This window comes from Triticum urartu, chromosome 5 (genome assembly GCF_003073215.2).
Source record: "Triticum urartu cultivar G1812 chromosome 5, Tu2.1, whole genome shotgun sequence".
NCBI classification, from domain to species: domain Eukaryota; kingdom Viridiplantae; phylum Streptophyta; class Magnoliopsida; order Poales; family Poaceae; genus Triticum; species Triticum urartu.
In genome coordinates, this window is record NC_053026.1 from 327,788,453 (window position 1) to 327,860,541 (window position 72,089).

The 72,089-nt window shown below is 47.3% G+C and overlaps 2 protein-coding genes across 2 annotated transcripts; both read left to right on the forward strand.

The window, feature by feature from the left end:
• Positions 1–27,599: 27,599 nt before the first annotated feature.
• On the forward strand, positions 27,600–38,005 carry LOC125508850 (aspartate--tRNA ligase 2, cytoplasmic). The gene is made up of 10 exons (XM_048673644.1): positions 27,600–28,223; positions 28,446–28,556; positions 28,652–28,765; positions 34,353–34,643; positions 34,727–34,837; positions 34,923–34,976; positions 35,583–35,662; positions 35,735–35,850; positions 37,408–37,522; positions 37,673–38,005. The coding sequence occupies exons 1-10, from the start codon at positions 27,702–27,704 to the stop codon at positions 37,797–37,799; spliced, it is 1,641 nt and encodes a 546-aa protein (XP_048529601.1). The 5' UTR covers positions 27,600–27,701; the 3' UTR covers positions 37,800–38,005.
• Positions 38,006–39,010: 1,005 nt separating this feature from the next.
• LOC125508849 (sodium/proton antiporter 1) lies at positions 39,011–59,121 on the forward strand. The gene is made up of 10 exons (XM_048673643.1): positions 39,011–39,320; positions 52,025–52,198; positions 52,352–52,480; positions 53,116–53,292; positions 54,287–54,393; positions 55,584–55,704; positions 56,629–56,690; positions 56,777–57,079; positions 57,832–58,126; positions 58,643–59,121. The coding sequence occupies exons 1-10, from the start codon at positions 39,087–39,089 to the stop codon at positions 58,760–58,762; spliced, it is 1,722 nt and encodes a 573-aa protein (XP_048529600.1). The 5' UTR covers positions 39,011–39,086; the 3' UTR covers positions 58,763–59,121.
• The last annotated feature ends 12,968 nt before the right edge of the window (positions 59,122–72,089 follow it).

Consider the following 72,089-nt stretch of genomic DNA (forward strand, 5'->3'; position numbering starts at 1 on the left):
TCCAACTTATGTGTAAGTGCTATTATTCATGGCTATTATTTTCCTGTTTTCTGCTGATTGAACACATCAATGATTTACATTACATTGTTGTAACTAGGCGAGGGTCAATCTGGATAGTCATGACGAGCAAAGCTTGCTTGTGCTTTTCAAGGAAGCATTGCAACAATATCGGTGTTACCCGAGGAAATCACACTTTGATGGCAAGTCTATAAACGAATTCCTGGTGAAGTCTCATGTGCTAAATTTAGAAGACATTGAATGGAAAAACCTTGTTATGCACTGGTCTCATTCCCAGGATGAGGTACTGTCTATGAAATCACATGACAATTTGAACTTTTACTTTTCCGCATGTGCCTTACGGATCTTTTTTGGAGGAAATTTGCTCGAAGAAGAATTCCGGTTTGACAAGAACGACAGGATATCTCAAATATGCTGCCCGCTGCTTTGCTCTTGTTAGTACCCGTTGTCCTGTATCACTGTACTTGCATACATACCTGGTTCATTATGTGACAGCAGTATGCATGATAGCTTGCTTATCAATTGTTCGCTCCAAATTATCTGATCTATATGAATGGTTACATTAGTGTAGAATATATCCAATGCCAATGTTTTTTTAGCTCTGCATTGTTCTTGTAAGTACATGTTGTCCTTTATCAGTGTACTTATAATGACAAGTAGTTGTTCATGTACCATCACTCTGCAGCTTATTTTCCTTTGCCCTCCATTTTCTACACATCAGATCTATATTTACTCTTACAATAAGGTTGGTACTGAAGAAGTTTAGCTGTGCATTGCTCTTGGCTGTACCTTTTGCCTGTATCGCTGCACTTACATTTATAGCTACTTGGTTATGTAGCATCACTCTTCATCTTATCTTAAATATTCTCCATTTTTTTCGTATATTATCACATCTATATTTACTCTTAACAAAATGTAGAATAAAGGCAATGCTTTTGAAGAAGATTATGTGGTAAACTTCTTGAATTGCCCCCCCCCCATCAGCATGGACAAGGCCTTTATAGAGTCTGTCTTCACCAATAATGTAAGTTTGTCCATCTCAAGCCTTCAAACTTTGTTGTATATATTTTGTTAGGCATGACTGCAACAGCTGTTTATTTTTGGTGTTTGCATCAAATTGCTTGTTTAAATTTTATTATATGTAGTTCATAAACAAAAGTTCGTCCTTTCTCAATTTAAGTTTTCAGTTGTACAACCAAGTTCCTTCTTCATACCATGTAAATTAAACTATACAGAGCAAGTGATCTTCTTTTGCACTGCATGTATGCTTCTGTTCTTCATCTGTAATCCAGTGGTGTGGTGAACCTACCCACTACAACACAATGTCATATTTTACAATGTCTTAACTATGAAAAATGTCATATCATTCTACTATTATTTAAACCGTCTCTTTATTTGCCAATCTGAAATGGTATAAATTGACAGCACACTAATCATTGATACTTATGAGTTCTTGATCTGTAATCCAGTGGTGTCGTGAAGCTACCAACTCCTTCACAATGTCATCTCCTGCCATGTCTTGACCTGAACAATGCCATATTGTGTTAATGCAAATTTAAACCGTGTCACTTTATTCGTCAGTAAGAAATGTGATGAATTGTCAGCACTGATACTTTTATGTGCAAAACCTGTCATCTGTTTGCTTGTTTATCTTTCAGAGTGAGAAAGATATAAGTGTTGAACAAGCGCAGACTCATCATCTTGCTCAGCTGCTTGTGCTGCAGCTCCCCAGCAGGGCTAACCTTTCTTGAACTCTATTGAAGTGCTGTCGGTTTTGTATATTATTTTGTCGGCGTGTTTATTTGCACTGGTGGCGATCTTTGATGCCCAGTGTATGTAATATGTTGTCTGCTTGTGCTTTATTATCATAGTGGCAAACTTTGATGCCTAGTGGATGTAATATGCTGTAATTTCTTTATTGTATAGTATATTTTTTTCTTATTCACGATGCTGCAGTTATTTTACTGTATATATATATATCCTGTCTTCGCAGTAAACCGGCCAAACTGTAAAATTACGGTACATAATCGGGCTGTCATGCAATCACGATGTAGGTTGGGCCTGAAACATGCCGATTAGCTCACGGGCCGGCAGCAGCCCGAAATGAACCCTGACCCATGATTGTGCGAATCAAATAACGGGCTTTTAACAGGCCGAAAAATTGTCTCGGTCCTTATTTGGCCCAATCAGATATCGGCTGCGAGAGGGCCGGATGCAAACCGGGTCGTAGTTAGGCCCAACTATATGACGGGCTTTTAATAGGCTGAAATTAATATAGGGCCGAAATGTTAAACAGGCCCTTAACATGACAAAACTAATATCAGGCCGAATTACTAAGTGGGCCTTTAGCAAGTGGGCCCAAAAGCATAGTGTCCAGTTGACGGGCCGAATCTGATATGGGCCATAATTAGGCCCAAAACCTCTTAAAGGGTCGGACCTGATCTGGGCCGTAATTTGGCCCAGAACATGGTAGGCTTTTAACGGGCCAGATCTCATATGGGCCACTATTAGGCCCGGAGCGTGGCAGGCCATTAATAGACCGTATCAAATATGGGTCGGCATTTGGCCCAAAACATGGCAGCCAGTTAACGGGCCAACCTACTAGGGTCCTCAAAATCTTGTGGGCCTACAGCTGGGCCGGCCCATTAATGTCGGCGAAATCTCGTGGGCCTTTAGCTGAGCCGGCCCATTATGATCCGCAAGAATTTTGTGGGCCTTTACCTGGGCCGGCCTATTATGGCACACAAAAATCTGGTGGGCATGTACCTGGGCCGGCCCATTATGGCCCGCGAAATCTTGTGGGCCTTTAGCTGGGCCAGCCCATTATGGTCCGCAAAATCTCGTGGGCCTTTAGCTGGGCCAGCCCATTATGGTCCGCAAAATCTTGTGGGCCTTTAGTTGGGCCAGACCATTTAAACTTGTTGGGCCGTGCCATGTGTCGACGTATCATAGGCGGCTCCTGTCCAGTGAGTGGATGACATCTGTCCCGACGATGAGCCGACACGTGTTTCCTCTAGCCAATGATGATTTTACATTTGGAAAATCCCCATTGGTCGGGGCTGTTAACGGGTTATCGGATCCAAAACCCGACCCGATAGCTTAATGGCGTTCCGTTACGGTGGATGCCACATGTCGATCACCCTTGACAAAAGCACTTCTGTGACGCGTGATTTATCGTCATGGAAGTGGACACTTCCGTGATGATAATTTTGGTAATGTCATGGAACACTTCTACAACAGCAGAGGTATGACTATCTTGATTCTGTCATAAATTTGTCATGGATGTACATGCATGACAAAAAAGCGACCTACTGTGACAAACACGTATCATCACGGAAGTGTATTTTTTTGTAGTGATAATATGCAAGGGATGAATAAGACAATTCCCGAGCTCTTCGCAATGCTAAAGGCTGTGGAGGTAGAAATCAAGAAGGAGCATCAAGTGTTGATGGTAAACAAGACCACCAGTTTCAACAAAAAGGGTAAAGGGAAGAAGAAGGGGAACTTCAAGAAGAACAGCAAGCAAGTTGCTGCTCAGGAGAAGAAACCCAAGTCTGGACCGAAGCCTGAAACTGAGTGCTTCTACTGCAAGCAGACTGGTCACTGGAAGCGGAACTGCCCCAAGTATTTGGCGGATAAGAAGGATGGCAAGGTGAACAAAGGTATATGTGATATACATGTTATTAATGTGTACCTTACCAGAGCTCGCAGTAGCACCTGGGTATTTGATACTAGTTCTGTTGCTAATATTTGCAACTCGAAACAGGGACTACGGATTAAGCGAACACTGGCAAAGGACGAGGTGACGATGCGCGTGGGAAACGGTTCCAAAGTCGATGTGATCGCGGTCGGCATGCTACCTCTACATCTACCTTTGGGATTAGTATTAGACCTAAATAATTGTTATTTAGTGCCAGCATTGAGCATAAACATTATATCTGGATCTTGTTTGATGCGAGACGGTTATTCATTTAAATCGGAGAATAATGGTTGTTCTATTTATATGAGTAATATCTTTTATGGTCATGCACCCTTGAAGAGTGGTCTATTTTTGATGAATCTCGATAGTAGTGATACACATATTCATAATGTTGAAGACAAAAGATGCAGAGTTGATAATGATAGTGCAACTTATTTGTGGCACGGCCATTTAGGTCATATCGGTATAAAGCGCATGAAGAAAATCCATACTGATGGACTTTTGGAACCACTTGATTATGAATCACTTGGTACTTGCGAACCGTGCCTCATGGGCAAGATGACTAAAACGCCGTTCTCCGGTACTATGGAGAGAGCAACAGATTTGTTGGAAATCATACATACAGATGTATGTGGTCCGATGAATGTTGAGGCTCGTGGCGGATATCGTTATTTTCTCACCTTCACACATGATTTAAGCAGATATGGGTATATCTACTTAATGAAGCATAAGTCTGAAACATTTGAAAAGTTCAAAGAATTTCAGAGTGAAGTTGAAAATCATCGTAACAAGAAAATAAAGTTTCTATGATATGAACGTGGAGGAGAATATTTGAGTTACGAGTTTGGTCTACATTTGAAACAATGCGGAATAGTTTCGCAACTCATGCCACCCGGAACACCACAGCGTAATGGTGTGTCCGAACATCGTAATCGTACTTTACTAGATATGGTGCGATCTATGATGTCTCTTACTGATTTACCGCTGCCGTTTTGGGGTTATGCTTTAGAGATGGCCGCATTCACGTTAAATAGGGCACCATCGAAATCCGTCGAGATAACGCCTTATGAACTATGGTTTGGCAAGAAACCAAAGTTGTCGTTTCTGAAAGTTTGGGGTTGCGATGCTTATGTGAAAAAGCTTCAACCTGATAAGCTCGAACCCAAATCGGAGAAATGTGTCTTCATAGGATACCCAAATGAGACTGTTGGGTACACCTTCTATCACAGATCCGAAGGCAATACATTCGTTGAAGAATGGATCCTTTCTAGAGAAGGAGTTTCTCTCGAAAGAAGTGAGTGGGAGGAAAGTAGAACTTGATGAGGTAACTGTACCTGCTCCCTTATTGGAAAGTAGTACATCACAGAAATCGGTTTCTGTGACACCTACACCAACTAGTGAGGAAGTTAATGATGATGATCATGAAACGTCAGATCAAGTTGCTACTGATCTTCTTAGATCAACCAAAGTAAGATCCGCACCAGAGTGGTACGGTAATCCTGTTCTGGAAGTCATGCTACTAGATCATGATGAACCTACGAACTATGAAGAAGCGATGGTGAGCCCAAATTCCATAAAATGGCTTGAAGACATGAAATCTGAGATGGGATCCATGTATGAGAACAAAGTGTGGACTTTGGTTGACTTGCCCATTGATCGACAAGCAATTGAGAATAAATGGATCTTTAAGAAGAAGACTGACGCTGACGGTAATGTTACTGTCTACAAAGCTCGACTTGTTGCCAAAGGTTTTTGACAAGTTCAAGGGATTGACGACGATGAGACCTTCTCACCTGTAGTGATGCTTAAGTCTGTCCGAATCATGTTAGCAATTGCCGCATTTTATGATTATGAAATATGGCAGATGGATGTCAAAACTGCATTCTTGAATGGATTTCTGGAAGAAGAGTTGTATATGATGTAGCCGGAAGGTTTTGTCGATCCAAAGGGAGCTAACAAAGTGTGAAAGCTCCAGCGATCCATTTATGGACTGGTGCAAGCCTCTCGGAGTTGGAATAAACACTTTGATAGTGTGATCAAAGCATTTGGTTTTATACAGACTTTTGGAGAAGCCTGTATTTACAAGAAAGTGAGTGGGAGCTCTGTAGCATTTCTGATATTATATGTGGATGACATATTGCTTATTGGAAATGATATAGAATTTTTGGATAGCATAAAGGGATACTTGAATAAGAGTTTTTCAATGAAAGACCTCAGTGAAGCTGCTTACATATTGGGCATCAAGATCTATAGAGATAGATCAAGACGCTTAATTGGACTTTCACAAAGCACATACCTTGACAAAGTTTTGAAGAAGTTCAAAATGGATCAAGCAAAGAAAGGGTTCTTGCCTGTGTTACAAGGTATGAAGTTGAGTAAGACTCAATGCCCGACCACTGCAGAAGATAGAGAGAAAATGAAAGATGTTCCCTATGCTACAGCCATAGGCTCTATCATGTATGCAATGCTATGTACCAGACCTGATGTGTGCCTTGCTATAAGTCTAGCAGGGAGGTACCAAAGTAATCCAGGAGTGGATCACTGGACAGCGGTCAAGAACATCCTGAAGTACCTGAAAAGGACTAAGGATATGTTTCTCGTTTATGGAGGTGACAAAGAACTCATCGTAAATGGTTACGTTGATGCAAGCTTTGACACTGATCCGGACGATTCTAAATCACAAACCGGATACGTGTTTACATTGAACGGTGGAGCTGTCGGTTGGTGCAGTTCTAAACAAAGCGTCGTGGCGGGATCTACATGTGAAGCGGAGTACATATCTGCTTCGGAAGAAGCAAATGAAGGAGTCTAGATGAAGGAGTTCATATCTGATCTAGGTGTCATACTTAGTGCATCGGGTTCAATGAAAATCTTTTGTGACAATACTGGAACAATTGCCTTAGCAAAGGAATCCAGATTTCACAAGAGAACCAAGCACATCAAGAGACACTTCAATTCCATCCGGGATCTAGTCTAGGTGGGAGACATAGAAATTTGCAAGATACATATGGATCTGAATGTTGCAGACCCATTGGCTAAGCCTCTTCCACGAGCAAAACATGATCAGCACCAAGGCTCCATGGGTGGTAGAATCATTACTGTGTAATCCAGATTATTGACTCTAGTGCAAGTGGGAGACTGAAGGAAATATGCCCTAGAGGCAATAATAAAGTTATTATTTATTTCCTTACATCATGATAAATGTTTATTATTGATGCTAGAATTATATTAACTGGAAACATAATACATGTGTGAATACATAGACAAACAGAGTGTCACTAGTATGCCTCTACTTGACTAGCACGTTGATCAAAGATGGTTAAGTTTCCTAGCCATTAACATGGGTTGTCATTTGATTAACGGGATCACATCATTAGGAGAATGATGTGATTGACATGACCCATTCCGTTAGCTTAGCACACGATCGTTTAGTATGTTGCTATTGCTTTCTTCATGACTTATACATGTTCCTATGACTATGGGATTATGCAACTCCCTTTTACCGGAGGAACACTTTGTGTGCTACCAAACGTCACAACGTAACTGGGTGACTATAAAGGTGCTCTACAGGTGTCTCTGAAGGTACTTATTGGGTTGGCGTATTTTGAGATTAGGATTTGTCACTCCGATTGTCGGAGAGGTATCTCTGGGCCCTCTCGGTAATGCACATCACTTAAGCCTTGCAAGCATTGCAACTAATGAGTTAGTTGCGGGATGATGTATTATGGAACGAGTAAAGAGACTTGCCGGTAATGAGATTGAACTAGGTATTGAGATACCGACGATCGAATCTCGGGCAAGTAACTTACCGATGACAAAGGGAACAACGTATGTTGTTATGCAGTCTGACCGATAAAGATCTTCGTAGAATATGTAGGAGCCAATATGGGCATCCAGGTTCCGCTACTGGTTATTGACCGAAGACGTGTCTCAGTCATGTCTACATAGTTCTCGAACCCGTAGGGTCCGCACGCTTAACGTTACGATGACAGTTATATTATGAGTTTATATGTTTTGATGTACCGAGGGTTGTTCGGAGTCCCGGATGTGATCATGGACATGACGAGGAGTCTCGAAATGGTCGAGACATGAAGATTGATATATTGGAAGCCTATGTTTGGATATCGGAAGTGTTCCGGGTAAAATCGGGATTTTACCGGAGTACCGGGAGGTTACCGGACCCCCCCCCCCCACGGGGAATCAAATGGGCCTTAGTGGGCCTAGGTGGAGGAGAGGAGAGGAGGCAAGGGCTGGTCGCACGCCCCTCCCCCCTAGTCCGAATAGGACAAGGAGAGGGGGCGGCGCCCCCCCCCTTCCTTCCTTCTCCTCCACTCCTTCCCCCTCAAGTCCTAATCCAACTAGGAAAGGGGGGAGTCCTACTCCCAGTGGGATTAGGACTCCTCCTGGCGCGCCCTCTCCCTTGGCTGGCCACACCCCCCCTTGCTCCTTTATATATGGGGGCAGGGGGCACCCTAGAGACACAACAATTGATCAAGTTGATCTTTTAGCCGTGTGCGGTGCCCCCCTCCACCATAGTCCACCTCGATAATACTGTAACGGTGCTTAGGCGAAGCCCTGCGTCGGTAGAACATCAACATCGTCACCACGCCGTCGTGCTGACGAAACTCTCCCTCAACACTCGGCTGGATCGGAGTTCGAGGGACGCCATCATGCTGAACGTGTGCTGAACTCGGATGTGTCGTACGTTCGGTACTTGATCGGTCGGATCGTGAAGACGTACGACTACATCAACCGCGTTGTGCTAACGCTTCCGCTTTTGGTCTACGAGGGTACGTGGACAACACTCTCCCCTCTCGTTGCTATGCATCACCATGATCTTGCGTGTGCGTAGGAAAATTTTGAAATTACTACGTTCCTCAACATGATCATCTCATACAATAAATATAGCATCATGTCTTGACCATATCACATCACAACATGCCCTCCAAAAACAAGTTAGACGTCCTCTACTTTGTTGTTGCAAGTTTTACGTGGCTGCTACAGGTTGAGCAAGAACCATTCTTACCTACGCATCAAAACCACAATGATAGCTCGTCAAGTTAGTGTTGTTTTAACCTTCTCAAGGACCGGGCGTAGCCACACTCGGTTCAACTAAAGTTGGAGAAACTGACACCCGCCAACCACCTGTGTGCAAAGCACGTTGGTAGAACTAGTCTCGCGTAAGCGTACGCGTAATGTCGGTCCGGGCCGCTTCATCCAACAATACCGCCGAACCAAAGTATGACATGCTGGTAAGCAGTATGAATTGTATCGTCCACAACTCACTTGTGTTCAACTCGTGCATATAACATCTACGCATAAAACCAGGCTCGGATACCACTTTTGGGGAATGTAGTAATTTTAAAAAAATTCTCCTACGCACACACAGGATTATGGAGATGCATAGCAACGAGAGGGGAGAGTGTTGTCCATGTACCCTCATAGACCGTTAAGCGGAAGTGTTATGACAACGCGGTTGATGTAGTCGTACATCTTCAGGATCGACCGATCCTCAGTATCGAACGTACAACACCTCCGCGTTCAGCACACGTTCAGCTCGGTGACGTCCCACGAACTCACGATCCAGTAGAGCTCGGGGAAGAGTTTTGTCAGCACGACGGCGTGGTGACGATGTTGATGAAGTTACCGCAGCAGGGCTTCGCCTAAACACCGCTACAGTATGATCGAGGTGGATTATGGTTGAGGGAGTCCTGGATTAGGGGGTGTTCGGGTAGCCAGACTATACCTTCAGCCGGACTCCTGGACTATGAAGATACAAGATTGAAGACTTCATCTCGTGTCCGGATGGGACTTTCCTTGGCGTGGAAGGCAAGCTTGGCGACGCGAATATTCAAGATCTCCTACCATTGTAACCGACTCTGTGTAACCCTAACCCTATCCGGTGTCTATATAAACCGGAGGGTGGTAGTCCTTAGGCAATCAACTCCATACACAACAATCATACCATAGGCTAGCTTCTAGGGTTTAGCCTCCTTGATCTCGTGGTAGATCTACTCTTGTACTACCCATATCATCAATATTAATCAAGCAGGAGCTGGGTATTACCTCCATCGAGAGGGCCCGAACCTGGGTAAAACAAAGTGTTCCCTGCCTCCTGTTACCATCCGGCCTAGACGCACAGTTCGGGACCCCCTACCCGAGATCCGCCGGTTTTGACACCGACATTGGTGCTTTCATTGAGAGTTCCTCTGTGCCGTCACAATCAGGAAGGATGCCTCCTCCCATCTTTAAAGACGGCGCCGTTGCTAAGGGAGCCTTGGTTGTCGGCCAAACCCTCCGGCTAGGTGGTTTCCTCATGACCGCCTGTTCGGCTGTTGCGCCGACGGTGACCTCTCGGGTCATCAAAAGCAACCTACACGTCAGCTCGGAGCTCGTCGAGCAGCTAGATCCAATGGAGCTCTCTTCCGTAAACGAGCTCTTGGATCGCATCGCCGCCCTGGGGGTCGCTACGGATTACGACCAGGTTGGGCTTAAACCCGATCTAAGAGAAATTAACTCTCCCCAAGTCACCCACCACGTTGTCGTCGTAGAGGCGCAGTGCGGCGACCCTTCATCTATTTTAAGGACTAGCTACGTCCGAATTCCCGACTCCTCCAAGCCGGATACCTGCGGAGAGGAGGATGTAACTCAAGACCTGAGCTTAAGATCAGGCAACGGGCTAGATTCGTTGGACAACATCCAAGAATCCGAACTTCAGAGTTCAGAAACTCTTCGGCCTCCGAATCTTGGATTGGTGAGGTTTCAGATTCAACGACACCCGCCCACCCGAACATAAGCGATCTCTCCCAAATCAGGCAGAGGCCCGAGGAAACAGTACATCATTACTGGGCCAGATTCCTCCTGGTTATGAACAGGATAAAGGATTGCCGCGAGGGAGACGCAATCTCAATTTTCTGTAGTAATTGCACGGACGAGGGAATCCTTAACGCCGTAAGTCGTCGTGATATTACACGCGTCGCTGACTTGGCGTCCATAGTACAAAAATACTGTGCGATGGAAAGCGCCTGGAAAACCGAAATAAAATTTTGGGATAATCCGGCCTTGAATAGTAATCCCGTCCGAACTAAGAGGGTGCATCATCATAAGACACCCGGGATAAACACCAAAAAGCCAAAACCCTCTACAGGGCATGGAACCGTACTGGAAAGGTGGCTTGATGGACCCTGTAGAATTCACAGTACAGAGGACGCCACACCAACTCACAGCCTTAGAGCATGTTGGATACTCCAGCAGGTGGCCAAAATTGGTGAGGACCTCTTAATCTTGGAGGCCGCAGAAAGCCAGCCCGAGGACACCAGTACCGTTCTCACAGTCTTCGAGACTTTCGCATCAAACAATATGCGAAAAAGAACACTCCGCAGCCTCGCCGAAGTCTATCAAGTTGCAACAATAAATCCATGGAGCGACACTGCTATTACCTTCAATGCAAGTGATGAACCTAGATTCCGAACAGCCCGAGCACCAGCCGCATTGGTCCTCAGTCCCATAGTGGACGGCTTTCGCCTCACCAAGGTGCTCATGGATGGAGGCAGCGGACTGAACCTCATTTATGAGGAAACCCTTCAAAAAATGGAAATAGACTGGAACCGCATCGAGCGAAGCAGCACAACCTTTAGAGGAATAATCCCCAGTCGGGAAGCGCGCTGCACAGGAAAAATCACACTAGATGTGGTGTTCGGCATGCCGGATAATTACAGGTCCGAAGAAGTCACGTTTCAGGTGGCCCCGTTTAAGAGCGGACATCACGCTTTACTAGGGCGGGAAGCATTCACAATCTTCCAAGCAATACCCCATTACGGGTACATGAAGCTTAAGATGCCCGGGCCGAATGGAATTATCACTCTAGCTAGTGATCCGGACATAGCACTCCGCGCCGAAAACAAGACGGCCGCATTAGCCCTTGAGGCGCTATCCGAAGCCTTAGCGGCCGAGGAACTGACTGCGCTGTGCTCCATGGTTAACAGGGATGATGTGATACTCGATAAGAGATCCAAATCCACATCCTTCAAGCCAGCCGACGAAATAGTCAAATTCCAGGTCCATCCAACGGACCCCAACAAAACAGCTTCAATCGGGGCACGACTGAACCCTGATGCAGACGCCGCACTGCGAGAGTTCCTACGAGAGAACTGGGACATCTTCGCCTGGCACCCTTCAGACATGCCAGGGATCCCACGCAGGCTGGCCGAACACAGCTTAAATATCCTAAAAGGATTTAAACCTGTCAAACAAGCCCTTCGGCGTTTTTTCGAACCTAAGAGACATGCTATGGGAGAGGAGCTAGCCAAGCTATTAGAGGCCGGATTCATCAGAGACATAAAACATCCGGACTGGCTAGCAAACCTGGTGATGGTACCAAAGAAGGACAAATCCTGGCGCCTGTGTGTCGATTTTAAAGACCTTAACAAGGCTTGCCCAAAGGATCCCTTCCCCCTCCCCCGCATCGATCAAATTATCGATGCCACCGCAGGACACGATTTGTTGTGTTTCCTCGACGCATACTCCAGTTACCATCAAATCAAGATGGCAGAATCAGACCAAGCTGCAACAGCATTCATCACACCATACGGCCCATTCTGCTTCAACACAATGCCCTTCGGGCTAAAAAACGCCGGCGCAACATATCAGCGCATGATCCAGACATGTCTGGCAAACCAGATCGGCAAAACAGTGGAGGCGTATGTGGATGATGTGGTCGTCAAATCAAGACATGTCGAATCCCTAGTAAACGACTTGAGGCTTACATTCGATAACCTCTGACAATATGACATCAAGCTCAACCCAGATAAATGCGTCTTTGGCGTTCCAGCCAGAAAGCTCTTGGGTTTCATTGTATCCGGTAGAGGAATTGAAGCAAACCCAGCCAAGATTCGAGCTTTGTCACAATTGGATGTCCCAAAGGACCTTAAACAAATACAAAAATTAACCGGGTGCGTGGCGGCTTTAAGCCGCTTCATCTCCCGCTTGGGAGAAAAGGCACTACCCCTTTATCGCCTCCTTCGGTGCACCGAACACTTCGAGTGGATGGATGCCGCCACGGCCGGACTTGATGAAATAAAAGCCATATTGGCAACAAACCCAGTCCTGGCCGCGCCAATCACCGGCGAACCAATGTTATTGTACATTGCAGCAACACACCAAGTTGTCAGCGCAGTGCTCGTTGTCGAGCGGGAAACGGACGGACACAAATTCCCGCTTCAAAGGCCGGTCTACTACGTGTCCACTGTCCTCACTCCATGCAAATCACGGTACCCGCATTATCAAAAGATTGCATACGTGGTATTCATGGCATCCCGGAAGCTACGACACTAATTCAAGAGTGTTCCATAACAGTAGGCTCGGAAGTGCCACTAAACGATATTATCAACAACCGCGATGCAACGGGCCGGATTGCAAAATGGGCCATCGAGCTCCTCCCGTTCGACATAACCTATAAGCCATGGCGAGCTATTAAATCGCAAGTTTTGGCCGACTTCGTCGCAGAATGGACGGAGGCCGAGCTCCCTAAAGAGTATGGCACATATTCAAACTGGATTATGCATTTCGACGGCTCCAAAATGTTGGCTGGACTGGGGGCTGGCGTCGTCCTGACGTCCCCCACAGGAGACACAGTCCAATATGTGCTCCAGATCATGTACACGGATTCCAACAATGCAGCCGAATATGAGGCCCTCCTACATGGTCTCCGGATAGCAGTATCCATGGGTATCCAGCGCCTAGAGGTACGCGGGGATTCAAACCTCGTGATATCCCAAATAAATGGAGACTTCGACGCCAAGGACCCAAAAATGGCAGCTTACCGCAACGCCGTCCTAAAAATGTCAGCTCGGTTCGAAGGGCTGGAGTTTCACCATATAGCCCGAGAAAACAATCAAGCAGCGGACGTCCTGGCACGCATCGGAGCAAGACGCGATGCAGTCCCCCCTAACATCTTTTTGGAAAGATTGTTCAAGCCATCCGTAGCATGGGAGGGGGAACCCGCAAATAACAGCCCGGACCCAGCCGCACCACTCGACGCCGAACAATCTGACACAATTTGAGGCTCTGCCAATGAAATTACACCTTCAGCCCACGTAATAATGGCGGTTATCGCCCCGTGGACAGAACCATTCCTAGCCTACCTTACTAGGCAGGAACTCCCAGAGGACCAAAACGAGGCCCGCTACATAGTGCGGCGATCTAAAGCCTATAGTGTCCATGAGGGAGAGATTTATAAGAAAAGCACTACCGGAGTCCTTCAAAGGTGCATCTCCGAAGAGGAAGGGCGGAACCTTCTGGCTGAAATTCATGCCGGACTCGATGGTCACCACGCCGCTGCTCGGTCCCTTGTTAGCAAGGCTTTCCGTACAGGCTTTTATTGGCCGACGGCCCGGGCAGACGCTTAGGACCTAGTCCAACGATGCGCTGGTTGCCAATTTTTTGCCAACCAAAGCCATATGCCACCCACCGCACTCCAAACTATACCCATCACCTGGCCTTTTGCGGTCTGGGGGCTTGACATGGTCGGACCCCTTAAAGGTGGGACCGATAGGAAAAAATACTTACTGGTCATGGTGGATAAATTCACCAAATGGATAGAAGCCAAGCCTGTTAAAACGGTCGAATCCGGACCTATGATAGACTTCATATCCGGGGTTGTACACCGTTATGGCGTCCCCCACAGCATCATAACCGATAACGCTACAAACTTTACCGCCGACGAGGTAAAACTCTGGTGCAAAAACATGGGCATCAAGCTCGATTATGCTTCCGTTTATCACCCACAAACCAACCGCCAGGTCGAACATGCAAATGGTCTTATCATGAGCGGCATCAAACCCAGACTGGTGCAGTCCCTCAAGGAATCTAACACGCACTAGGTAGAGGAGCTCGACTCCGTGCTATGGGGGCTACGGACCACGCCAAATCGCACCATCGGATACACACCATTTTTTATGGTGTACGGCGCAGAGGCAGTTCTGCCCTGCGACATAATTCATGACTCACCTAGAGTGCGCATGTACGAAGAAAGAGAAGCCGAGCTTGATCGGTAGGACAACTTGGACACCCTGGAGGAGGAGTGTGACGTGGCAAAAGCCCGTTCCGCATTTTATCAACAGCAGGCCCGAAGATATCAAAGCAGAGAAGTACGAGCCAAAAATTACAATGTTGGCGAACTAGTTCTACGCCTGTCGGATAAGAAAAAGGACAAACTCAAGCCCAAGTGGGAAGGTCCATTCATAATCGACCAAGTCCTGACTGGCGGGGCGTACCGCCTGCGAGATGCATCGGATAACCGACTCGAGCCGAACCCGTGGAACGCCACCTGTCTCCGAAGATTCTATGCCTAGCGCCGGACTCTGTGTTCGTCTCCTTCCTTTGTCCATTTTTTGCATTTTTCTGTCTTACATTTCTTTCCTTCCCCTCTTTTCTTTTATAGCCCTTAAAGGCTCATCTAGTGACATGCCACTCGCGCTCATTAAACCTGGGGGCTTCTTTAACAGAAGCTTATTTATACGGGCTTCACGCCCAACACATGCGTCAAACTTCCGCATGTACCTTTTTCTTCACCATTATATGCATCGATATGACTTAAGTTTTGGCCAAGCTGGGTTGCCTGGCTCCTGTGCTTACCCCTACGTTCCCGATTGTTCGGCTAGGCGGTAAAGGGAGCACCTTTGCGATTGTTACTGCCGGGTCAGTCGGATGTGTACCTCAGACTGGGTGAAGCCGAAAGCTAGCGTTCTTAAGGGAATATTCGGTCGGTGAGATAAAAGATGATCTTTTTACTCATTTTATGCGCCCCCGGATGCTTTTTTCTGCGTCTTTTACGCAGTCCGGACATGCACTTTAGGGCATGCCTCCCAGCGAAAGGAACCCCTAACGGAACTATTCTCTCTGGAAGATGTTTCTTACTAACCATGTAATATAACATAACTAGTTGGGCACTTGTCTGATAAAGCACTAATGACCCCTACGCCTGGTCTCCACGCATACCACGGTTCTTATATAACCGCTATGGTATTCGGACACACTCCGGACCGTCAGGTCCCGAGGTTGAAGCGAAAAGGTCGGCAACGACAAACGATCTACAATCCGGCTAGAAGGCATTACACATGTCAATTCAAAATTACATAGTCATTCTGACTAATTGTATTCCTCTTCTATACCATCTAACATGCTGTCTAATTTACAGTCCTGCTGGGAATACTTTGCGGCTAACTCTACTTGGCCGTATACTAAGCTTACAGGGATCTCCTTCCCGTCAGGCCCCACTGGTCCGACCTCGGCCATGTGGTTTGGGTCAGACTTCATAAAACGGGTCTTCACCATGGCCCAGGCCTCCCTAGCGCCTTGTCGGCAGGCCGATATCTTCCATAACCGGAAGCGCCGCCGAGCTCCCTTCAGCTTCTCCGCAAGCTCTCCAAGGCCCTCGGGCATGGAGTGGGCAGGCCATAAGGCTTGGGCAACGCCTCGCATCGCCTGCCGAATTCGCTCGTGCAGTTGCATGAGTTCGGGAAGAAGGTCACCCGTAGAACCGGGCATCTCCTCTGCAGGACGACCTGTGAGCATACCTACAGACATTACTCTGTTAGTCGACTTCATCGCCGAACTCTTTTTTCAAAGTTCGTTCAAGCACTTACTAAAAATGCCGCGTCGAAGCCGCTGATTCTCCTTCGTGGAGTCCGACAGCTGGCCACGAACATCTTTAAGTTCGACGTCCAGCTTGGTGTTGGCATCCTGAAGATCATTCTTCTCTCGCCTCACCTTTGTCAACATACTCTCACCGGCCTTTACCCGGCGTAAGAGTTGTTGCTTGTCCGGATCTAGTCCGGCGCCATCTGCAATATGACTTGTCAGATTTGCACCCACACCGCACAATACTAATCTTTCGAAGTGTATCTTACCTGAGGGGGTCTCTTTGGGCTCCCCTGCTGCGGCTAGTGCGGCCTCTAGTTGGGCCTTGCACTTTTCCAGCTCCTGGGACAGTACGGTATTCTTCTCTGTAAGAAGCTGCATAATAAATGATCCTTAAATCAGTTGTTCTAACTGTTTCAAGTCTCGGGGGCTACTGGTATATATATATATATTTGACCAAAATTTTCTTACCCGTATGTCTTTTACATACTGCTCCGTGGCTCTGGCTAAACCATTTTGAGCGGCACGGAGGTACGCATCTCCCGAATTAAAGGCATCTAAAGCCTCTTGGGAGAAACAAGCATCGCGTAGAACTATCCAGCGACGCGTGTGGTTCATGGCACTCTCCACTTCAGAATTTGTGGCAGACAGCCTGTCCGCATCCTCTGTCGGAGGAGCGTCCGGTGCGCGCCTTGTGCTTGCCTCCGCTTCCTGGCCAGACGTTGGAGCCTGGCTGGTGGAGGCGCGATTGGCAACCTCTCCGGATGTAGTCCGGCGAGGTCTCTTCATTCTGAAGATAGCACGAACGTTAATATGCCCTGACAGAATAACACCAGGGAAACAGAGGGTGCGCTATACCTTTGCTTCGGCATCTCAGTTCGGACTACATTCCTTTTTGCCCCACGGGGCCCTGCGGCCCCTCGTTGGCTAGCCACCGCAGGTTCGGCCTCCTGCCTTGGAAATCTCCCCTACAAAACACGGTTGTCGTCAGAGACACCGGAATATGTGAGAGTGGAATCTCTCTCAAGGGAATGAGACTCCGGTTTCTATCACCTGGGAGGCCGGGATTAACCCTGGGTAATCAGCCGTGATGGCTACCAAGGTATTGTCCTTGCTTAGCTGATGGAATACCCCGTCGATAAGCTCCACTGATATGTCCGGGTCCTCTTCGGAGTCCGGATCGAGGGACCGTTCTGGGTCCTCAGGCTGTGGAGGGCGGCTGTTTATATCCTTTACCTCCTGTCGCAGTTCCTGCAATGAAGTCGTTAGACTACATATCTAACCGTGGGAGTATAAAACAAACGGGCAAGCGCAATTATTCACTTACCCAACTTGGAGGATCGTACATAGTAAATCCGGCCTGCGGATTGACGCGGAGGAATTCCTCCTTTTCTCCCTTGTACAAAGAGGATAAGATCTTTACTAGGGCGGCAGCTGAGGCTGGCCCCTTACGACCGTAACGTGTGGCGTCATCCTCCCTGTTGAAATCCCACATGGGGTGGCCTCTATATTGAAGCGGCTGCACCCCCCGCATAATGCATGCGACCATGACTCCAATCATGGTTAGTCCGGAATGATCCAACAGTCTTATCCGTCCCATCAGGTAAAGGACGTCTCTGTCACTTTCTCTCTGAGAGCTCCGCGGACGCCAGCTCAAGCGTTTCTTCAATGGAGCACTGTTGAACTCAGGGAGACCGACCCGGATAGGGTCCGGTAGCAGGACGTCATCTATATAAAACCATTCCGAAGGCCAGTCCTCGGACGCCTTCTTTGGGGTTCCGGATAGGTATCCAGTCCCGGCGATGCGCCATACTTCGGCTCCGCCCACTTGGTATATAGACCCCTTTTAAGAACGGGGCACCAGGCAGAATAACCTCTTCCATAGCGCGAAATGAGACTCAACGCCTAAAAATAGCTCGCAAAGGGCGACGAAACCCGCAATATGCAATACGGAGGCGGGCGTGAGATTGTGCAGCTGGAGGTCGTAGAACTCCAGAAGCCCACGGAGAAATGGATGAATTGGAAAACCCAGTCCCCTTATTAGATAGGGGACGAGGCACACCCGCTCTCCTTTAGAAGGATTGGGGGTGCTCTCCGCTTGTTTTCCGCCATTGTAGGTGGCGAGACCGGCTCGGATCGGGACCATGAATGCCTGAGGGAGAAATCCCTTGGCCTGAAGTGACGCTAACTTGCTGTGCGGGATGGTGCAACTCTCCCAGTCCCCGGGTTTGGGACCGGAGGGGCGAGGGGAGGAGCTGCGACGGTTGGCCATGTTGGAATGGACCTTTGCTGGAAGCGCTCTGATGATAACTCGTGGAGAGGAGAAGATGTGGTTTGGACCTAAATCCCCATCCCGTTAAATAGGCGGCTCATTTATACGGCTAGGGGCGTGGATGTAAAAACGCCCTGGCTTTTCGCATTCGTTTGACACATGGAAGATGGCCATTATTGGGCGTGGAAGCCGAGGAACACTACATTACAAAAATCGGACATTATTCCTATGGGTACACAAGATTTGGAGAAGAACCCGCCTTGCAATGCCGAACAATCTGCGCGCCGGACTCGTCGTCATTGAAGCCTGGTTCGAGGGCTACTGAGGGAGTCCTGGATTAGGGGGTGTTCGGGTAGCCGGACTATACCTTCAGCCGGACTCCTGGACTATGAAGATACAAGATTGAAGACTTCGTCCCGTGTCCGGATGGGACTTTCCTTGGCGTGGAAGGCAAGCTTGGCGACGCAGATATTCAAGATCTCCTACCATTGTAACCGACTCTCTGTAACCCTAACCCTATCCGGTGTCTATATAAACCAGAGGGTGGTAGTCCGTAGGCAATCAACTCCATACACAACAATCATACCATAGGCTAGCTTCTAGGGTTTAGCCTCCTTGATCTCGTGGTAGATATACTCTTGTACTACCCATATCATCAATATTAATCAAGCAGGAGTAGGGTATTACCTCCATCGAGAGGGCCCGAACCTGGGTAAAACAAAGTGTTCCCTGCCTCCTGTTACCATCCGGCCTAGACGCACAGTTCGGGACCCCCTACCCGAGATCCGCCGGTTTTGACACCGACAATGGTGGAGGGGGGCACCGCACACGGCTGGGAGAGATCTTTGTGATCAACTTGTCTCTAGAGGTGCCCCCTGCCCCTGTATATAAAGGAGCAAGGGGGAGGCCGACCGGCCCTTGTTGGCGCGCCTAGGAGGAGGAATCCTCCTCCTAGTAGGAGTAGGATTCCTCCCTTTCCTACTCCTACTAGGAGGGGGAAAGGCAGGGAGAGAAAAGAGAAGGAAAGGGGGGCGCCGCCCACCTTCTCCTAGTCCAATTCAGACAGGGGGAAGGGGGCGCGCTCCCTGCACTAGGCCGGCCCCTCTCTCTTTCCCTTATGGCCCAACAAGGCCCATTAGCCCCGGGGGGTTCCGGTAACCCCTCCGGTACTCCGGTAAAATCCTGATTTCACCCGGAACTATTCCAATGTCCAAATGTAGGCTTCCAATATATCAATATTTATGTATCGACCATTTCAAGACACCTCGTTGTGTCCGTGATCAAATCCGAGATGCTAAACTACCTTCGGTACATCAAAACATATAAACTCATAAAACCAATCGTCACAGAACTTTAAGCGTGCGGACCCTACGGGTTCGAGAACTATGTAGACATGACCGAGACACGTCTCCGGTCAATAACCAATAGCGGAACCTGGATGCTCATATTGGTTCCTACATATTCTACGAAGATCTTTATCGGTCAAACTGCACAACACTATACGTTGTTCTCTTTGTCATCGGTATGTTACTTGCCCGAGATTCGATCGTCGGTATCCCAATACCTAGTTCAATCTCGTTACCGGCAAGTCTTTTTACTCATTCCATAAACAACCCATAACTAACTCATTAGTTATCATGCTTGCAAGTCTTATAGTGATGTGTATTACCGAGAGGGCCCAGAGATACCTCTCTGACAATCGGAGTGACAAATCCTAATCTTGATCTATGCCAACTCAACAAGTACCATCGGAGACACCTGTAGAGCACCTTTATAATCACCCAGTTACGTTGTGACGTTTGGTAGCACACAAAGTGTTCCTCCGATATTCGGGAGTTGCATAATCTCATAGTCATAAGAACATGTATAAGTCATGAAGAAAGCAATAGCAGTAAACAAACGATCAAGTGCTAAGCTAACGAAATGGGTCAAGTCAATCACATCATTCTCCTAATGATGTGATCCCATTGATCAAATAACAACTCATGTCTATGGTTAGGAAACTTAACCATCTTTGATCAATGAGCTAGTCAAGTAGAGGCATACTAGTGACACTATGTTTGTCTATGTATTCACACATGTATTATGTTTCCGGTTAATGCAATTCTACAATGAGTAATAAACATTTATCATGAAATAAGGAAATAAATAATAACTTTATTATTGCCTCTAGGGAATATTTCCTTCATCATCCTCCCTTACGTCCACATCTACATGCCTCCTCCCATACGAACGGAGTGACACATCAAGACCTCGCCGCTAGAACATGGAAACCCCTCGACTTCTACCCACTGGATTCCAGGCACACATGTTAGCGAACCCTAACTTCCACCGAAATTTGTCCAACTACTTCTCTATGAGCCGAGTCTCCGCCAAGAATAACACATCGTGATCCTCCACTCTCCCCAACTCGAGGAGAGATCGAACTGTTGGGCCATTCCCAAGTCCCAGGCAGTTCCAACTAATGATTTTCATTGTGTCCCGGACGATATCTCTTCAGTAGCATTGTTGACTTCCCCTTTCTCGCTAATGATTGTTGCCACTGCCTCCTCCATCAACCTCCCCTTGTTTGCGTCCTCCTCCATCCCTATATCTTGCTCCTCATGGATCCTTTTCTGACCCACTATTTTCTCCGTACTTAGCCCTGACTCCCTCTTTTTATCCTCTCTCTTGAGCTTCCGGTGAAACTTCCCAATCTTCTTGGGGTTTTGGTTTTCACCCGCCCCCTGCTGTCTCCCACCTCTGTTACCACCTGCGACTGCACCACTTGGTCCTTCTTCCTTGAGTCTGCTGCAACCCCGAGGGGCGATTCATGTGACTTCTCCCCAGTATCCACCTTCTGCCCATGCAAGACCACTCTTTTCCATAGTCTGTCTTGTCCTTTGTAACTAGTTCCTGTGAAGCTGACGCATTCATATCCAACCTCCTCGGATTACCCCCACGCGCTGGTTTGTTGCTTAACTATTTTACATGGCTCGTCACCTCCTCCTCACCTTCAACTCTGCCTCCTTTACCACCAGTCTCCCGACCACCATCCTTTCTCCAAGATAAGCTATCACTACCACTCCCACTTCCTCATCTTCCACTCGAACGGCTATACCCATAGTTTTGGTTCCCTCCCACACTACCACCTTTTGCCTTCCAGTTGCGGTCATCTTCATTGACAAACCTCCTTCTCCCAATATCTGTTCTCAGCCAAGGACCAAACTAAGGGTTCTCTCCTTCGTTCATTCTGATGGAACATTCCTTCGCGACATGTCCAATAAAACAACATGTGTAGCAAAAGTCAGGAAGGTATTCGTACTCAAACCGACACCAGAGCCCCTCTTCCTACTCTTCCTCCTTCCCATCTATACTCATTTTCTTCTTTCTCTTCTGTGGTTCCTTGTCATTCTCATCATCTAGGGGGAATCCCCTCATAATTGGTTTACCTATGTTCATCCTGATCTTCACTCGCAGGAACTTTCCAATCACTTTCCCATCCATGCCAGCATCCACCTCAACAAACCGCCCAATGATGTTCCCTATCCCCTCCGCTGTATCCTCATTCGTCATACCAAGGGTAAGACTGAAGATTCTCACCCATAAAGGAATTTCATTGAAATCGTAGTCCTCGATCCTTTTGCTTGGATCATAGTCCTCCACCATAACAAGATCTTTGTCAAACATCCACAGCCCGTCCTCCAAAGCCTTCCGCTTCTCGGACTCCTGCTCGAAGGTGAACACAAACCTATTGTCCCCGGCCTCCTTGCAGTCGACCCCTTTTATTGGGCACTAGATCCGCCCCAAGGAGAGGCAGATCGCATCCGGATGAGCTAGCTTCTCGTACACCACCGTCCCAACCGCCTGGAGATCAGTTGCCTTCCCTACCAAACGGATCTTGACTCCTTTCCTCTCCTCCCCCGACAACTTCAGGCTCCTCAGCCCCGCTACTCCCTCCATCTTCCTCCTACAGACCAAGAGCCACCGTCGCACGCCGCCTAAGGTTTTGGTGTATTACGACCGTGCGCCCTAGGAAGCACACCGAAGGTTTTGGGGGGGATGGGTTTACGACAAGACCTACGTGGGGGCGAGATGAGAGCGATCTGAAGAGCACATGATGGTTACGATCGATCATGGACGAGAACAAGGGTGCGCAAAACGCCCAAACCCTAGTCGCCCCCGAGATCGTCGGAGTGGAACATGAACCATCACCAGGAGGGACAGACTCAATATGTGCCCATCTATACAAGGAAATTGATTCCATGGCAAAAGGTGCGGCGACCTAGAGCCCATCTTAAATAAGGGCCCAATATATCTATATACATAAATTATAAGAATATAGATTGCAGAACAAAAAAGTCAACACGGACAAGGGCATATGCCCCCTTCCTTAACGCATTTCACCTCATTGTATTTATTCAATAGTTATTTATAATTGAGTACATTATAATCAATATTTGCATCATATAATCACATATAGATGGTGTGTTGAGACTTTATTTGTCAAGTAAAATTATGTTTTTATGTTAATTCCTTTTTATTTTTCATGATATATGATATATATTGTTGAAACTATATATGTTACTAATGTTAAAGTTCATTGTTCTAAATAGCACCAGGGCCTCCATAATGCTAGGGGTGGCTCCGCCTCTTCTCTACTACTTGTATCCACGGTGGTCTAGCTATCTCAACATCTATAATCTTTTGCTGCTAACTATCTGTGTGCATCGACTTCTCCGGGTGCTCTCTCTGTACTCTGTTTTGTTAAAACTCTGAGGAAAATGTGGAACACTTACAGAAAGGCAGTGGCTGTCTGGAAGTCGCTGGCGGAGATCATGAACGCGCCCGCGGTGGCCGCGAGGAGGGCCTGCATGAGGCACGTCACGAGAGAACAACACGCCCCCTGCTCTGGATGCATTAGGAGCAGGCGGGTCACTAAATAAATATATTTGCAGCCGCCGCCGCATCCGGAGCAAGGTGCGGGCCTTGTCCCTGTGCTGCCTTCACCTCCATCGGAGCCGGTGTCGGGTGCACCACCGGATGGCTTGGTCACGGGAAGATGGCGTCGCCTTGCTCCATGCAACACACGCGACGACGATGGAGGGCTAGAAGCAATGGGGGCGAAGGGGGCGAGCTGGTCGACGGAAGGAGCTGCCCCTGTATCAGCGGGGGAGCGGATGCGAGACTCAAATCACTCGAAATCCAGGGAGGGATGGCACACTCCCATTTTAGAATTCCTATTGATATTGAAGAAAACACCATGTGCGATATTAAAAGAGGTACCATGCTTGCCGAATTGATTGAACATACCTCTTTAGTTATATGGGACGAGGCGCTGATGACACATAGCAAATGTTTTGAGAGAGTTGATAGGTCACTGCGAGACATCCTTGCTGCCTCCGACCCATCAGCAGCAGACAAACCGTTTGGTGGCTTGGTGTTTGTTCTTGGCGGCGACCTTAGCACTAGTAGAAAACGGAGCTTTAAAACCGGTTCGTAAGGGTCTTTAGTGCCGGTTCCATAACCGGCACTAATTGGTGGGCACTAAAGGCCCCCCCTTTAGTACCGGTTCGGCACGAACCGGCGCTAAAGTGCCACCACGTGGCGTGAGCTCGCGCCCTGGTATGGGGGACCTTTAGTACCGGTTGGTGTTACCAACCGGTACTAAAGATTTTTTTTTGAAAATTTTGGAAAAAAAATTTGATTATTTTTTTTCAATTTTTAATTTTTCTGAATTATTTGGTGATTTAGTCTCTAATCACCTCTCTTAACTGCTCAAGTGTGGATCACTCATTTCAAATCATCTAACTTCCCGACCGGTCACCCATCCCTCTCACTACTCCAGCCCAAGCACGCTTAACTTTCGGGTTCTATTCTCCTTCGTTTCCAAGTCTGCACTTGTTGTTTTCCTGACAATAGTAAGATGTCAATCCTATTAACCCTCGGGAGTTTAGCTTGAGCATGAAGTCACACATTTCACTGTTTGAGTTTGAAACTATTATTCTAAAAAACAGTAATTATTTAGTAACACTAATATTTCTTGAATAAGTTTGACCATAGTTTGACCACAGTTTGACCATAGTTTGACCAGATTTGACCAAAATTCAAAAAATTGAAATAATTATTTAGTAACACTAATATTCTTGAATAATTATGTAGTAACATTAATACTTCTTGAATAAGTAGTTTGACCAGATTTAACAATTTTTTTAAAAAAACTTAAATTTGATCATATCTTTTTTTCCTTTTGGAATTTGAGGGTTCTAAAAAATTGCAAATAGGCTGTAGGCTGTTTCCATCGGATGCGGATTTTCGTGCTGAATTTTTTGATATATTATATGTTTTTTTTTCGACATCGTATGCAAAAGTTATAGCCATTTTACATTTTCCCTACACTTTTTGCAAAACATGTCCAAATTTAAGTTTTCAAATTTTCCTAACGTGTAGATGTAGTAATATAACTACCTCTCGAAGAATTTTATTTGAAGAAGTTTTTATCATTTTCTTTTGATTTTTTCAAAACTGAAATGGCGATACACGCGAGGGGGGGAGGGGAGGGGGGTAGAGTTTGAAAATTGCCCTATAGTGCCGGTTTGTGTCTTCAACCGGGACTATAGGTTAAGACTCTGTAGTGCCGGTTGGTGACACAAACCGGTACTATAGGTTAGACCTTTAGTATCGGTTTGTGTCACAAACCGTCACTAAAGGTGCTCGTGGGGCCCTGGCCTGACGCCAGCTTGCCACCACCCCTTTAGTACCGGTTCGTGGCACGAACCGGTACTAAAGGTTCATTACGAACCGGCGCTAATGCATAGCCATTCGAACCGGCACTATTGATCACATTAGTGCCGTTTTTTACAAACCGGCACTAATGCACTTCACGTTTGACCCTTTTTCTACTAGTGTAGGTAGATATTACCAGTTATTGAGGAAGGTACAAGACCACACATAGTGAATGCCACTGTCACAAAATCTCCCTTGTGGGTAAGATACTCACTTTGGCCCTGTTTGGATCCAGGGGTTAGAGTTAGTTTGGGTTAGTTTGGACTTAACTAACCCAAAAATATCCAAACAGGAGGGTTAGTTTGGGTTAGATGCATCTAACCCATTCAAAAAATCTAACCCACCCAAGAGGTGCTTATTTGGGTTAGTTCTTCTCAAGATCACTAAAAACACACATTTTTCTCTCGCTCTTCCCGCGGCAGATCCCTCCCCACTTCCTCGAAGCTTCTCGTCCTCTCCCTCCCTCCCTTTCGCACCGTCCGTGAAGGCGCCTCGCCGTATCCGCGCTCCATCTAAACCCTGCCATCCAAACACCTCTTTGGCTAGAGTTAGTTTAGGGTTAGTTCAGGGTTAGAATCTAACTCTAACCTCTAACTGAGTTAGAGTATCCAGACAAGGTTTATCTACTAGTAATATGCAACTATCCTGTGGGGGGTTAGATGAAACTTCCCGTGCTGAACTGACAGATTTCAGCCAGTGGGTGCTTGATTTAGGAAATGGAGCTCTACCTGCAGGTTTTATCTATGTTGTGCCTACGAGTGTGCTGGTAACCTCATCACTTCAATAAGAGGTTACCAGACCACATGTGTTCTGTCTAACTAAACACCACACACTTTATCGATGTCTAGAGAAGACCTGTAACCGAACACCATGCGTGCATTTGTTCTCAACCAAGTCAGAGAGGACATAAGCAAACTACATGCAGAACATGGTTTTTAGCTTGCATTTGCTTAGCCAGCCGAGTTGAGAAAAAAAGAAGACCAAAAGGGCGAGAAACACCATTGAAATATCCAAACCTCATGGGATCGAATCCAACTTGTCCGGGACACAAGACTATGTCCCTACCACTAAACTACATTCAGCTATCTAGGCCCAATTAAATCACACATGGAAGAGGGAGTACATGCTATCAAACGCACCCGCTCTAGCAAAAAATCTTGTTAAACAATTGAAGGTCGCAAAGCCTCGACGGTTTTAGAGTATGGTTAATACTATAGTCAGCAATTAGGTATAAGTAGTTGGCATGTCATTTATAGCCAACATAATAGTTGGTTTAAATATGTACGTACTATTTTATTAATGACAGACCCATCTTACGATCTCACAAAGTGTCTTGGCGTCGTGCTATAGCTGGTTCTTATTCTACAACTCGGTTTTATTCTCTCTCCTTCAACTGAACAAAGATATAGAAGTAGCATTCATTATAGTCTGCTTATATCATCTTATTATACCTGCTGAGGGCATGTACAATGCATAGCCTTAGGATGATGTCTCGCATGTCATGTAGGATCGGATATGAGTAAAATATGCTTGGATAGGGAAATGGAATCCTCTCCAGGAGGCGGGTGCTTGAAGAGAAAAAATATGGTCCGGGGTCAAAAGCTGAAAAAGTTAGAGTGAAAAGTAAAAATGCATGTGTACTAAAGTCTTTATTTTCTATTTCTTAATAAGACCCACTAGTGATAGCTCGCATTGAAAAAAAAAATAAATGTAAATATTTCAAACTACTTTTTGTCATGAGGCATCTGTATCCATATGCCACCATTATACATGCCCTGAATATACTGTCCCAATCCAGCTGCCGCACCAACAAAGAAAAAAGTCCAGCTGCCGCTGCAAATCCACGGGGGCTTCATTACACGGCGCGAGACGCCGTCGTCGTCGCGGTCAAAACCGTGGTGCTACCCTGGAAGACCAATGAACGGCGCGGTTAGCATGAAGCACGATTCCATGAGCAAGACAAGTGCATTGCTTCCCCGTCAAACTTGGGCACATCCCGCCCACAGCATATTACCCTCCACCGCAAAGCCAAACTGAATCTACAAATACCGGGCAAAAAGACACCTTCTACCATTTCCAGGCAAGAAGTGGCTTTGACCTGAATTCTTTGCGTTCCTTTCCGGGGCCGCCAAGCCAACACATCAGACGGGCTGGGCCGGTAGGCTTACACACCGACCTTTAAGTTAAGCCCAGTCCATCGAGGGCGTCCCGTCGTCAAGTTCACCCCCTCCACCACCATCCCCATCCCACCAGACCACGCTAAACCCTATTACCGCCTCCCCTCGCCGCCAGCCCGCCACCGCCGCGATGTCGTCGGAGCCCGCGCCTGCACCCGCCTCCGCCTCCACGGAGGAGCTCGAGGCCGACCTCTCTGCCGCGACCATCAGCAAGAAGCAGCTGAAGAAGGACGCGCGGAAGGCCGAGAAGGCCGGGAAGGCGTCGCAGCGCCAGCAGCAGCAGCAGCCGCAGGCGGAGGAGGCCGACCCCTTCGCGGCCAACTACGGCGACGTCCCCGTCGAGGAGATCCAGTCCAAGGCCATCTCCGGCAGGTCCTGGACCGACATCGGCGACCTCGACGAGGCCGCCGCGGGCCGCTCCGTGCTCATCCGCGGCTCCGCGCAGACGCTGCGCCCCGTCAGCAAGAAGATGGCCTTCGTCGTGCTGCGCCAGAGCATGAGCACCGTGCAGTGCGTGCTCGTCGCCAGCGCCGACGCCGGCGTCAGCACGCAGATGGTGCGCTTCGCCACCTCCCTCAGCAAGGAGAGCATCGTCGACGTCGAGGGCGTCGTCACCCTCCCCAAGGAGCCCCTCAAGGCCACCACGCAGCAGGTCAGTCGTCTTATCTGGCCCAGTTTGCTTGTTTCTCGTCATCGGTAGCAACCATCATCCGCATAGTTAGATGGTTGTTTTGTAACCTTCCTTATTTGATTCGAATTGTTGTCGCCTAATTCGGAATATCAAGTGCACGCTCGTTACAATTTCGTTTTGTTTGTGTGTTATATATGGTGTGCCTAGCTGATGAATTGTTTGTCTGTTCCTTTGGACTGGCAGGTCGAGATCCAGGTTAGGAAGGTTTACTGCATCAATAGGGCGATCCCCACACTTCCGATCAACCTTGAGGACGCAGCCCGTAGTGAAGCAGAATTCGAGAAGGCTGAACAAGTACGTCCGTTGCAAATTCTTCCATTCGCCTTCTTCCTCTTTGCATGAGGCGCCCAGTTTTTGCTCTACGATTCTTATCCTTGCCATGGTTACAGAATGGAGAGAAGCTGGTACGTGTTCTCCAGGACACACGGTTGAACTATCGAGCTATCGATCTGCGGACACCTGCGAATCAAGCAATCTTCCGCATCCAATGCCATGTTGAGAATGTGAGTACTATTTGTCCTTGTTTGTACTGACCGACTGTTACATTTCATGCAGCAAGGCATACTGCCGTAACAAATAGCATGTTCTGTTATGTCTAGCACCACGTGCGTTGTTATTATTAAATAGAAGCAGGCCCTGTCGCCGTTCATTCTTTCATCTTAGTATCTCCATCTACCAGCAAAAGGCACCTTGCACAAAACTATATTTAACATGCAGCATTAGATATTGTTCATCAAAACTATGCTTATGTTCGTGACATTCATGTGGCATCTCATGCAGATAGATTTTATTATGTACTCCCTCCGTTCCTAAATATAAGTCTTTTTAGAGATCTCAATATGGACTACATATGGATGTATATAGACGGTAGTTTAGGGTGTAGATTCACTCATTTTGCTTTGTTAGTAGTCCATATTGGAATCTCTAAAAGGACTTCTATATTTAGGAACGGAGGAAGTATTTCTGTAGCATGTAATGTTTATTGTCAAGGACCTCGGTGCCCAAGACAGCAGGACCTCGACTACGTAGCTCGTAGTCTCGGTAGATAGGAGCGCTAGGGTTTTTGCCTAACTGCTCAATGGTGCGGGAGATGAGATTGGGAGCAGAGGGAGAGATAGGAGATAATGATTTATTGCTTGCGTCAAAGGGTGCAGATTACAGGATATATAAAGGCCTTATGGGCTTCTAACAAACTAGGAAACTAACTACTCCTGGACTCTAGGAACCAACGTAGGATCAGGACTCCTTGCCCCGATCATGCCTGGCCAGCTGTGGCCGTCGGCTGCTGCTCCTGGGCGCGTGACCCGCGCCTGTACGCAGCGCCCCACATGACATCTCTCCCCCCCTCGACGAACAGCTCGTCCTCGAGCTGAAAAGTGGGGTAGCGCTCGACGAAACTGTCAAGATCCTCCCATGTTGCCGACGAAGCAGCCTCGCCCTTCCAGTGGACAAGGAGCTGGCGAACGCTGCGTGCGAGGCGTGAACGAGTCACGCGTTCTGGTTCCGGAACAGCCGCACCGTTGTGGATTGGAGGCAAACCCGGCGGTGCAGTTGGAGGCGTGCCAAAGAACTTCTTGAGGAGGCCCACGTGGAACACATCATGGAGGCGCGAGCGCACGGGTAGCTCAAGGCGGTAGGCGACGTCGTTGACGACCTCGGAAATGCGGTACGGCCCGTAGAAGCGTGGCTTGAGCTTGCCCCTGGTCGGCAAGTTGAGAGAAGATGCGGCGCGCTGGTGAAGACGAAGCCACACCCAATCGCCCACTACATGCCTGACGTCGCGATGGCGTCTGTCGTAGTAGGACTTGTAGACCGCCTGCGCCTGCTGTAGTCGGTAGCGGACATCAGCGAGTAGCTCGTCTCGCTCCGCCATGCTCTTTGCCACGGCCGCCACCCGCGTCTCGCCTGGCTCGTAAGAGCGAATAGTGGGAGGGTCGCGTCCATACACGAGCTTGAACGGAGTTTCTTGGGTCGCCGTCTGGTAGGCGGTGTTGTAGATGTACTCGGCCCAGGGAAGCCACCGTAGCCACTGTCGCGGACGATCCCCTGTGAGGCAACGCAGGTACATAACAATGATCTTGTTAGCAGCCTCCGTTTGGCCATCCGATTGAGGATGAAATGTCGACGTCATGTGCAGCTTCGTCCCGGTGAGGCGCATGAGCTCCTGCCAAAATGCCGAGGTGAAGACGGGGTCGCGGTCCGAAACCATGGACTGCGGAATGCCATGGAGGCGCACGATCTCGGCGAAGAACACCTGTGCCACCGACTCTGCCGTGTACGGGTGGGCCATCGCCACGAAGTGGCAGTACTTGCTGAAGCGATCCACCACGGTGAGTATGACAGACTTCCCGCCCACGCGAGGGAGCGCTTCCACGAAGTCGATGCCGACGTCAGTCCACACGCCCGTGGGCACCGGCAGCGGCAGCAGCAGACCGGCGGGGTGCAAGTGCTCGGACTTGTACCTCTGGCAAGTACCGCAGGCGCGGACGTACTCTTGCACCGTCTTGCGAAGGTTAGGTGCGTGGAAGTCGCGGCGGAGACGATGCAGGGTGCGCAGGACGCCTTCGTGCCCGTCGTCGTGCACTGCGGTGAGGAGCTCCTGGAGTAGCGGGGACGACGGCGGAATGTAGAGGCGGCCGTTAAAAGTGACGAGGCCGTCGGAGAGTGACCACGGCTGCTGCCGCGTACCCGTCGTGATATCCTCACGTAGTGCGACGAGCGCCGGGTCGGTTGACGTAGCTTGCCGGAGGCGATCAATGAAGTCGAAGCGAGGACCCGATATCGCCATGACCGACGTCTCCTTCGTGTCGCGGCGGGAAAGGGCGTCCGCCACCGTGTTTGTACTACCGGCCTTGTACTCCATGGTGAAGTCGAACCCCGGTAGTTTGCCGACCCAATGATGCTGCGGAATGGTTGCCAAACGCTGGTCAAGTAGGAATTTAAGACTAGTGATCAGTTTTTACCACAAATTGGCGCCCCCAGAGGTATGGTCTCCAATGACAAATAGCGAGCACCAGGCCGATGAGTTCCCGTTCATATGCTGCCAGGGAACGGTGACGTGGCGTGACCGGCCAGCTAAAGAAAGCCACCGGGTGCTGGTCCTGAAGAAGGACGGCCCCGAAGCCGTATGTAGAGGCGTCACACTCGACGATGAACGGCCGCGTGAAGTCCGGCAACGCGAGGACGGGAGCCGTGGTGACCGCCGTCTTGAGGGCGGTAAAAGCTGCTGCCGCCTCCGGCGACCAGGAGAAACCATCCTTGCGAAGGAGGGCTGTCAGTGGCGCGGCAACCACGCCAAACTCCTTGACAAACTTGCGGTAGTACCCCGCAAGGCCGAGGAACCCTCGGACCGCGCGCGCCGAGCGTGGCTGCGGCCAATCGGCCACGACCTGCACCTTTTCCGGATCCATGGCCACTTCTGCAGCGGAGATGGTGTGACCCAGGTAGGAGATCGACTCGACGGCGAACGCGCATTTGGATCGCTTGACGAAGAGCCGGTGTTGGTGCAGGACGGTGAAGACGGTGCGCACATGTCGGAGATGGTCTGCCCACGTCTAGCTGAAAATGAGGATGTCGTCAAAGAAGACGAGAACGAAGCGGCGCAGGTACGGCCGCAACAGATCGTTCATGAGTGCCTGGAACATCGCCGGCGCGTTGCAGAGGCCGAACGGCATCACCAGGAACTCGTAGAGGCCGTCGTGGGTACGGAAGGCGGTCTTTGGGATGTCCTCCGCATGCATCCGCACCTGGTGGTAGCCGGAGTGCAAGTCGAGCTTAGTGAAGAAACGAGCGCGTCGGAGCTCGTCGAGGAGTTCGTCCACCACCGGGATCGGAAACGCATCCTTGACGGTGATGGCGTTCAGGGCGCGGTAGTCGATGCAGAAGCGCCAGGACCCGTCGGGCTTGCGGACCAGCAGTACCGGCGATGAGAATGCGGAACAACTCGCTCGGATGATGCCTTGGGCGAGCATGGCGGCGCACTGACGCTCCAGCTCGTCCTTGTGCGCGGCCGGGTAGCGATACGGGCGGACGGCCACCGGGGCGGAACCAGGCAGCAGGGTGATGTCGTGGTCGCGGCTGCGGGGTGGTGGCACGCCAGAGGGTTTGGCGAAGATGCCGTCGAACTCGGTGATGATGGCGTCGAGGAAATCGCGGCCATTGCATGATTTCAGGGCTGGCCCGTCCGGTCCTGCAATGCCGCGCCAGCAGACCCGATGGCCCCTCCGCCAGAACGTCATGGAGAGGGCGCGGAAATCCCACAGGATCGGTCCAAGCGTCGCCAGCCACTGCGTGCCTAGGACGACGTCGTAGCCCGCGAGCGGCAAGGCGAGGAAATCCTCCGAGAACGCCTCTTGGTCAATGCGGAAGGACACGGCGCGGTATGCGCCCTGGCACGTAACGCGCTCGCCGTTGGCCACCGTGACACGCATCTTCTCGGTGGTGGGGGATGGCAGTGTAGCCCGAGCGGCCGCCTCCTCGGCGATGAAGTTGTGGGTGGAGCCTGAGTCGATCAGGGCGAGGAGGGAGACACCCCCGAGGGTGATATGCATCTGCATGGTCTCGCTCGTGCGCACGCCGGAGATCGCGTGGAGCGAGATCCGAGGGTCGGCCGGCGAGGCATCAGCGGTGGCGGAGGCCGTGTCGTCGTCGTCCGGCGCCAGGTCGAGGAGAAAGATGCGCTGGCACACGCGGTTGTAGCCCCTGCCAAACTTCTCATTACAATTGAAGCATAGGCCCAGGCGACGGCGTTCCTCCATCTTTGCCTGTGACAGGCGTTTGATTTGGTGCCCGTCCGGCAGACTGGGGGCCTGCTGGGGTGCGGCTGGTGGAGCCGGTGTGGGGGGCGCGAGGCGTGGTACGGGCGCCGGCAGGATGCCCTTCTGCTGAAAACGCACCGGTTGCGCGGAGGCGAGCGCGCACTGGTCGCGCAGCTCCAATTTGCGGGCGAGGCTCATGGCGACGACAAGGGATTGCGGGTTGTGGATTTCCGCGTCGAGGCTGAGGGGTGGCTGGAGTCCCGCAGTGAAGATCTGAACCTTCTGTGTCTCTAATAAGATGCCTGCCCGGGGGAGGAGCGCCTCAAACCGCTCTTGGAAGTCGACGACGGACGTTGTGCGCTTGCACGCCATTAGTTCGCCCAGCGGGTTAGCGCGCAGAGGTGGCCCGAAGCGGAGATTGAGCAGCTCGGTGAAGCGGCGCCACGGAGGCGTGCCCTCGCCGCGCTGAACCTGCATATACCATAGTTGGGCAGTACCCTCGAGATTGTATGACGCCATCCACACTTTCTCCTCCTCAGCGATCTGTTGTTGATGGAAGAAGGACTCGCATATGTTGATGAATGCGAGAGGATCTGACTTGCCGTCGAACTTGGGGAAGTCCATCTTCTGAAACCGGGGCGGTCGATCATTGTGGTGCTGCCCATCGTGGGCGCCGTCAGCGCTCGACGAGGAGGCGGACTTGTCCTTCTGGAGTGCGGTGACGGACGTCTGCAGGGACGCCACCCTTGCAGTCAAGGCCTCGATCATCTTGGCCAGATCAGCGGTGGTTGGTTCTGCCATGCCGGAAGTGACCGAGGCGGCGGCGGATGGTGGCGATGGAGGTGTGCTTGGCGCGGACGCAGGGGTGGTGGCGGGCTGTGGATGGAGCGTGGACGAGGAAGAGGATCGCCTGGAACCTGATACCAAGTTGTCAAGGACCTCGGTGCCCAAGACAGCAGGACCTCGACTACGTAGCTCGTAGTCTCGGTAGATAGGAGCGCTAGGGTTTTTGCCTAACTGCTCAATGGTGCGGGAGATGAGATTAGGAGCAGAGGGAGAGATAGGAGATAATGATTTATTGCTTGCGTCAAAGGGTGCAGATTACAGGATATATAAAGGCCTTATGGGCTTCTAACAAACTAGGAAACTAACTACTCCTGGACTCTAGGAACCAACGTAGGATCAGGACTCCTTGCCCCGATCATGCCTGGCCAGCTGTGGCCGTCGGCTGCTGCTCCTGGGCGCGTGACCCGCGCCTGTACGCAGCGCCCCACATGACATTTATCTTCTTCTTTTGGTTCATACATGTAACTATTGCTGGATACCCATGCAGAAATTCAGAGAATTTTTGTTCTTGGAGAATTTTATCGGGATTCACAGTCCAAAGTTGATTGGTGGATCAAGTGAAGGTGGTGCATCTGTATTCAAGCTGGAGTACAATGGCCAGCCTGCTTGTTTAGCACAATCTCCCCAATTATACAAGCAGATGAGCATCTGTGGTGGCTTTGGCCGCGTGTTTGAGGTTGGTCCCGTCTTTAGAGCAGAAAAGTCAAACACTCACAGGCATCTGTGTGAGTTTATTGGGTTGGATGCTGAGATGGAGATCAAGGAGCACTACTTTGAGGTAAGGAAGATTTGGAGGAAATAAGTCTTTATTTAGTTCATTTGTTGAAGTGATGGTGACCAGGTACTGGTTTTTGTACACAGGTTTGTGATATCATAGATGGCTTATTTGTAGCAATATTCAAACACTTGAATGAAAATTGTCAGAAGGAACTTGAGACAATAAATAGGCAGTATCCATTTGAACCTCTGAAGGTAAAACATTACTCCTTATTGTCTTGTGTTGTTATACGTATGCTTTTGCTTAAGTTACTGTCTCAACTTCTTCTACTTTATACAGTACCTAGAGAAAACCTTGAAGCTGACGTACGAGGAAGGTATTAAAATGCTGAAGGTACTAGCTTGTACTCTTTGTCTATTTCATCATTATGGTGACGTTCACTTGCATACAGTATGCTCTTTTGTGTTCTCACAGTGTGATTGATGTTAGAAATTTAATAGCCCCATATATTACTGGTGTTTTGATTGAGCTGTCCTAATTGAGATTCCTGTGAAACAAGAAACATACTGTTAATAGTTGTTTGGAGTGGTTATATGATCTTCAAATTACGAATAATACTAAATACTGCAGTGGCGCAGCGCATATGAATTGGTGTTGTTATATTTTGCATGTTTTCTACCAATTTGAAGTGTGTATCGACATTTTGTTTTGAACAAATGCTATCTACCAACCCGTACTTCCAGCTTGACCGTTACCATGTTTTCTTGTTAGCTGAAAAACTGGTAGAAACTGGCAGTCTTTTCTGACATCACCAGCAGAATTGTTCCTCCATAGCTGAAAATAATAATTAGAGTACATCATGAGTGGATGTGCTTGACATTTTGAAACAAGGGATTAATTTTCTTCGGAAATCAGGCCCGGTGAAAAGCTGGCGGTTACTGTGAGCTCACTTATGAGTTCAGTTGGACAAGATTTATGGATGACTTGTCTGTATGGCAGGAAGCCGGAACTGAAATCGAGCCTATGGGTGACCTTAACACTGAAGCTGAGAAGAAACTTGGTCGGCTTGTTAAGGAGAAGTACGTAGATCTACTGCTCGTATGTAACTGTATCACTTAATTTCAATAAGCTAACTTATCTGTTATTTGTAGGTATGGCACAGAATTTTTCATCCTCTATCGATATCCTTTGGCTGTGCGCCCTTTCTACACCATGCCTTGCTACGATGATCCAGCTTACAGCAACTCTTTTGATGTTTTCATTCGAGGTGAGTATTAATTAATCATTACAACACTACCAAAGAAGTTGTTTGGCTTGTGATTCCAGTTGCATGGGTATAGCTTTCGTGTTATTTTTATACATTTGAAGACCTATTTTTTCTTTGATTTCTAGTTGGTGCAAAATTGCAAAATATTTGTTATTTCTATTTACGTATCTTCATTTTTCCTAGATACTACCTATGAAGTGTTTTCATGTTCCTAATCAGCGAGGAATTAAAGTTGCTTCCCATGTCCGTATGTTACCGTTTCCTTTGTTTGCAACTAGCCACTTATACTTGAGGAAACAATTACGGCAAGTTGCTTATACCACCTCTCCTTTTAGTAAAATTAAATCATCTGGGTATGTTAAGTACTCATTTCAAACAAAAAGTACTGATAAATATACAAAAAAGGAGCATTAATTAAGTTTACCTTTTTCAACTGTTGAGTTTCTTGCGGCATCATTTTTCCTAATTGGGTAGGAAAAATTACTAGTATACTGGTACCCCAGTTCCTGAACATGTGCTTTCTGGAATTTCGCAGAAAACCCAATACACATATAGGAATGACCAATCACCCACATTCATTTGGTTACTTGTTCTTGTTGGGATGATGTGTGCCACTCTAGTCAACATCTATAATATTCAGTTGGGATGATGTGTGCCACTCTAGTCCGTAACTACATTCTGATAAATGAGAATTAACCAAACAGGATACAAGTTTAAGAGAATAATGTTTCAAAGTTATATCAAAATCGTGGAATCAGATGCATTTGGAATGGAAGTTGAAAGCTATAATGGATGCTATATGGCAGAACTATTGAACTAGATGGGTAGAGCAGGGCCACTATTCTGCCTGACACTGTTTCTTATACATATTCTTTGATATCTAGACCCATAGAATGATAGGAGTGATGTTCTATTGTGGAAAAAAAGCTTCTGTGGGTTGACAAAATAAAAACAGTAGAATGTAGTGATTATTCCAACAGGTTGTGGTTATAGGGAGATGTTGCATGACAGTATAATGGCACAGAAAGTATCTATATTAGGTCAGTTCTTCTGCCTCATGATTAGGGTTTTGAAAGAATATCTATATAGACATAGCCTGGATAAGAGAACCTTTGGATGAGAAAAGACTAACCATCATTCTTGCTTGAGCAATACGTGCTCATCTCCTCTATTTATGTATGTGTCCAAGGTAACAAAGGTTCCTAGTTAACATGAGTTGGACTCTCCACTGATTCCTGACAAGTTTGTAGTCTAGAACATACAAACTTAAACAAACTGGTATATTGAAGCAAAGTTCTCCACTACTTCCACTGATAGCTAACATCGTCCCAGCCTAGGTTTTGTGCTGGCTTGTTTCCTAGGTCCATCAATAATTCAAGAAAAAAAGACATACTGGTATAATGAAGCAAAAATCTCCCATCTGTACGACTAAAGACATTAAACAAACACATTCTCTTTGGGGATTTTGCATATGAAACTGCCTGCTATGTTCAGTATATTAGCATGAATGCTTGTTAGTTTTAATTCTGATTCTGACCAATTTTATTTGTATGACAGGTGAGGAAATTATTTCTGGAGCGCAAAGAATACATACGCCTGAACTTCTGAGGAAACGTGCAATCGAGTGTGGAATTGACGCTAGTACTATCGCATCATACATTGAATCATTCAGGTTTGTTCTTGTCTCATGTATGGCGGCAATGTTGTAATATTGCAGTATTTACCAGTACATAGTTGTTTCCAACAATCCATCTCAATGCTTCAGTAATACATATATTTTCTTCACTTCGGTACTCAATTCCTCCCATGCTGACAATCACAGCTATGGTGCACCTCCTCATGGCGGTTTTGGGGTCGGCTTGGAGAGAGTGGTTATGCTGTTCTGCGCCCTCAACAACATCAGGAAGACATCTCTTTTCCCTCGTGATCCACAGAGGCTCGCGCCATAAGTTTCTTTCCTGGGTCGACAGCTTGCACCCATGGTTGTCATCATCTTCACCAATCTGCTAGTCAAGTACTGGAACAACCTATGATGATGGGTGCAGTGCTGTTTATGGCGTGGCTAATGTGTAGCACCGTCAGTGTGTTGGAGCTTCTGTTAATACTCACCAATCTCGAACAAAATGAAAATTAATCTGCTTTTCCAAGTGGGTCTGCTAGCTGTGTTTTTGCGCTTGCTGATACTGCCGTCATTTTCGTTATTTGTCTCTGTCAAACCTAGGGATGCAGGCGGATGTGTCCGCATCCATCCGAAGCCAAAAATGCAATAATCATTACTCTTTTAAACTGCTAAAACGTTTTACAATTGTTTACATAGGGAGTATTACTTCAATTATCGTGCTAGGCTCATCATGTGGTGCATGCCTAGTCTAACTGCAATGTGTCCTTTCACGTGGATCCAGTTTTTTACGACAGCAAGAATTAGTGTGGCGTCAAGATAGTATTGAGACGAATCTTTGATAGCAGGGGTTATCTTGAAGTGCGGAGTGGCGTCAAGAGTCTTGAGACAAATCTTTGATAGCAGGGGGGTATTTTGAGTGACATTTCTCCCGGTTGAAGGTTCGATGCACATTGTATATATCTGCGGTTAACATGCGCCAAACAAGAGCAGATACATTCAACATAAGGAACATAAAAAATAATAAAAATTATACCCAAATCTGTAGACCACCTAATGAAGATTATAAGTATTGACGCGAGTTGAAGGCGCACCGTCGTCATTGCCCCTCCTTGTTATCTTAAACAATCGAAAAGTCATCATACTAAGGCTTTACAGAACAGCGCACCAAAACAACAACCGCCGTCGATGAAGAGAATCTCAGATCAAAAGGATCCAATCTGAAGACATACAAACGATAAACAAAAATCAAATCCACCAAAAACAAAATTGCCAAAGACACATCCTTGCACGCCTTATGCATGCAGCACCAGGACGAGGGTAGACGGAGACAACCTTATTTCATTTTTAGAGAGAAGCCACAGTCTTGCCTCTGCGAAGAACACAAACCTAACAAAACAAAAAGATATCTAAAAATTCACCAGCCGAGCTGGCTCATTATCTTAACAAACTCCAACAAATCGAGCCGGGACCAGCCAAAGGACGTACAGTATCAGTTTGTCTTGTCCGTATACAGATTCCTTCAATCCGTTCTCCGTCTGAACTGCCGGACCCACACGCACTGGTTTCTCATCCATCCATTCTATTCGACGGCCACTCCGCAAAACCCCCACTGGCAATGGCGCTCTCCTCCTACTTGCTCGCCGGCAGCCGAGCAGCCTCCCCTTCCCTCCCCTCCCTTCCCTCACTCCGCCGCCGCAGCTGCCACCGTCCGCCGCCCCTTGCCACAACCCCGCCCCCACTCCCTTCCACCCAGCGATGGCGCCGCTCGCTCCGCTTCTGCGCCTCCTCCCCCTCCTCGTCGCCCCCGCCGCCCGTGCCGCCCGAGGACGAGGAGCCCGTGGACTACGAGGTAGTGCGATATGGTATCGACTTACATTTTAACAGATTATTTTCCATGCTAGCGCGGTTCCAAGTTCTCTCACAGAATGTGCAAGCTGCCCGCCACAAGCCTCAAGAGTCAAGCATTCGACTCACATATGCTTTATTTGAATATAAATTGCTACGCAATGTAGGGTTATTCATTATTGCCTCCCCGTGAAAAAAATGTAGGATTACTGCCAAAATAAATAGAGCAACAAAAAACCGAAGAACCTGCCTTTAGGTCAACTGTTGATCTGAGCTCCGATTGCTCAGCCTCTAATATGAAGACATATTGTAAGGGTCGGGATCGATCTACGACTAGCAGCTAGGGTTCATGGTGGAATGGAGAATTTCGGTAGCGTGTATTTCCTCCCAACCTCCCTCACAGCTACAAGTTCATTACAATCGGCCGCAGCCGCCGTCCAGTCCAAAGCCAACCCATTCGAACGTTATACAATGCTATTTAACTACCGAACCCATTCAGGGCCACCGTTCCACCTGGGCTTCATCTTGACTCGAGTGGGCCGCGCCGCAGGCCTGCTCGAGGCCTGGTTCTCTGCCGTTACTTCCTCGCTTGTCGGATGGTGAACAGTATCGGGCTCTGTTGCCGCTTGGTGGTGATCTTCAGTATCCTGCACCCGTGCGTCGCTGACAATCCTCCCTCCTTGAGAGCCGGCTTGTCCCCAAGCCGGAGCACGGGGGAATTGTTGTTTGAGAAACTCCAAATCTTCCCACGTAGCATCAGCTGGCGAAGAATCAGACCACTGAACCAGTCCTCGGACGATATTCCGACGACCGACCTGACACACCTTACGCTGCAACACTTGGACCGGAATTTGAAGTGCAGCTTGGGGTGTAGGCAAGGACTGATTGACAACAGCATCGCGGGGTAGGAACTTCTTCAGCTGTGAAACATGAAACACAGGATGCAGGCGGCTGGTTGCAGGCAGACCCAGCTTATATGCTCTGTCCCCTATCCTCTCCAACACTTGGAATGGCCCATAAAACTTAAAAGCAAGTTTATGGTTCGCCCTGGAATACAATAACAATTGAGCATATGGCTGCATTTTCAGGAACACCTGATCTCCCACAGCAAACGTTCTATCAGACCTGTGTTTGTCGGCTTGGCTTTTCATACGATGTTGTGCTCGCAGCAGATGCTGTCTTGCTGTCTCTGTAATCGCCTGGCGATATTGCAACCACTCTTGCATTTCCACTGGTGCAATTGTATCAGACTCATTAACACCAAAATATCTTGGAGTATACCCATACAGGATCTCAAAAGGAGACTTTCCCAAAGCAGAATGCCAATTGGAATTATACCAAAACTCACACAAGGACAACCACTTACTCCATTTATGAGGTTGAGCACTAATGAAACACCTGAGATAACACTCCACTTGCTGGTTAACCCTTTCAGTCTGACCATCAGTCTCAGGATGGTTTGCTGTGCTCATATTCAGCTGAGTCCCAGTTCTAGCAATCAACATTTTCCAAAATTGGCTAGTGAATATTGGATCTCTGTCAGAGATAATGTACTTTGGCATCCCATGTAACTTATAAACATTGTCCAAGAACACCTCTGCAACTTTCTGAGCATTAAAAGGATGTCTCAAGGGAATGAAATGACCATACTTGGAAAATTTATCAATTACCACCAAAATGCAGTTGAACTGAGAAGATTGAGGAAGACCACTAATGAAATCCATAGAAATAGTATGCCAAGCTTGATGTGGTACTGGTAATGGAGATAGCAGCCCAGGATAAGGAACCCTCTCTGGTTTAGCTTTCTGACAGAGCAAACAGGACTGCACCTGAGCCAGAATGAACTTTTTCATACCAAACCAAGAAAACAAGGCATGAATTCTTTTGTATGTAACTGGAAACCCTGAATGGCCCCCCAAAGGACTATCATGGAAAGCAGCAAAAATTTTCTGATGCAAAGCAGGAACAAGACCCACCCATATGCTCTGTTTATATTTAAGTAATCCATTGACCAAACTGTAGGGGGGTTTAGATGCTGGTTGAATAGCTAATTGCTGCATTATAGCTATAGCTTTCTCATCCTTCTGATAACTATCCATGATCTCAAGCAACCAAGCAGGTTGATTACTGGACACTAAGAAAAGTTGGGACTGGTCTGGAGGTCTTCTGGACAATGCATCAGCTGCAGTATTATCTGAACCTTGCTTGTACTGAATTTGGTAGTTTAAACCCAACAGTTTAGTAAGACACTTCTGTTGCCACACTGTATGTAATCTCTGATCTTGCAGGTGAGCCAGACTTCTCTGATCTGTCTTGATAGTAAAATGTTGCACTTGTAGATAAGGCCTCCACTTATCCACTGTTAGACCTTTGAACCTGAGCATTGATAGTTGTGGATGACACTAGGAGAGTTGGGACAATTTTCGTTGGTTTATTTCTCACACAATGCCATGCCAACCTGAGGGGTTGGGGATACATACTTATAGGCTACTAGCCAGCCAAGCATATGCTGAGATGCTACTAAGATGCCAGTCTAAGATGCTAGTCTAAGATGCTATCCTAACTGCCAGTCCTTGATGGTCAGGAACTCTATCCTAACTGCCACAAGGACCATGTGCTGCAGCCCCACAAAGACCCTAGTACACAGACTTATCCAACATTCTCCCCCTAAGTCTTGTACGTCGTCTTGTGGGAGTGTTGAATCATCCCGATCCTGGAGCAAAGCTCAAGGAACTTGACCCTCCCAAGAGGCTTGGTGAGCAGGTCTGCGAGCTGATCCTTGGTGTTGATGTAGCTCGCCTCGATGCTCCCTTCTTCCACACAGCTGCGGATGAAGTGATACCTCAGCCGGATGTGCTTGCTCCGTTCATGGAACACGGGGTTCTTTGCCAGGGCCAGGGCGGACTTGCTGTCCACCAGGAGCTGCACCGTTCTGGTGTCTTGAACGAGAAGATCACCAAGCAGTCGAGCGAGCCAAAGCGCCTGAGTGCAGGCGGTGGAGGCCGCTATGTACTCAGCCTCACAGCTGGACAGGGCCACCACCTGCTGCTTGACTGATTGCCAGCTCACGAGACACTTGCCGAGGAAGAGGAGGATCCCGCTCGTGCTCTTGCTGGTGTCGATGTTGCCGGCGTGGTCGCTATCGCTGTACCCGACGAAGTGTGCTGCCCCCGGACACCTAGGGTAGTGGAGGCCGTGGTCGAGGGTCCCTGCTATGTAGCAGATGATCCTCTTCACTGCCTGCTGGTGTTCCGATGTCGGTCGCTCCATGAACCGACTGACATAGCCGACGGAGAATGCTAGGTCCGGCCGTGTGTGGGTGAGGTAGCGAAGGCTCCCCACAAGGCGTCGGTACTGCGCAGCATCCACTTCCTCCGTCGTGCTGTCGCGGCTCAGTTTCAGCCTCTCCTCCATCGGAGTGAGAGCTGGATGGCAGCCGGTGAGCCCAGCTAGCTCAACGATGCGCTTGGCGTAGGCGGACTGTCGAAGCGCGATCCCGGAGTGATCCTGGTGCACCTCAATCCCTAGATAGAAGGAGAGGAGCCCCAGATCACTCATCTGGAAGGTGGCCTTCATGTCTTCCTTGAATGCCGCTACCTTTGCATCTTTGGTGCCGGTGATCACCAAGTCGTCAACATAGACGCCCACCAGCAGGGCATTTCCTCCACTGCCCCGTCGGTAGACAGCGGCTTCATGCGGGCTTTGCTCGAAGCCCATCTTCTTTAGCGTGGAGTCCAGCTTGGCGTTCCACGCCCTAGGTGCCTGCCGTAGGCCATAGAGGGCCTTGCGCAGGCGGAGTACCTTGCCCTCCTGGCCGGGAATCGCAAAACCCGGTGGCTGATGCACGTAGACTTCCTCCTTCAAGTCACCGTTGAGGAATGCCGACTTGACATCCATGTGATGGACACGCCAGCCCTCCTGGGCAGCCAGCGCAAGGAGAAGTCGCACGGACTCCATCCGTGCCACGGGAGCGAAGGCGTCGTCGAAGTCGACTCCTTCCTGTTGCAAGAAGCCTCGGGCCACCAGGCGAGCCTTGTGCTTGATGATGGCGCCGGCTCCATCCCTCTTCAGCTTGAACACCCACTTAAGGGTGATTGCGTGATGACCACGGGGGAGGTCAGCGAGCTCCCAGGTGCGGTTTTGCTTGACCGCATCCATCTCCAACTGCATCGCGGCGTGCCGTGCCGCATCTCTCTCGGCCTCTGCAAAGGACCGTGGTTCGCCGTCCTCACACGCGAGTTGTAGCTGCGCCTCCAGGTCACGTGGCATCAGTCCCGGCACCGGCTGGTCGCCGAGTAGATCATCCATCGTGCGATACCGCAGCTATTCGCCTCCATACCACGCGTCGACCCGCTCCTCGTCGTGAGTGAGCGGGGAAGCGAACTTCATCGGGTTGTGCTCTGCGTGAGCTGGTGCTGATGAAGATGAACCCGGAGTGGTGACTGCCGGGGCTGGAGTATGCGGCGTCGCCAGTTGTGGTGTCGTCGGCGTAGCGGGCACCGGAGTCGATGTAGTTTTGGGGGCCGGGGTAGACGTGCCCGACGGAGAGGAGCTGCTTGCTCCCCCGGCTTCCTTGAAGTGAGCGTACTCGACAATGAAGTCGTCATACATCGGCGTCGTGCCGTCGTCCACCGCCTTGTCCCATTGCCACCTTCGCCCTTCATTGAACACAATGTCTCGCGCCGTGCGCACACGCTGTGTCTTTGGGTCGAGGATGCGGTAGGCCTTTGAGCCCTCCGCATAGCCGATGAAGACTCCCGGAGTGCTCCTGTCGTCGAGCTTGCCGATGTGGCCAAGCTCCTTAGCGAACGCAAGACAGCCAAAGACCCGCAAATGGGAAACCGCCGGCTTCCGCCCATGCCAGGCCTCATACGGTGTCCTGCCGTCGAGTGCCTTAGTAGGCAAGCGGTTGAGGATGTAGACGGCCGTCAGCACCGCCTCTCCCCAGAAAATAGCCGGCATCCCTCGCTGCTTGAGGAGAGCCCGAGCCATCCCCACAACCGTCTGGTTGCGCCGCTCGACGACTCCGTTTTGCTGCGGGCTGTACGGCGCGGAGTAGTGGCGCTGGATGCCCTCATCGGCGCAGTACGACGCGAATTCAGCCGCCGTGAATTCGCCGCCGTTGTCAGTGCGCAACACGCGCAATTTGCGGCCGCTCTCCGCCTCTACACCAGCCTGTGCGCGCCTGATGGCGTCCGCCGCTTCTCCCTTGCTGCCGAGAATCATCACCCACATGTAGCGAGAGAGATCGTCGACGAGCAGCAGGAAGTAGCGTCGACCTCCTGGTGTGGCTGGCGTCACCGGGCCGCACAAGTCTCCGTGCACGAGCTCTAGCTTCTCCTTGGCCCGAAAACTCGCTTGTTGGGGAAAGGGGAGTCGTCTCTGCTTCGTCAGTACGCAGATGTCGCAGAACTGCTCCACATGGTTGAGGCATGGCAGGCCTCGTACCATCTCCTTGGCACTTAGACGCTTCAGGGCCTCAAAGTGAAGATGCCCAAAGCGCTCATGCCATTGCCACGCCTCGTCGTCCCGACGGACAGCGAGACAGACCGGTTGTGCCACCTGCACATCAAGGACGTAGAGTCGATTTCCACCTCTGGGTACCTTGGCGAGAAGGCGACCCTGGCGATCCCAGATGCGTAGGACCCCATGCTCAATCAGCACGCGTGAGCCGTTCTCATCCAGCTGTCCCAAGCTGATGATGGAGTTCCTTAGCGCGGGGATGTAGTAGACACCGGTGAGCAGCCGGTGCTCTCCCGTCTTGGTGGTGAAGATGACGGAGCCGACGCCCTTAATTTCCACAGCGGAGGCATCCCCAAACTTGACGGAGCCTCGCGCATCGGAATCGAGCTCGGCGAAGAATTCCCTTCGACCGGTCATGTGGTGGGTGGCGCCGGTGTCGAGGCACCACCCCGTAGTCTTGTCCTTCCCGGAGGCATCGCCGAGAAGAGCGTGTGCCTTTGGCTCGTCGAGGTGGATGAGAGCTTTTGCGACTGGTGTCGCTGAAGATAGCTCAATGCTTGCATGCGCCATGAACAGAGCCGTCTCCTCCTCCTTCGCCTGTGCGACGTGAGCCTGGCCTTGTCGTGGTTGCCGACACTCATTGGCCCAATGGCCAAACTGGCCACAGTTGTGGCAGCTGTTGTCTTGTGCCGGCTTGGGCTTGCCAGCGGCGCCGTCCTTGGCACCTCCGTGGGCGTCCCCTTCGGCACGTCCTTGTGCCCTGCCCGGGGGGCCTCTTCGCGTCTTACGCTGCTTGCCACGCTTGCGGCCGCCCGTCGTGGAAGAAGGCTCCCCCTTCTTCCTGTCACCAAGGCTGGCATCCCACGGCTCCCGAGTTAGGAGCAACTTCCCGCCGGTGGTGATGGGCCCCGAGGAAGGCTGTGGCTCGTCAGTGTCGACGACCTTGAGGCGACCTATCGCCTCCTCGATTGTCATCGTGGAGAGGTCCAGCACGGACTCGATCGACCGAGCCATCTGCTTGTACTTCTCGGGGATGCACCGAAAGAGCTTCTCGACAGCTCTCTCCTCGGTGTAGGTGGCATCACCAAACTTCACCAACTTCTGCAGCAGAGTGTTGAGACGGAGAGCAAAGTCATCAACGTCCTCACCTGGCTTGAAAGCCAGGCTCTCCCACTCCTTACGTAGTGCCTGTAGAGTGGACTTGCGAGCACGGTCGCTGCCGATGCGTGCCGCGGCGATGGCGTCCCAAGCTTCCTTGGCAGTCCGCTTGCTGGAAAGCGAGAACTGCATCTCGGGCGGGACTGCGGCGATGAGGGCGTCCAGCGCCCGTCGGTCCTCTTGGTGGTCAACGTTGCTGTCCTGGACTGCCTCCCACATGCGCCGCACCTGGAGCCTGACCTTCATGATCCCGGCCCACTCGACGTAGTTGGTTTTAGTGAGGGTAGGCCACCCAGCACTGGGACCAACATCCCTGACCACAGTCCGGACCTCGTAGAGGCCGCGGTCCTGGTCGTTGCAGCCGCCGTCGCGGTGCGCACCTCCACCTGGAGCGCGGGCGTGCTCGGCTGCCCACTGCGCCGTCCGCTCTTGCGCCACTTTGGCGCGGTCTGCGTCAGCGCCGTCGTCCGCAGGTGCGGAGCTGTTGGAGCCGCCGGAGCCGCCGCGGAGTGCTTTGGCATCCGCCGTAGCCTCACGTGCTGCGTCCGCTGCTGCTGCTGCTTCTAACTCCGCCCTGGCTGCTTCTACCTCCGCTTTGGCTGCTGCCAGCTCCGCTGCAGCCAGCCTCGACACCCTTGCTGCCGCAGCAGCTGCTGCTACAGCTGCTCGCTCACGCTCCTCTGCCACGGCGCGCTCGGCCTCCTGCCGGCGCCGCATGCTCGAGGTAGCCGTGTGCTGAGAGCGACCTGCAGACATGGCTCGCTGCAGGGGGGCTGTTGCGTGAAGAGGAGGCTGTTGAAGACGAACTGTTGCTCGACAGTCCGGAGGGAGGAAAGTAACCAGAGGCAGACGGAGCAGCTGCTGCTACCGACTTGGGCTGCTCACAGGAAATGCTCAGGGTACAAGATAACGAGGCTCTGATACCACTTGTTAGACCTTTGAACCTGAGCATTGATAGTTGTGAATGACACTAGGAGAGTTGGGACAATTTTTGTTGGTTTATTTCTCACACAATGCCATGCCAACCTGAGGGGTTGGGGATACATACTTATAGGCTGCTAGCCAGCCAAGCATATGCTGAGATGCTACTAAGATGCCAGTCTAAGATGCTGGTCTAAGATGCTATCCTAACTGCCAGTCCTTGATGGTCAGGAACTCTATCCTAACTGCCACAAGGACCATGTGCTGCAGCCCCACAAAGACCCTAGTACACAGACTTATCCAACATCCACTGCTAACAAGATAACTAGATATTCTTTTTCATAGACTGAGAGAGCTCTATTCTTGGGCCCCAATGTTTTGCTGACAAATGCTAGTGGGTGCCCTTGTTGCATGAGCACCGCACCAATACCATATTCACAGGCATCAGTCTCAATCATGAAGGGTTTAATAAAATCTGGTAAAGCTAGGACAGGAGCAGAGACTAGTGCTTGTTTTAATGTCACAAAAGCTTCATCTGTAATACTGGTCCACACAAAAGGAACAGTCTTCTTAAGTAGACCAGTCAGTGGCCTTGCAATTATTCCATAATGCTTAATAAACTTCCTGTAGTAGCCACTTAACCCAAGAAATCCTCTCACCTCCTTCACATTTTGGGGAGTAGGCCATTGTTGAACAGCCACTATCTTATCAGGATCAGTAGAAACTCCCTCTGCTGAGATAACATGTCCTAGATAGGCTATCTTAGGTTGAGCGAAATCACATTTAGACATTTTTACCTTCCACTGTTCTCTATGCAGAATAGATAATACTTCATCCAAATGTTCCCAATGCTCCCTTAAGGTCTTACTGAAGACCAAAATATCATCAAAGAACACTAAAGCACACTTCCTCAAAACAGGGGAAAGATCATAATTCATTGTCCCTTTGAAATGTCCCTGGTGCTCCTGACAACCCCATGCCCATCACATTAAATTCATAATGTCCATTATGAGTCTGAAATGCTGTTTTATACTCTTCTCCTGGTGCTAGTCTAATTTGGTAATACCCAGCTTCCAAATCCAGCTTGGAAAACCAACAAGCACCTGCCAGCTCATCCAAAAGTTCATCTATAACAGGGACTGGGTACTTGCTTTTTAATGTAATAGCATTAAGGTGTCTGTAATCAATCACCATTCGCCAAGTGCCCTCCTCTTTTTTTTTAACCAGCAATACAGGAGAAGAAAACTCACTATTGCTATGCCTGATCATTCCTGAGGCCAACAGTTCTTTGATCTGCTTTTCCAATTCATCCTTTAAATGAGGAGCAATCCTATAAGGCCTCACCGACACTGGTCTTGCTCCAGGAATCAATGGAATAGTATGATCTTTGAGTCTTCTGGGTGGCAATGTGGTAGGAGTTTCAAATACTACAGCATGTTTATCCAACAACACTTGCAATTCTGGATGTTTTACTTTCTCTTCTACAGGTCTGATTAATGAAATAGAAAACACTGTAACAGCAACATCCTCAGGTAATAATCCTTGCAAAGTGACCACTGTACCCTGGTAGGAAAAGGACATCCACTTCTGCACCCAATCCACTTGCATAGGACTGTGCTGAGCAAGCCAATCCAACCCAATAATCCCATCATAACTAGCCAAGGGCAACAACCTGAAAGTAGTAGCAAATTCTGCTTGACCACAGCTCCAAGAACAAGCTTTGAGAACAGAATCACACTGCAATGTGCCTCCACCAGCCACAGCTACTGACACAGGAGGTTGTGACTGAACATTAAGCAATCGATGCTGCAAGTTACTATCAATAAAAGAGTGGGTACTGCCTGAATCCACTAGGAAAATTAGTTCCATACCCTGTATCTCAACCAGAAGTTGCAGTGTTGGTGCATTAGATTGTTTTCCAACAGCAGCAGCAGACAAGTGCATACTACAAACAGACATTCTATCCTGATCATGATCACTGCCAACAGATGACCTTGCCTCTTCTGACTGAATATGGTCTATAAGCTCCTGCACAATGTGCAACTGAACTGATGACTTGCAGACATGATCCTTAGACCATTTCTCCCCGCAAACGAAACAGAGACCTTTAGACTTGCGAAAATTCCTCAATGTAGACCATCGATCTTCAGTCTGAACCGGTTTCTGAACTTCCATGCTACGTTTGTCGTCAGAGCTGCGACTTTTAGAAGGTGGCAGTGGCAACGGCATAGGCCCCGATCGAGCAGACGAAACATGATTAAGAGGAGTAATCCCTTCCCCCAACTCCTCATGCAACAACGCTAGATCATACGCTGCGTCCAGGTCCCGTGGTTTCTGCAAAGCGACAGCAACACGAACACCAGGCTTGAGTCCATCGAGGAATCGTGTAGTGTAATGCAGCGAATTGGGCGCCTCCTCATACGCAGACAACTGATCATATAAGTCAGCAAAACGCTCCACATAATCAGCTACAGACGAAGTCTGAGATATCCTGAATAACTGACGCAAGAGCGTCTGATGTTGATTTCTCCCAAATCGGTTCTGCAAACTCTGACAAAATTCAGACCAAGTCGCTTGCGGTTGACGACGTTGCATCGATTCCAACCAACGAGCAGCAGCACCCTCAAACTGAGATGTGGCCAGAGAAATCCATCGATGAGTCGGTGTACCCCACAGCCTGAATTGATCTTCACATCGAGTTTGCCACAAACGCGGATTGGCTCCATCGAATCGTGGTAGTTCCAGACGAGCACCAAAGGCAAACGAATCAGCAGTATCAAAGGAATTCGACTCACGGCCCAGTGAAGGACGGAACGGGAAATTCGACTCTCGCGCACCTCTGACCGGAGGAGGGACATAAGTATTATGCACCTTCCCCCGATGATCGTTGTCGAAGCCGAGGGAATCAGTCGGGCCACCACCGCGACCATTCCCAGCACCACGCGATGGAGATGGATCTTCCTGCGGAGGAGAACTCCCTTTCAACTGGTCGCCGCGGATCTGCTCCATCTCCATCAACAGCTCGTCGCGGACCCCGCCCACACGCGAAGAGAGCAAGCCGTCGAGGGTCGAGGTATTCGTCGAGATCAGCTTCTCCATGGCCTTGAGGAGATCCGCACCTTGGTCGCGGAAGCGCTTGTCGAGGTCGACCGCGAGATCCGCCCGAAGGAGCTCGTAGACGCCGCGCCCGTCCTCCGACAACTTCTCCATCGTCGCCGCCCGCCGCTGATCTCGCCACCGCGTCTCGTGATGGTGTTGAGGAAGCGCCAGGACCGCCGAATCTGATACCAAGTGTAAGGGTCGGGATCGATCTACGACTAGCAGCTAGGGTTCATGGTGGAATGGAGAATTTCGGTAGCGTGTATTTCCTCCCAACCTCCCTCACAGCTACAAGTTCATTACAATCGGCCGCAGCCGCCGTCTAGTCCAAAGCCAACCCATTCGAACGTTATACAGTGCTATTTAACTACCGAACCCATTCAGGGCCACCGTTCCACCTGGGCTTCATCTTGACTCGAGTGGGCCGCGCCGCAGGGCCGCTCGAGGCCTGGTTCTCTGCCGTTACTTCCTCGCTTGTCGGATGGTGAACAGTATCGGGCTCTGTTGCCGCTTGGTGGTGATCTTCAGTATCCTGCACCCGTGCGTCGCTGACACATATGTAGTTTGGAAAAAATAAAGACATATGTAGAAGTTTTTTTTTTCTTTCACTTTGGTCCCCATTTCCTGTCATCTTCAATTTTATGAAATGGTAGCTTGACAGTAGTCATTTTACTCTTGTTCTGCCGCAACTACTAGCAAGTTTGGAGTATTATACTTCTCTGAGGGAGAAGGAGTATCATATGGTTTTGCAGATCTTCCTTTATTCCGAAATTGACCCCAGAATATTTATAGACCCACATCACCACTAGTCCACTAGAATTATAGCCATTAGATCGAACTTAACTAAAATAGTAACACTTTGTTCTAAAATGCTTAAGTTTCTTTGATTAGTTACCTTTAAGTTAAACTGATGGAATTCTATAAGATCATCCCTAATGTTCCACATATAGAAACTCACATTTGTATGACACCTTTCAGAGACTATAGAAATAGTTTGGGAATGATTTCTTTAGTGTTGTTACTGAAAGTAATACTCATCTGAAAAATCCGCACAAGAGCTCCGATTATATAATACATGTATGCTACAATTTGATTTGCCTATTATTCTCGATTGTCAATGCAAGTTGTAGAGAACATGTTCATGGATAGCAAAAGGATGTTTATTTTTTACCTGAATTTATCTGTGCTATGAAGGTTTCATATGTTTTCATTAAACAACTAGCACAGTGGCCCTCACAAATGCGAGGGCATTGACGTCCAAATCATTTTCCACTTTTCCATGTCTATTTGATGTGCTTGTATATAATATTCATGGCTAAAAACACGTAACCTCATATGGATATATGTTTGGGTGCTTACTTTTTATAAAGATGTTCGGGTGCTAATGAAGTTAATAAAAAGAAAGTTTACCCTTATTGAGAGGTAAGACAATAAAACAACATCCTCCCATTTACTTCCCCGATTCTGAAATACATAATGTTTTAGACATGCAACATCCATGGTCTCAAAAGATGCACCTTTGACCATTACCATTTTAGATATGAATAAATTGGTAACAAATTAGAAAAACAAATCCATAGAGTAGGAAGAAGCTTGTAAAATAGCCTCCGGTGGGGATATGTAATGTCAAAGGTGGGTAATTTTCCTTTACTTAAATCAAACAGCTATAGATTATCGGTCTATGGGCAAGATGTTTCTGATTTTTGTGAGAATTTCTAGCATATTTCCCTATTTTTGATCTGTATTGTTCTTTTAATGCAACTATCAGATATCACATGCATGGAGCATAGAGAGTTAATTTTAATTTTATTTTATTGAGAGAACACTGATATAGTAACAGAAGATTTGCAAATTCATTTAATGCTCCTCCCTCAGAAAAGGAAGATTTGCAAATCCATATGATGCTCAAGAACTCCTGTGACATTGTTGGTTTGTTGTATGCCATAAGAGTTCTTGAGTACTGATATAGTGATTTTACCTCTACGTGTGCATTGGTGGTTTGTTGTTTCTACTGCCTACTATATTCTATGCAGTTTCTAAGACCTTTCTGTTTCACCAAAATTTCAGCTGTCGGAGAGTAGTGGAAATTGTGACCCTTTATGCTCCGTTGATGAAGTTAGCTCACAGTATTTTGAAGCTAACTACAAGCCAAAGAATGATCTTGTTAAAGCTTTAACTATCCTTGCAACGGCTTTGGCTGGGGCAGCTGCAATAAACCATTCCTGGGTCGCTGCTAACCAGGTTCATACACTCCTAGTTTTTGACCAAATTACAATTGCCAGTTTAACCATTTCATGTCTTTATCCTAGCATGCATATTACATGTCTCCTTATGTCAGTAGTTGTGGATGTCTGGGTGATAATTCTTGGGAACTTGGTTAAATTCCTTTTGCAGGACATTGCAATGGTGCTAGTATTTGCTCTTGGGTACGCAGGTATCATTTTTGAGGAATCACTGGCATTTAACAAAAGTGGAGTTGGATTACTGATGGCTGTTTGTCTATGGGTTATCAGAAGTATCGGGGTAAGCTAAAAGCTGCGAATTCACCTTTGGAACTTCAACAACTCTTTTGAGATTTCAAGTTATCAGTTGTCTCTCTTGAAATTTAAGATTCAACTCAGTTGGGCCATCGTGATGTTGACATATGCATACGTCCTTACAAAATTTGAACAGAGTGCAACTTATTCAATGTCAACAAGTTTTCATTTTTGGTTTATCTTGCTAATAGATGTTTTTTTTTCAAAACTAACCTCATACTTCTTCATGTTCTTTAAAACTGTAATCAATGCCAAGGATATTTACGATATTCTTCATGTTTAGTTGTTACTTATGACTTACAAGCAATGTTTAGTTTTTCATATGTATCAACTTGTTTTTTTTTGAGGGAATGTATTAACTTGTTTAAGATACATGTTTTGGAATATAAGCCTGTTTGTTTGCATCCTGAGATGCAAAGTTGGACTTTGCCACACATATGATAAGATGCCTTGTCGTTGCTAGTGACTCTAGTTTGGAAGCACCATAGTTTTAATACAAGGATGCTTTTCATTTTTATTACAATGATGTAATCTTCATGTTATGAATATATTTAAGCATCAATTAGATGATATTCATTAGTTGATCTTTATCATTCCTTTTCTGTTCTTCATATGATTAAGGCTCCCTCGACCGATGTAGCTGTTCAAGAGTTGAGTCGGAGTACTGCTGAAGTTAGTGAAATAGTGTTTTTCTTGCTTGGTGCAATGACCATTGTGGAGATTGTTGATTCACATCAAGGTTTTAAGCTGGTGACTGACAATATATCTACTAGAAATCCTAAAACACTTCTCTGGGTGGTGAGTCTTTCTTACCTTTATATTTTCTCATTGAACTTCATATTATGTTGGATAGGTCTTTTACTTTGTAGTTCTCGTTGTGCTACTACCACAAAGGCACAAACCAACAAACATAAATGAGTTGCCAGTGATAAACCATTGAGGCGCATTTTTTGAGTTCATAATACAGCCTTTTTGTCCATACCGGATAGATTTTTAGAACTTGTATGATCAAATTATATTTATGACTTACCTTGATAGAGAAAAAACACCCTTTGCAGTCATGTTATTCCACTTCAATGGTATCTGACGTTCACCTTGAACTGAACAATTCTCCAACCCATGGTAATTAAATCCTGAGGAAACCTTTGGTAGTAATGCTATATTTACACACTGGCCCTTGGCCCCCAGGAAATACAAGTTGCTTATTTCCTAACTGTAGGCTTAGTGTTTTCTGTAAAGAAGTGCCCCTTCTCTTGGCCTTTTTTCTAGACCACACAGAATGACTGCATTCATGTTTATCAAGGTAGAAAGCTTTTACAATTTCAACCATGATTTCAAGTTGGTGAAACCAAATAAATGTTGTATTTTTGGAGTTAGGTTATAATCTGGTTTGGCAAAGAGAATCTGGACTTTTAAGTAGCTACTTTTGCACAGCAGCATAAAGTAGGTTCAACATACCACAATACAACAACCACACCTAAGGCGAAGAAATTATGATTTTCTGGAAGAAGAAATCGTTCTGACTCCTAGATGGTTTGATGTTCATTCTTCTTTTCTCCCTAGACATTACGTAGCTTCTTGTATCATAAATATAAATAAATATAGTAGACTTAGACTCCTTCCTTACTACTTCTGTGAAGAAAAGAAATAATCCGGTTTCGGCTTCATCTCTTTTTTGGCCTGTCTTTGGTGTTGTTGCTCAACCATGTAACGTTAAATTAATAACCTTTTATTTGAGAGCCATAAATATCACACTTTGTATTTTTCATGTATACATTGTTTCTTATTTCAGATTGGCTTTGTAACCTTCTTTTTGAGTTCTGTCTTGGACAACTTGACTTCGACTATTGTGATGGTGTCCTTGCTCCGGAAACTAGTACCTCCATCAGAGTACAGAAAGTATGACCTCTATTATTATCTCAGCAATTACGTTTGTACATAATCTGGCAATTGCTTTGCTCGTATGTTACCATATTTACTGTGAATGATCAAATCCTTGTATTCTCATTATTTTCATTTTTTTGTATTCTCTGTACACAGTAGTAAAAAACTGATTTAAAGTTGTCCTCCTGTCGTATTTTTACCACCTTTCATTATAACCCGTAGGTCCAGTGCCATGCTTTGCTTCACTCTAGTTAAGCAACTATAACTTTTCGTGCTACAAGTTTGCTTTACTTCCATAGGCCCATAGTTTGACCAATGACTGGCATATCTCATAGGCTAATTTACCTGCAAACATTCACTTAAGCTGTGACACTCAAGATATTTGTAGAAATGCTCTCTTATTCTCGAGATGATTTTAAGTCGCGAGACGTGTGGTCTGATACTCTGATTGTAGTTGGGAGGTTGGTCCAATGAAATTTGATTTATCAAAAACTTTCTTGTATCCTTTCTTTTCAAGAAACTGAGGGGGAAGCTCCGACGGTATAAATTGTAACCTAAATTCGTGTCTGTGAGACCTTGAACCCAAGTGGTGGGATTATATAATAATTGCAACTTGGAGATATTTTGCTGATGCGTCTCAATAGTTTGTTTTATACCGATCTTTGTGCCTTACTGTACATAGCACCGAGGGGCTAATAGGAAAAGTTCGTAGTGCCAACCACCCTTCTGCCACAAAAAAGTGTTTTGGCATCAAATCAACATGAGAAGCTCCCAAGAAATTTATACAGGTTGTTCGAAGTGATGTGCAACAATTTGAAATTTTAAGGTTGAACTAGAATAATATTTTCTTTTATTATAAATTAAAAGACAAAGGGAAAGGAAATTTATTAGTTGTACAAAACACATTACTGCAAAGGAAAAGGAAATTTATTAGTTGTACAAACTACGACTTCCAATTTTTATCTCTGGAAGCTTGGCATGTGAATCCATTTGCTACCTTCCCAGTTTGCTTGGGGAATAATTCCTGTGTTGATTTGAGGCCAACTTTGTGAGTATTTTTCAAAACTAGTATCGTGTTAGAGATGGACGCACATCGTAAATTGGACCTCACTTACCTCCGCAGGATGGTATATGAACTTTTTGTTCTTCAGTTTATCAATAAATGGTGCATATTGTGTATAGTAAACATTGCCTTATTGGGACAGGTTGCTAGGTGCTGTTGTTGTAATTGCGGCTAATGCTGGGGGTGCATGGACACCAATTGGTGATGTGACAACCACTATGTTGTGGATTCACGGTCAGATTACGACTTTAAAAATAATGCAGGTCAGATTTCCACATTTATTCTTGTATTTTGTGGTTTGCTTATGAAGATCCTTCATTTTAGAGTTCTCCAAAATATTCATTATGCAGATCTTTCCTTAATGTTAGAGCTCTCTAAACTGTTCATTAAGTTTTTATTTCATGCTATAATTTTCTACCCTATATTATTACTGAATGGTCTTGATCAAAACTTTAGAACTTAATGTGACCTTTTCAGATATCCTACATTATGTATGTCTTTACTGGGGAATCTTCTCAAAGTTGATTAACTAAAACTGCGTTGAAGGAGAACATCTAAATATGTTTCTTAAAAGATATTACAACTACCTCTGTTCCGAATTATAAGATGTTTTGGATATTTCAATATGGACTACATATGGACTGAAATGAGTGAACAAACACACTAAAACGCGTATATGTACATCCGGTTCAGACAAAAGTTAGAACATCTTATAATTTGTAACGGAGAGAGTAGAAGATAAGGAGAAACATGCTCCCCCCCCTCTCTCTCTCTCTAGAAAAGGCTATATTTCTATAATTTTTTATTTTATCATGTCCTCAATGAGGGTGACCCTACAGTGTTCTAAAATTTTAGTCGATAGCACAGTTGCTTTTAGGGATAATTTATAGTGCAAAATTAGGTGAATTGCTTTAATCAATATAAATTGAAATGAAGATGGCCCTGAATCAAAATGCAAGGCTTTGGCGTTTTCTCGAAGAAAAAATAATCTAAATGTTATATCAAGTATTGTGATTTGCCCATCACAAAAATGGAAGCCATTTTACAAAATTAACTCCATAATCTAGATTGCGAGCAATCCATCATTTTGTGAATTTTTGTGTGTTTACCTTCTTTTTTGCATGCTTGAACAAAGGGCTACATATTTCGACTGTGGAAAATGAACTGCTTGGCTTATGATTTGGCAGGGCTTGTTTGTCCCTTCCGTAGTTTCATTGATGGTCCCACTGGCCCTGATGTCCCTCACCAGGTTATTAACAAAGGACTACTTCTAATACATGATATTAAACAAAATTCATGTGCCTTACGAAATAATTTCTTGTATATTGCATGCAGTGAAGCAAATGGATCGTCTCAGGAATCTTCAAGTTTGCTGTCATCAGAGCAAATGGCTCCTCGAGGACAACTTGTATTTGCTGTTGGACTTGGAGCCCTAGTGTTTGTTCCAGTGTTTAAATCTCTCACTGGATTGCCACCTTTCATGGGGATGCTCCTTGGTCTTGGCATTCTCTGGATTCTGACAGATGCGATACATTATGGAGAATCTGGAAGGCAGAGATTGAAAGTTCCACAAGCGCTTTCACGGATTGATACACAAGGAATTCTATTCTTCTTAGGTATTCTGTTGTCGGTTGGCAGGTAACCCCACCCCCTTCCACTCTGTACAATTATTTGGGGCTTTGCCTTTTGGAGCTCACCTTTAGAAAATTTGTGGAATCTTAATGCAATTTAATTAATATCAGGTGATGCCAGTGGCAACTTAAAAGTATTAAGAGGCATTTTAGTTATTCTTCACCCCCTCTATTTTTACATCAATGCACCGTAATTTTACGCTATGTAATTTTTGTCTTATTTCAGACGTAAAAAGAGAACGTAAGAAAATACATAATCGCAATTTAAGATTTGATATACCTAAAGATGTGGAATGTAAATTTTCACTAGAAGACTGATTAGCAGAACTAGCAAAACATATTGGTTCAAAAGTTGTCATATGACTTAGCAGTGTGAATATCTCCCGAGGGTCAAAAGAACCACAAGCCCTAAGAGAGAAAGCGCCTCCCGCGCCCAAGCTTGAAGTGCTCCTCAGATGGCTCGTTGAGTGGAGCCTCCAGCACTTGATCCTTCCTGAAATGGAGTTGTTCCACATCCACATACCCATCCTTGTCACACTAGGAAAGCCCTTATGCAACTGGGAAGTACATAAGTAATTTATAACATCTAACAACTTTAACTCAAATTGTTTCTATGCTTGGAAATTTAGTTACCCTGTTATGGTGTGTGCTCTACTTATTACTGTCTATTCCATTCCAACTTAGATGGTCGTAATTTTCTGATAGTTTTTTTGAGTAATCAATTTTCTGATAGTTGGATTTGTTCTTCCTTTGCACTAGCTTGGAAGCAGCAGGGATTTTGAGGCAGTTGGCGAACTATCTTGATGCCAATATTCCAAACGCTGACCTCATTGCAAGTATCATTGGTGTAGCATCAGCAATTATAGACAATGTTCCACTTGTTGCTGCAACCATGGGGATGTATGACCTGACTTCATTTCCTCAAGATTCAGATTTCTGGCAGCTTGTTGCGTTCTGTGCTGGTACGGGTGGTTCGATGCTTATCATCGGCTCTGCAGCAGGAGTGGCTTTTATGGGAATGGAAAAGGTGGATTTCTTTTGGTACCTTCGCAAGGTAAACTTCTTTCTCATCCCGCTCTTAATAAGGAGATATGGAACAGCATAATAGCAATTAACAGCACAATCTGTTACAAATGAAACCTCATTATATCATGTTAGCAGGTGTATTAAGTACACTTTCTGATATACGCTGGCAAACTTCTGAATACAGCCCATATCTCTGATACTTTTCTTTGAGTAGTTTTTGGTAGAGTTGAGAGCAGAACTCCTATTTCTGACTGCAGCTTAGCTTGGAGGTTTAGCTCTGGTATTGCATTTTAAGAAGAAAAAAACGTTTCCGGTTCTTGAAGTGTGTTGTTGTTCGTTGAATTGAGTGAAAATGTGCTTGTTTCAGTTCCTTAGAGATCTATAGGTAATAAACCAAAGTTCAGTCTGCTTGTTCACAACATACTTGAGCAAACAATGACTGCCCTTTTCCATTGTCCTGGATGTGTGTCCACATTGCAATTGTCTATGCATCCTTGAGCTAAAATTGGTTGTTGACACGCACGATACTTGTTTGCGCTTGCAGGTGAGTGGTTTCGCCCTTGCAGGTTATGTAGCTGGCATCATCACTTACCTAGCTGGTCAGAACATCCATCTATCTCTTCCCACTTCACTGGCGGAGATCCCGTTTATCACGGGTTCGTAAAAGGCTGGCCACGGTGGTCCTGTACTGTAAGAAGATGTTACAGTAGACCGAGAAGAACACGCGAGCACACTGGCAGCAGAGAAACGGTTTTTACAACCTGGTCACTTGGCTCATAATACATACGGGTTGAAATAAGCGAGTCGTGAAACCACGCCCTGATTGAGCTCCTTGGCCCCTTTGAGATTTTGTGTAGTGGTACTGAAAGGCTTGGTGCGGTGTTGATGCGAGTCAAATGTGGTAGGCTAGAGCAGAATGGTTATGTAAATTAAGCTGGTAGTGATCTATGTCCCTGTCAACAGGGGACAAAAACATGTACTCTGAATTCCTATGATGAGTTTTGAGCTGTCTGCATGTTGTAATGATCGGCTTTTGTGGTGATGTTATTGGAAAGAATGAAGTGAAGTGATGTGTATTTGTTTGAAAAATAAAAATTCTGTAAAAGAATTGTCTGGAGATACAATAGGGATGATCCTGAAAACTTAACACCCGGTGCGGCTGTGTGGCACTGTCAGCACTTGCCCAATGGTCTTCAGTTTTCTGAATTGGTGATCCCGGTTGAATCCCTGGTCGTATGTATCCGTGGTGTATATTTCCACTTGAAACGAACATTTGTAAACCCCTTTCATGATTGATGAAGAGGTGGTTTATATAGTTCTGTTCTTCCCTTTGAGTCAAGTCAAATGTTGTAAATCAGGTACTCCATCTATAAAGCTGTACTAAAGCAACGACAATTATCATGGATTGGAGGCAACAATTAATATGGATTGGAGGGGAGTACTTCAATCTTGCGTGCGTTTGTGTGTGGGGTGTGAGGAGCATAATACTCCTACATAATACTGCCAGGAGGAAAAATTAGGATCTGATGTATCTGCAGACCGGGTGTAATGCTTAAATCTTTTAAGTAATAAAGAATCCCTTTTCGAAAAAATATGACCAAAACACAAGCAGAGATGTACTCTTCTTGGGACCGACCATCCTATAGCATCGCATATAGTAGTCCTATCCTCTGTGCTGCCATATATCAACAACGTACGTACTCCTATGTATGTATGGATGTACATGTATACAGGCCAGGCGACAGGCCAAGGAAGGAAATCCAAGTGCCTGCAACATAGGCAGCAGTGTCAACTCACATGCGCAACAGGAATGCATGCAGAGGCAGGCAGGACGAAGACACCGCCAGATACCGCTCGGCTCTCGCATGTGATGCTGGAGCAGAGCATATGCAGCTTTACACTGCCCCGCGGTGGCCGCTCTTCGTTGCATCTTTGCCCTTGCGAGATGTGATTTTTGTTTTGTTTTACTCTACCACTTGCGACTGTTGCGAGGGAGATGTGATCTCTATAATGTAGGAGTAGCAGTATCTTATAGTTTGATGATTAGAAACGCGTGGAAGTGGAAGCACCAAACGGTAACAACAAATTTCGTTCTTTTATCAAGGACAAGGAGGACAGAGCTAAGAGCTAGCGCATATACGTACATGGCCACGCATGCATGCATGTGCGCCCGTCCTACGTGCTCCGGGTAGAGCCAAAGAGACAAAGATTCCTGTGGCCCTACGCTGTGTGGGGTAGTATGTGCGTTGTACGTGTGCCCTTTTCTCTCGGTAACTCGTGACTCACTTGTCCCTCTCACCGCAGACCCCCGTCCCGAGCGACACGGATCATCTATCTGCACACATTTTTACCAAAGGCAGGCTTTGGTAATCTAGTACGTACTTCTCAGCTGGACTGCTGCTACACTGTCTCAGACTCGGTCCATTGCAGCCAGAAACCGTCTCGTCTAATACTACTACTCCCTTTACCACAAGTAATATGGATCGGAGGGATTAGCAAGCTGCTATTAGCTTGTTGACGACGAGCTCCAGTGAGCCCTATTAGGGCCCTTTCCATACAGCCGGCAATATATATAGACCAAAGCATTGAGGTTTTCAGGAGATAGAGAGAGACGGAGGTCATTGGACTGGAGTATTCCGCTTCTTTTGGGGCAGAAGATCAGAGGGTCGGTGCGGATTATATATACGTAGGTAGTAGAGGGTCCTCAGACCTCAGCCACCCCAAAGCAATAGGCAGCGGCTGCAGAAGTAGCAGGGCGGTGCGTAGCAGGTAAGTATTTCTCGTCGGCTCCTGCCGGATGGTTCAATACGTAAAAGCATCCCAGGTACCCTAACTTGCATGGAATGTGATGTTTTAGTCCTAAACTTGTAAAATGCACTTTCATCATACCCCAACTTGCACTCGATGTAATGATTTAGTCCCCGACCTATCATAGCGTGACAAGTGGCAGCCAGGTGGCTGGTTCGGTCATCGCCCGCACTTTTACAAAAAACACCTTACAGTTTTTCATAATCAACCCGCGCTACAGGAGAGCACCTGCATTAATTCTGCCTGAAATCCACTTCGCGTCCGTTTCGAGGATATAGTTGTTGTTCATTCAATTAACATTAGCACGACCATTCAATTAACTGAAACTGCACTGCAGATAGCATTAGCATTAGCATTAACTTCGATAATAAGGGTTTGTTTTCAGTCAAATCTGCATATAAGATTCACGTTGTAGTGCTTAAAAGGGAGGCGAGCAAGCAGGCTGGCCAAAGTTCAGATAAGAAGGACTAGTTTTCATCGTTGTTCTCTTCTTTATGGAAGATTAGATGCCCGCCAAAAGTGCACCATTTTCTGTGGAGGTTTGCACACAACAGCCACCCAACTTATATGAATATAAAATAGGAGTGGTGTTGATCTGGACACTAGATGCGCAGTCTGCGGGAAATACTTTGAGGATGGAGGCCATTTATTCTTCAAATGCAAACTAGCAAAACAACGCTGGAGAGCCCTGCTACTTGATGATGTCTGATCCGAGCTAGTCCAATTCACCAATCCAAAACAAGTTCTCCAGACATTTTTTGATCTGCCGGAAGAAAAGAAATTACTGACACTTGCTTGCCTCTGGCAGTGGTGGTCTGAACGGAATGGGGGAAATCATGGAAGGAAAGGAATGGAGGTTGATGCGTTTCAGTTTGCTGTGAGACGCCATGTCAGGGATTGGATGGAATTCTTCGCGTCGAAAAAAGTAGCTCACACATCGACGCAAACTAGATGGGAGACCCCTCCACAAGACTGTGTTAAGATCAATGTAGACGCCTCATTTAACGCAAGTTTGGGCCATCGAGGGTGGGGTATGATTTGCATAGATTCGGAATCAGACATTAAGTTCCTGGCAGCAGGATCTGCTGATGACGTTTCTGATGCTCTACATGCTGAAACCATATCCCTCTCACATGTTGTTCAGCTAGCTGACCAACTGGGCGTGGGGCGGGTAATTTTTGAGACTGACAGTCTCAACTTGCAACAAGCAGTGACCTCCAACTCTTATGACTTTGCTCCACTGGGACAAATGTTTCGAGATATCAAGGCCAAACTCAATTCACAATTCATTAGCACAAGTGTAATCCATGTCTCACGTGACTGTAACATGCCATCACATGTACTGGCAGCAAGGGGCGCAGGATTAGCTAATGCTGAAATGCGTTTGTGGTTGGAAAATTTTCCTGGTGATGTAACCCGTTATGTAACCAGCATCTCAGCCGTGTCATAAATGGAATAAGAGTGTTCCATGTCAAAAAAGAAGAGAAACAAACCAGTGTTTGATCAATATGCAGGCAGTTATGTAGTTAATTTGTTACCAAACTTAATGCACTACAGAACCGAAAATGAACACATAGATAGTATAAACTACATAAGAATTGGTCAGTGTACTAGACAGAGGACTCGGTAACTATAATCTGCAATACTTTATCTACCTTATTAATGGCTCCTTTGTCACCACCTTTCTCCAAGGCAATGATATCTGGTGTATCCAGTGTGATGGTTATTTGTTTCATCCCTTGTCTGAGTAGACTGCAGGCATATCTGTGAAAAAGAGCATCTGATTTTAAGTTCATAAAATTGGCCAAATATCGCTATAAGCATCAAAACATCTAGGAGAGATGCTATACCCGATGTTGAGGGCGGTCTCCGTCTTGTCGCCCGTTAGCACCCATATCTTGATGCCGGCCTTAGCAAGTTTGTCGATGCAGTTAGTGAGTCAGGTACCTAGAAAAAGGGAAATTAGCATGCGCAAACCAAAGAGAAGTCTTGAACTGTTCCATTTTACAGCATGAAAGAAGATAAGATTTACTCACCCCCTTTTGCAGCTTGTCCTCAACGGCGGTGGCTCCAAACAGAATCAAATCCCTCTCTATCAAATCAGTCGCTTCGTCAATCAGCTCATCCCGATCAGCGCTGACAGAATTCTTAGCTGCTGTGAAGTTCCTTTCGAATTTAGTGTATTCGATCTCCTCAAGTTGACGGTATGCAAGAACTAGTGTCCTCAGGCCAGCATCAGCGTAATCATTTATGTGCTTCTGTGTCGCTTCACCATACGTACTCTGAGAGTTTGACAGCCTCTCGTACATTATACTGCACATTATACGTACTCTCAAAGTCCCAGTCTTATCCGTGAGAATCGTGTATACTTGGCCCAGCTCCTCGTTCATTGAATGGTCGTGCTAATGTTAATTGAATGGACAACAACTATATCCTCGGACGCGCAGTGGATTTCAGGGAGAATTAATTCAGGTGCTCTCCTGTAGCTTGGGTTGATTAGGTAAAACGGCAGGGTGTTTTTTGCAAAAGTGCAGACGGTGACTGTCCAGCCACCTGGCTGTCACTTGTCACTCTGTGATAGGCCGGGGACTAAATCATCACATCCAATGCAAGTTAGGGTATGGTGGAGTTGCATTGTGCAAGTTTGGGACTAAAACATCACATCCCATGCAAGTTAGGGTACTTCGGGTGCTTTTACCTCGATTCTTTTACCCATGGGCAATTGAGCTATAACATGCATCCGCCTGCTTATTCTACCAGCTCCGAAACAACCTATGTAGCCACGCCAAGCCAAGCTCCACCGTTGCCTCGCGTAGTCACATGCCCTGCTCCTCCGCTCACCGCCTGCCGTTTGGCGCCCATGTGTATGCCTACAATATTCAGACCGAGCTTGGTGATTTGCCTGCCATATCTTTATTTTTTTTGAACGCTGGCAGTAGCACTGCCAAATTCATTGTTCAGAAGAAGAGTAACAAGAACACCTCCAAAGGAGAAAAGCACCGCAAAAGGGCTAGTGCAGAAAGAAAAGAAAGAAAACAGAAACCCGCCAGCACCACCACAAACCCAAGATCTGCAAGCAACCGTGCACACCATCGGAATCCATCGTCGAGGCTTCCAAGATGACGCCTCCAAGAAGGAAGTGGTATCGAGAAGATCACCGTCATCCGATCTTGCTCCACCAGATCTTAGGTTTTCACCCGGAGGCCTCAGCCATGAGGCAGGAAGAGCAACGAGCTCCATGGCGGCACCTCCAAGGAAGAAGACGACATCCATAGATGCCGTTACCGTCGGCATTGACGAGGTCATCCGGAGCCAAGCCTTCCACCAACCATCCAGGATCCGAGACCAACCCAGCACCACCGGGCAGAACAAGGCCAAACACACACTACCAGACACGGGATAGTCGCCGCCGCCCACAGAATATAGGCAAGGACACGCCAACCTGACCGGTCCGCACCGCCACTCGTAGGACCTGGGCGAACCAAATCGACTCCGGCCATCCTCCGGCTTCGTGCGCAGATCTGGGCAAGAATTCGCACCGCATCGCACAGGAAAGACCGAAGTAGAACCATAGCTGACCGCCCCGCAACGCCGCGCGCCGAAACAAAGTGAAAATCAGGCCAAAACTTAACGTGCTCGCACCGCCGCGCACAAAGACTGGACCTCCGTGCTGGATCTGGTCTTCCTGAGCCTCCTCTAGCACCAACAGGCTGGACAACGCCCCTGCTCCAGGAGCTGGACGTGCACACACTTGCAAGGGGGAACCCACCAGCATCCACTGGCACTAACCGCTCCCGCCTCCCCTATCCAGGCGCCACCGGCCAGCGAGATCTGGGCCCAGGACTGCCCAAACTTAGATCGGGCTCAGAGCTCCTCATCGCCGTGTTGCCCAACCTCCTCACGCACCGGCGCCGCCACCTAGAAGATCCGCGCTGGGGGCACCGACCGCGCTCATCCCATGCCCGCTCCACCGGCCGCCAGCCCGTCAGGCCCAGATCTGGCCCGACAACCGCAGCGAGCCTCCCACCATGCACCGCCCAGGGCCACCGCGTCGCCCAGGATATCTCGCGAGCGCGAGACCCTGCACCATCTTGGCCCCATCCCGCGCCGTCCATGGCAGCAGGCGCGCCATCCGGCAGCCGTCGCGCCAAGCATGTAGGCAAAAAAAAGAAAAAGGGCCCCGCCGCCACCTGCACAGGAGCCGGCCCGGACTTCGTCGGCCGCTCCTCCGGCGGCGGTGAGCCGAGGGGAGGGAGGAGAGAGGGGCGAGTTGCCTCGATCTAGGGTTTTCCCCGTGTCGCCAGGGAGGGCGACGCGAGGGACGAGAGGATGAATAATGTCGTCTGCCATATCTTTATGGTCGAGCCATTTTAGGGCATCTCAGACACGGATCATCAAAACACACACATTTGTTTACATCAGATGGTCCGGACATTTTTGGCGTCCAAGTTGTCATCAATTTGGGTAGACTGGTCTGATCGTCATACCTGGCCCCAAATCGGGGGGTGGGGGGCTCATGGAGGTTGGACATCCGCCACATTAGACTCCGACAGCCCAAACTGACCTCAAAACCTCTCTCTAGCTTATTCACAAATGGTGCGGTCGGCCACCCGTCAACCCACACTTAAGACGGCCATGACAGGTCGCCCACATTTACACGGGGGCGCCGCTCGACAAGACTATTGGTTGCCCACATTCAAACGTTTGCCGTTCCGCCTACCCTAGATATATAAAGCCGAACGACCACACCCCAAAACCCTACCGTTCCGCCTACCCTGGATATATAAAGACGAACGACCACATTCAAACATTTCCCATTCCGTCTACCCACACTCAAGCTGGCTATGACAGGTCGCCCACGTTCACATGGGGGCACCGCTCGAGAAGACTATTGGTTGCCCACATTCAAACGTTTGCCATTCCGACTACCCTAGATATATAAAGCTGAACAGCCACACCCCCAAACCCTATTGTTCTGCCTACCCTGGATATATAAAGCCGAACGGCCACATTCAAACATTTGCTGTTCCGCCACCCTAAATATATAAAGCCAAACGACCACACCCCAAAACCCTACCGTTCCGCCTACCCTAGATATATAAAGCCGAACGGCCACATTCAAACTTTTCCTATTTCATCTACCCACAATCAAGACGGCTATGACATATTTCATCAATTGGGCATCATAGTTCGTCACCATTGGTAATAAAGCGCAACCAAAAAGCAGATTACATACACTGTGCATCAAAGGTCGCAACCAGTGCAAATAAATGCGTCAGCAAAATAATTTACAGAACCGATGGCGCTTCAACACAGTTCAAGAAATGTTAGCCCTACCCGGGAGATGTTGCACAAGCTGATGAGACTACCCTTGTTTGACACTCATATCCTCCAACTCTAGCTACTTAGCAATACTATATGCACTGGAGTTCTATGTTATCTTTCTTAGAGATTGGACTTCGACTTGGAGCTGAGTTGAACCATGTATTTCCGCTTGAAGTTGAGACTAAAGAAGTCGAACTAATTCAGACGGCGATTTCAACGAGCTTGTGCCACTGCTATTGGCGAGTATATTGAACACTACATTAAGACATATTTGGGGTTGTCTCGCTATCTTCAAGATGTTTTACCTTCTTCACTGCAATATATGTTAGAGGGACAAGCAATCGGTTTGTCTCACTATGTTCATTACAGTTCTCTCTGTCATCAGAGATACCACTCTAAAAGAGAAAACAAGTAGAAAAGTTAAAGGTTTTGCGTGTATAAGCATCAATGGTAAGTGTGCTATCAATTTATGCCATTTTATATTGGCAAATAAAGAGATACGATTTAAAATAGCATTAACAAAATATGACATTGTTTATAATTAAGACAAAGATGGTTATGACATTGTGCAGGTGTGGCTAAGTTTGTTAGTCATTGCATTGTTCCGCAATTTTCTTTTGATGTGCACATTCTTATATTCATTATGACATGTTCAATATCTGAGATGCATGAAAACAAAAGTAGTAGTGAGATTATCCTTGTAATGCATATGGCATTCTAATCTAATAGGTGCTCCCTATAAACCCCTATGTGATATCTCTGGAATTATGATGAGAGATGTCATGCGTGATGCAATTTGATGCATACATTAATATAATTTGGTCGTACTAATAAAAATAAGCTTCCTGTTGAGAGCTCCAGTAGTAATGATAGTTGGCAGATGATAGCTTCAAAATATACTATATACAAAGTTGTAAGTGCATCTAGTGCCATCCCTAGTTGGTTTTGGAGTATTGACGACAAACCTAGTTGAGGGACTAATGTGTTTGTGAGAATTGCAGGATAACACAGGTAGAAGTCCCTCATTGATTCGATTTTCCTACCAGAGATGACCCCTAAAAATGTATGAAGACATTGAAGTCAAAGGTGGTATGTGAAGACATTCACATTGAAGACTATGACAAGAGAAGACATCGCGTGAAGACTATGGAGCGCGAAGACTTAGCAGTTTCGTCGTTCTGTGTTTTTCTTCGTTGAGTCATAGGAACCATCGTACTGTTAAGTGGGGTCCAAGAGAATCAGTCAGAATGACTGAAGTGATGCTTAACCAAAATCCTATGTCTTCGAGTGAAGACTATGAGAGCAAATCTTGTCTAGAGTTGGATAAGTCAGCTTTGCTTGTAGCCCAAGTAAAGTTGCCGTGTGTGTTTGAAATCTGACCGTTGGAACACGTGTCAGTTCCTTAGTGACCCAATGTCATTTCGGACAAATCAGGTCGGGTTGCCTAGTGGCTATAAATAGCCCACCCCCTACAACCATAAACTGTTGGCTGCTCAGAGTTAGAGTACGGCTTTTGTCGTTTGAGAGCAACCCACCTCGAAGCCTTTGAGAGAGAATTACTTGCGAGGATAAAGCCCTAAACACCCAGAGCCAAAGAGTGTTAGGCATCACTTAAGTCTTCCTGTCTGTGTGATCTGAAGACTTATTACACTTGAGGACTGTGAATCCTCCAGCCGGTTAGGCGTCGCGTTCTGAGCATCCAAGAGTCATTGTGGATCGCCGGTGAACGAAGTCTGTGAAGGTTTGGAAGTCTACCTTGAAGACTTACCAGAGTGATTGGGCGAGGACTGGGTGTCCTTAGCTCAAGGGGAATAAGGTGAAGACGAGGTCTTCTGAGTTGAATCTCAGCCTCCCTAACCAGACGTACAGTTGTCACAACAACTGGAACTGGTCCAACAAATCATTGTCTTCGAGAGTCACTGGTTTCATCCTTCCCTTCCCTTTATTTACTGTTGGTCCTTGTGAAGTCATTGTATGATTGCATTATCTTCTGTCTTCACTGATTGACTGCTTGTTCTGATTGGCTTCACAATATCTTCCTACCTGACCCTTACTGCATAGCTGTTATTAGTCATTGCGCTTTCACTTCATTGAATACTTGACTATGGTTTGCCTAGTGTAGTCTACCTTCCGCTGCATGGTAATAGGTTTACTTCTATCGGTTGTCTTCGAAACTTCCATGTTTTGAAGACTTTCATAAAAATTGCCTATTCACCCCCCTCTAGTCAATCACTAGCACTTTCAATTGGTATCAGAGTAAGGTACTCCCTTGTTCTGTGTGATTCGGTTTAACCACCTGGAGTTTTAGCTATGTCGACTGCAGGGATAATTAAGGTCTCCGCTGCTTGCCCCGTCTTCGATGGAACTGAATATCCCTACTGGAAGAATAAGATGCGCATGCATCTTGAAGCCATTGATGTCGACCTATGGTATGTCGTCAAGAATGGCGTTCCCAAGGCTGGTGAAGGTGTCACCGCTGCTGATATCAAGAAGTTCGTTCAACTGGACTCCACTGCCAAGAACATCATCTGTGGTCATCTGACCAAAGGACAGTATGGCCGCGTGAGTGCTTTGGAAACATCTAAGCTAGTCTGGGACTGGCTCTCCAAGGTCAATGAAGGTGTCTCAACCTAGAGAGATCAGAGAATCAATTTCCTTCGCAACCTCTTCAACCGCTTCAAGAGAAATGACAATGAGAACATCCAGCTCACGTTTGATCGACTCACTAACATCACTAATGAGATTCAAGCTCTCGACGCCACTGAGATCACCAAGCATGAAGTCGTCAAGACACTCCTGAGATCACTTGACAACTCATTTGACACCCTAGCCCTGATGATTCAAGAACATCCTGATTTCAAGACACTCGATCCGTCTGACATACTTGAGAGGCTCAACACACATGAGTTTCAGCTTTCTGAGAAAAGAGACATCTACGGTCCCAACTATGGGCGAACTCGTGCCTTGAAGGCAAAAGCTGTCTCCTCATCTGAAGAAGAATCTGACAGCAGTTCTGATGATCCCGAAGACATTGGAAAGGAGCTTGCTATGCTTGTGAAGAAGTTCCAAAAATTCACCAAGAAGAAAGGCTTCAGAAAGTCTTCACGATCAAGCTCAAGAAATGATGAAGCTTCTGCTCATGACTACAAGAAGATAACATGCCACAAGTGCAAGAAACCTGGCCACTACATCTCTGAGTGTCCGCAGTGGGACAATGAGAACAACAAGAAGAAGAAGAGCAAGGAATATGACTCTGATGACAAGAAGAAGAAGAAATACTCAAAGTCTTCTTCCAAGTCTTCCTCAAAGTCTTCATCACACAAGAAGAGCTCATCTGGCAAGGCACGTGCGTTTGTTGGCAAGGAAATGGATTCAGAGGAGGAGTCTGCTTCTGAGGAGGCGGAGGTGGAGTCTGAGGAGGAGTCCGATTCTGGCGTTGCGAGTCTGGCTACAGCATACGTTGCCAAGTCCATCTTCAACACTGAAGACAATGAATTCATCACCGACACCGATGCAAATGACAAGGACTACTCTGCTCCTACCTACTGCTTCATGGCACGCGGTGCCAAGGTAAACACACGCACTGCTCACTATCAAACTTCTAGTGAAGATGACTCTGATTGTGGTTCCAAACCCAGCTACAAAACACTTGCTAAAATTGCAACTGAACAATAGAAAGCTATGGAACATATTCAAAAACTGTTAGACAAAAGCGATGATCTGTTAGACGCTGAAATGACTCGATCTCAGTCCTTAATTGAAGACATAAAAAATCTTCACGTTAAGTATGAGGAACTTGAAAGTCGTCATGAAACGCTCTCAACAACTCATGAAAAGCTTTCCTATGATTATCTTCAAAGGAAGTAAGATCTTGAGAAATTGAGAGCGGCTCATGAAGATCTTCAAAAGGAAAACGAGACACTTCGCGCCGAACAGATCAGTTCCGCTCAGGAAGGATTTGAACCACCATGTCTTAAATGCATTGAGCGTGACAACGCTACTTTTGTTGCTGAGTGTTCTACTGCTGCTACTGTTGCAATATCTTCAACTACTGATGTGGTAACTAACCCCTTTGCTGAGGATACCACTGCTATTGCTGATGAGAATGCTAGGTTGAAGACATTGCTTGAAACAGGGATGTACAAAAGTCTCAAAGGGCATCAGACACTATGTGATGTCCTCAAAAGGCAGATCCTGAACCGAAACCCTAGGAAAGAGGGTGTTGGGTTCGAAAGGAAAATGAATGCTGATGGCTCTTATTGGAAACCTGAGCAGTACCCCAAAACCACATGGGTTGCTGCAAAGGAACCTTCAGCAGATCCATCCACCCTATCTGGCTTCACTTGTGCTAATCCCATTGTTATTGATGAATCCTTTGATGCAAACTATAAACTGTTTAAGAATCAGAATGGTGAAGTGTTTGCCGGGTATATTGGTACTAACTGCAGGAATGGACCGCCTACGAAGAAGATCTGGGTGCCGAAAAGGTGTTTGGAGAATCTTCCTATGAATGTCATCATGACACCACAGGTGAAGAAGACAAACCCCATACCACAGGCTTCATATGGTCCAAAGGCTTCATACAGACAGAGGACTCACCTGATTCGCACTAACGCAAATGTTTTGTAGGGAAACCATACTCAGGCCTGTGAATATGAGCGTGTTTCATCAAACCGCCATGTTCATAAGACCAAGAACTATTCTGCTTATTCTTATGAGTACTATTGTTCACCTGCAAGACTTTTTGCTAGGGCTCCAAAGCCAAAGTTCTCAGATGCTGCACTTAGACTCATTACTTCGAAGCCACCCTTGAAGATGTGGGTGGCTAAGAAAGCTTAACTCTCTTTTGCAGGGAAAGGTCTCCAGCCGAAAACCAAAATTGTCTGATGCTATTGCTGGGGACCTTAAACATCTTGTAGGGCGCAAGATCAAATACCCAAATGGTCTTATTATGTACTTTGTTCCTGAATCGCTTGCTACTCGCCCTATCAGTCCAAATCTCGATCTAAGCTTTCATAATCCACTGGTTCGTCAAATGTTTTTGCTTCACAATTCTCTTCGTGAAGCCTATCCCCCTAACTTCACTGTAGGGTACGACACCAGCTGCTTCAGAATGGATTATTGATAGTGGGTGTACCAATCACATGACTGGCAAGCGAAGCCTTCTTATGGACTCAACACTACGTCCATCTGACAAAAGTCACATCACATTTGCAGACACTGGTAAAAGCAAGGTATTGGGTCTAGGTAGAGTTGCAATCTCAAAGGATCAACACATGGATAAAGTCATGCTTGTTGAATCCCTTGGTTTCAACTTAATGTCTGTTTTAATGCTTTGCGATTTAAACATGATTGTGATGTTTGGAAAATATCGTTGCCTTGTACTAATGGAATCTGACAAGTCTCTAGTGTTTGAAGGGTATCGGAAAGATGATTTGTACATGGTAGATTTCTCAGCAGGACCACAACTTGCCGTATGTCTTCTAGCAAAAGCTTCTGAATGTTGGCTCTGGCATTAAAGGCTAGGACATGCTGGCATGAGGAACCTCCACACCCTTGCAAGGAAGAAGCATGTCATTGGCATCGAGGGCGTCAAGTTCAAGAAGGATCACTTATGCGATGCCTGTGAAGCAGGGAAGATGACGAGGGCCAAGCATCCCTCGAAGACAATCATGACAATGACTCAACCCTTCGAAATGCTCCACATGGATCTTTTTGGTCCCACTCATTACTCAACTCTTACTACTACTGCCTGTCTCTATGGCTTTGTCATTGTTGATGATTATTCAAGATATACTTGGATGCATATAATCCTCTACAAGACTGAAGTGCAGGATGTCTTCAGACGCTTCGCCAAT

Excerpts from the sequence above, each read along its gene's own strand:
- LOC125508850 (XM_048673644.1), top strand. The coding sequence starts at position 27,702 with ATGTCGTCGGAGCCCGCGCCTGCACCCGCCTCCGCCTCCACGGAGGAG. Across the intron at positions 35,851-37,407 it reads TTTTGATGTTTTCATTCGAG|GTGAGGAAATTATTTCTGGA; the intron begins GTGAGTATTAAT and ends TTTGTATGACAG. Across the intron at positions 37,523-37,672 it reads TCATACATTGAATCATTCAG|CTATGGTGCACCTCCTCATG; the intron begins GTTTGTTCTTGT and ends TGACAATCACAG.
- LOC125508849 (XM_048673643.1), top strand. The coding sequence starts at position 39,087 with ATGGCGCTCTCCTCCTACTTGCTCGCCGGCAGCCGAGCAGCCTCCCCT. Across the intron at positions 55,705-56,628 it reads CGACTTTAAAAATAATGCAG|GGCTTGTTTGTCCCTTCCGT; the intron begins GTCAGATTTCCA and ends ATGATTTGGCAG. Across the intron at positions 56,691-56,776 it reads GCCCTGATGTCCCTCACCAG|TGAAGCAAATGGATCGTCTC; the intron begins GTTATTAACAAA and ends TATTGCATGCAG.